General features: G+C 35.4%; 2 protein-coding genes across 4 annotated transcripts; both read right to left on the bottom strand.

The window, feature by feature from the left end:
* Positions 1–4,836: 4,836 nt before the first annotated feature.
* LOC113308343 lies at positions 4,837–10,851 on the bottom strand. Of its 3 annotated transcripts, none has more exons than XM_026556816.1 (6): positions 10,513–10,851; positions 8,169–8,687; positions 7,913–8,065; positions 7,588–7,785; positions 7,013–7,461; positions 4,837–5,682 (listed from the first exon to the last, which is right to left on the bottom strand). In XM_026556816.1, the coding sequence occupies exons 1-6, from the start codon at positions 10,823–10,825 to the stop codon at positions 4,978–4,980; spliced, it is 2,337 nt and encodes a 778-aa protein (XP_026412601.1). In that variant the 5' UTR covers positions 10,826–10,851; the 3' UTR covers positions 4,837–4,977. The 3 variants fall into 3 exon arrangements, with proteins under 3 accessions (XP_026412601.1, XP_026412599.1, XP_026412600.1); XM_026556814.1 differs by having other exon boundaries at positions 10,480–10,834; XM_026556815.1 differs by having other exon boundaries at positions 8,169–8,684; positions 10,480–10,834.
* Positions 10,852–31,777: 20,926 nt separating this feature from the next.
* LOC113311592 lies at positions 31,778–34,601 on the bottom strand. The gene is made up of 2 exons (XM_026560413.1): positions 32,600–34,601; positions 31,778–31,829 (listed from the first exon to the last, which is right to left on the bottom strand). Exon 1 carries the CDS (start codon positions 34,599–34,601, stop codon positions 33,222–33,224), a length of 1,380 nt encoding a protein of 459 aa, XP_026416198.1. The 3' UTR covers positions 31,778–31,829; positions 32,600–33,221.
* Positions 34,602–63,014: the final 28,413 nt, after the last annotated feature.

Here is a 63,014-nt window from a genome sequence, read left to right as displayed (position 1 = left end):
CGATATGGTAATTGAGTATAGATGGAGTTTCTCGACTGAGAAACAAACATAGCAGTAGGGGATTCAGATGGTATAGGTATTTGCTGTTTTGTGATTATGCAGCGAAGGTGCTTGGTTGATCTGGCAAAGGTGTTGTGGTCGGTACTGAATAGAGCTTGGATTTAGCAGTTAGAGATGGTGATTAAATTAGGCTTTTTTCTACTGGGTCCAGATTAAACTCCTTTGGCAGTACCGATATAAGAAATATCTCGTATTTTCTCCCTTTTGGTTTAAAGTGAAGGGTGTAATAGTAAATTCGATCAATTATTAGATTTTATATTACTTTTTAATAAATGTTAATCAGAAGTCAACAATCAACATGAGTCAACGTTATTTCCAAGTACGAAACACCAAGATGGACAAATATTAGACCAAACTCAAAAGCTGGACAAAATCTAAGTCCCAAAAACAAAATAATCCGGAAAAGAAATAACACAGACACAAGAAATTTTGTTAACGAGGAAACCGCAAATACAGAAAAACCCTGGGACCTAGTCCAGAATAAACACACACTGATTAAGCTGTTACACCAATTTCCTACTACCTATTCGGAGTAGATGTAATACCTGCTTCTGCAAATACTCCTAGCACAACACCAATTACTTTAGGAATTCTTCTCGTAAATATTCTAGGAGAACTCAAGGCTCTCTTTAGAAGATACAACAACACGATTGATACGATTCGATTTTCATTTGCACAAAACACCGATTTGATTTCCCTTTAGATGTAAATCAAGGTTTTGGAAATCTTGTGTTTATTTTGATAAAAACAATTACTAGGTAAAAGTAATATCAATACAAACTTGTAGATTAGGGTTTTAACTTACAATCAGTATATGTACACACAAGGAGTCCGTGAACCTGATTTCCGTAAGTGAACTTGGGTGATTCCAAAGATCAATTTGCAAGTTAAGAAAACCCTAATAATTCTACAACAAGAACAACTAGAATAAATCTACAGATATCTTGTTTAAAACTTCTTAAGGATTTTTACAAGATACCTTAATCGAAGTTTTCTTTCTAGCTTCCGATTTCGACTAACAAGTGTTGGTATACGATCGGAAACTGAAATCTATCAAAACCTAGGGTTTATGATCAACAACTCTTGAATGGTTTTATATCAGAAGAGAAAACCTTAGAATAGACAAGAGGTGAAAAACCTAGATTACAAGTTGTATGATCAATCACGAAGATTAAATCCAACTCGGCTTTGTGATCCCCAATACAAAGAATTTTATCTCACTCTTGTTCACGAAGAACAGAAGACATAGAAAACAACCTTATGAGCTTACACCAATTTTCCAAAGGGATGAAAAACGTGTAGCACTCACGAACCCTTATTTATAGTGAAACATAGCTTGAAAACTAAGCAAAGTTATTTTTCTTTTTTAAGACTCTCCTAATTTTGGGAGTCTTTCCTAAGTTACAACTCTTTCCAAAATAATTAAATAAATAATTAATTAGAAAATATTGTATTTATGTGGATAAATCACATTTTAACTTAGGCAGGAATTTAAAGTTATCACAAACACTTTAATATGGTAATCAAATATGTTTGGATTAATAGCCATCTTGCCTAGATAAGGAAACATCACCAACTTGACCAAAAATTCCTTTTAGTCACGTAATTGGGCCCAAGTCCGTGAACCGTTACATGCAGTCCATGGATTGTTTCCTACTAACGAACTGTAACAGTTACAACACTTATAATTGTTACTTTAATAAATCACTCACAACTTCATCGTTATAACTCGTAATCAAGTGATTCTTGGCTCGTTGAATTCGTAAGCTCATTCACTATAAAATGAGAACTTTTCCAGGGATAAAGGTTATTGTCACAAAATTGGTGGCTCAAATAACCTCAAGTATATATACAAAAATGTACATTAACCGTCATAGGAATTGTTCCATAGAGTGAGCATTTGTTTTTATAGATTAGAAAGGTAGAATTGAACAAGAATTCAAATAAAATGAATCACCACATACCTTTGTTGATGAAGTCCTTATTGATGTCTTCTTGTAATCTTCAGTCTTCATCCTTTAAGGATAGCTTAGATTCAACTTCTTAGACCTAATCTAGTCCGAAATTATCTTTAGTATGCTAAATCAAGAATGCATTTTGGCAACTAAAATTGACAACTAACTTGACATACCAACGCTAGTGGGTTCAACCGAGCAATGCTCTAACATAATGCATCCTTGGAAATTCAAGAAAGGCTTTCTTCAAATGGAGGAATCAAGATAATATAGAGAATGAGAAACATAAGGAGAACACTGATCTTTAATTACTACACCTAATAAATAACAAAGATATAAAAGTACATACATATAATAACCATTAAAAATGAACCCAGTATCCTCTCTTCTTAAACTTAACTCTAACCATAAGATTTCCATCACCCTCCACTCCCACCCCCTACTAGTTACAAACTAAAAGAACAAAGCCAATGACCAATTGTGCCTGAGCCGTCCAAGCAAGTTCATGGACACATGATCGATTCTACATGACAGATGTTTTACAACTTAGTTTGTAAAATGTTCCTTTTCGTAATTGGTAAGAATTTGGTGCTGACGAGTTTCGAACTCAGGTCATTGGTATCACCATTGTACTACGGTGACATCGACATCAACTAGTTTATGAAAAATTAGACAATTAAACTCAATTATTTTACGATTCAGGAGATGAAAGAAAAGAAATAATAATGCGTAAAACTTAGAGTAGTTGTATATGCTACAAGAGGGACTTGCGGGGGTAACTAAGAATGGTACAAACGGGATGGAAGGAGTCCTGTATAGGCAAACAAGGTCTGGTTGACAATTAGTTCAGCCACACCAATCCTTCAGAAAGCGATATGCACGAAATATAATAGAATGACGACTCAAACCGGTGCATATCGTATGTGCCCAATATAGGCTACGCCGACCTGGTACAACTAAAAATTTGGTGTAAAGGAAGTGTAATAATAATTGTATAAAACAACTAGTATGAGAGTGGATTTCCATAATTACATAATATTTGCACACTTTGCTAAGTGTCTTCGTCATAACTTCTGCATTAGAAAATCCCTATTTTGACCAATAAGAAGTAAGGGTTTCATCATCGTTTAACGTGAGAACTTTATTTGTCAAGGCTTTTAAGGGGTAGATTGTTCCATAAGGTATAGTGTGTGCCCAATCATCGTTATCATGATCATTTCCTGTAGCCACCTATTTTCAAAAGATTGTAGAATCATGACCATTTTCAAAAAATCATTCCCGCTGATGTATCTGAAGAGAGCATTCAACGGAAACGACGCCGTTACGACTCATATAATCTTCTAATTGGCATATGCGAGCCATCAAAAATGAAATCGTTAGATAACAAAATACATATTCCATAATCATATGTACATCCTAAAATCGTTTTAAAGAAAACCATGATTTATTTGATAATACTAGTAGTTAATGACTGTAACCAAATATTCAATTAGAAAGATTTGAACAAAAATTATATCAAATCCGATAAATTCAGATCACAATCGAAAGAAATCAGGAAATTTGTATATTAGGAAGAGAACAACGAGAGAAAACGATTATGAGGATAGATATTGTGATTGATTATAACAAAGGGGATAATTTTCATTTGAACGACAAAACTCAAAGTTAGTTTTATTTTAAACCCCAAATCTAATTTGATGGAAAACCATTAGAAATTGATCGGTGGAAAAGACATATGGATGAAGAAAAAGATAAGGATTGTACCAAATCATATTCTATTTTAAAAAATTATTTTTGAAATATGGTTGTAAGAGCAATTCCCATGGGATGAACAAACTCATAGTTTGTTCATTTTGCTCCCACTATGGAATGAACAAACCAAGAAAATGGATGTTCAAATGAACAGATCTGTTCATTTGAACATCGAGTCGCAACAACAGACGCGCGTCTATTGTAATGGCGCGCGCTATCCCTAATAACGCTGGCGTCAACAACAATGACACCCACGTTGGAAGAAGAAACGCCCAGTGCTTTTCTCTCTCAAAAACCCGTTTAAGATATTTAGGGTTTATTTTTATTAGTTAAATATTTCGTGGGACCCAACTCTTAATAATTTATATAAATAAAATCACTAGTGGGACCCAACTCTTATTAGTTTATATTAATAAAATCATTAGTGGAGCACAATTTGTTCATTTTGCTTTGTTTCCTATAATGGAGAATTCAATTTGTTCATCCACGTGGATGAACAAATGTTTGAGTTTGTTCATTCCCATAGGAATTGCTCTAATTAACCAAAATGTGTGTTGTATTTAGCCATACCTAATAAATTATTTGATTTTAGCTATAAAGAGAACAAATAAAAAATGAAAATCCAACCAACAACCGAAAAAGAGCAATATGTAATTATGTATTACTCCCTCTGTCCTAAAATTTCTGTCCTCTATTCTATTTTCCTTTGTACTAAAATACTGGCCAACTTCTGTTTATTGTCATATTTTTCACTCATAAAATTGTTTTTAAATATAACAAATCAAAAATCTTAAATGATATCTTGCTCAATAAGAAACAAATCTACAAAATCAATCCAGAAATATTTTTATTTTTATCTTCTATTTAAACGTATTAAATTATATCTTCTTAAATAAGAAACAAATTTACTAAATCAATCCATAAGTACTTTTATTTTTATCTTCTATTTAATCATTTCTATAAATAATAAAATTCTCAAATAAGTAATTTTCTTACATGCTCTATATACTCCTTTCAATTATAGAATTAACATAGCATTTAATAGAGATAGTTTTGTACACTCCTCCGATCTCCTTAATATCTTAATTTAGTCAAAGGGGACTAATAATTTAAGACGGAAGGAGTAATAAACAACAACAATAAGTAAAATACGCAATTTTAGGAAAAACAAATAAACTAATATTCAGGGCGAACACACCCTTTCAATTCGTTATTGACGGAACGATGTGATGAATTTTTTAACTCGGCTTAGTATACTTTCTTTCTTCTTGTTGTTTTTCTTCTCAAATCTAGGATCCATATATCTATGGTTTCCAAGGACGCCGCCCCAGTATGTAGAACGAACCATTTCGTAAAACAATGGCAATTGCAGCCATGCAAACAAAGCCGCAGGAGCACAACCAAACAACGTTATGGGAATTAGACCCTGGGGATATTTGTCTTCAACCACGATGAAGAGTGAGGCACAAAAAGCTACTAATATTGCAGCCATAGATATGAATAAAGTTGCAAGACCAATAATTAACTTTCGCGGTAGGGACTTGAGGAAATCTGTTTCTGCATATCTTGAAGTGTATATAGCTAAGAACATGAGTACTGATGTTACGGAAGAGGTTAAAGCTAAGGCGTCTGCTACAACAAACACTGTAAATGAGGCTTGTCCCAAGAACACCGGGGTACCGTTCTTAGTGCTGTTACTGTCACTAATATTGCCTCCAGGTACGGTAAAGGCAGCTGCAAATGCTACAGTCGCGATGAGGGCCGTAACTATCATGCACGATCCAGAGGTATCTTTCATCCAATCTTCACCTTCTTTGACCAATTTTTTGTGTTCTTCGGTGAAGAGAAAATGAGCTGTTTCCCCTTTTTTGTTTCTCTTAAATTTATCATTTTCTGACATAATGCTTTCTACTCCCTGAATGATATGATAATACTAGATTATCAAAGTGCTTCATGATAAGTCCAAAACAAACATCACTTAAAATTGCAACTATGTGGTGTAATGAAAAGTATAACACTGCTGTAGCCTACAGGATACCAAATTGTTTGGGGTTAATAAATCCATGTAAAAAAAAAAACAACCTTAACCACTAGAATTACTGGTTCGGGAACCGCCAAGTAAATTGCCATCCCTATTACAACGATGGGAAAATTATGCAAGTGTCATGTTTTCATGTCTAATACATTACGTTTGAAAATTATGCAAGTGACATGTTTTCTGAGAATTTTATCATATTAGGAAGATGACAAAATTCAGTTTCCGATATGTGTATCACCAACAGCGAATGTTAGGCGACCACTTCAGTTTTATTTTTTTCATGAAAATCAAAGACTAGGATAGCAGAGAGCTTAGGTATAGATTATGACACTCAGTAGATAAAACATGTAAGGAAGTCTAATGCATTTGGGTAATTAAAGGAAGTGTTGAATATATTGGGAATTTAATAAATACCCTTTATTTTTAGGATTCTTCACAAATATTTCTACGGGGTATTTTTAAGGTTTTAGGGTCTAATTTTTGGCACATCTAACATTATATTATGTCAATTTTTCCAAGTTGACGTTCTTATGAGTCGTTAACATATTAGTAATTCAGTTTCGTTATCCGAAAAAGCATTAGTTCTGTGTTATTATCCACTTAAAATACACCATATCTACGATATTTTTACAAAGAAAGAAAAAGTGAAGGATATTTAAATAGGTTCCCCTATTATATATAGATCAGCGAGTGAGTTTAAGATGAATTCAAACTTTGTTTTGAAATGAGTTATGGGCTTGGGATAACCCAAACGTTAGTCGTATATTCTCTCTGCCCAAATTATATAAGCAGAGAAACCAAATCTGTTAGATTAAAAAATTTATACGAGTTTTATAAATATCTCCCTTCTTAATTGTTTTATCCTTTGCTTTTGATGAAAACTAGTAATATTAAAGTAAATTCAGAATAGAGGAAATAAAACTATCCTATATAGATGGACAACTAAACACTAGTTCTCCGCTAAAAGAATAGAGGGAGTAGTGAAAAACTCTAATTGTAATAGTATTAGTTCCTGAAACTCTAATTGTTTGTGGGATTGAAGTAAAATCGCTGTGGGATGATTACCAACGCCTTGTGCTCCAAACTCACTATCGGGTATTTTTTTCCTTTCTTTCTTTCTTTCTTCTCCTAGCTATTAATATAACCTCCGGGCTTAAACTCTTCCATAAAAAGTTTATAAGATGGAAAAGGAAATTGTGACCTTTACCTTAAACCAGTGCAATTCCCGTTGCATCTGAATAGCTACACCTGGGATGGAATTGAGTTGAGAGGGACGTGCTAACTTGGCAGCGTGATGCAAGATTGTGTTCCCGTCATTATCTGTTTTAGATACCAGATCGTTTTTGTCGTTAGTGCTTTCACATATGAGATTCACTATCAGTTCATTCCGTTCCGCAACAGCCATTTCTAAGACGTTGTGTTCTGGTAACCTATAGTAAGTCAAGAAGAAATTGAACTGTTCTAGACTCTCCACCATGAATTCTGTGATTCCATGCTTTATAGCAGTCTTCATGATATTAGGGTTATCTTTCAGAAAATCAAGTATCTCCGACCTGTTGCGTGTTACTTTAAGGATTTTCACGAGCATTTGTTTAAGCAGTGCTGTAGTTTGTTGATGCATCAATTTTTGGTTTTGCAGATTCTTGATAGGAAGCGCTGAGATAAGAATCAAACCAAGCCGCATTAAAAATAGAAGTCATGATATATGGCGTTGTTAAATATGCATGGCACATCAATCGAAACTTAAATTAAAACCGAGCTACTCTCTCAAGGAATAAATACCTCGTGTTAACCAAGGCTTGAGACACGATGAAAACAAATTAGTTACTATTCGTGTAACTTTTCTCTGTGATGAACTAATTAACCCTTCAACTGCTTTGGTGCCTCCTGAGTTTTCTGAAAGGGTCTCTTCGTCCCATTCGCTCTCTTCGTCCCATTCGTTTTCCGTGTCATCGTTGCCTACATGATCCACTTGGATAACTGCACCGCATATAGTATTCGCATTTAGATATGTTCTGATGATTTTTTTCCTAATAAAGTAATACACTTTCCTAAGAAAATATCATTTCAAATGTACAACATATGGTTAGGGCAATTGCTAACAAACTTGAATACATGCAGTTCTGCCACCATGTCAGCTTAGCTCCGCTCCGAAATGTGAAAGGCCTTTGAGCCAATAACTCTAATGCACACATACCGTGTACTAATGATTTCTCCATAACTAATTTTGGAAACCGTTCCACAAGAGAGAGTGCCATACCTGCAGTTTATAATGGTTAGGGTGGTTAGTATAGGTATTGTATATTAGTATCTGATATGGAAAACCACTTAAAAAGTATTAAAGCAAATTTTTGTTTCCCTACCGTAGAAATTGGCATCAATCGCAGTGCATAATAACCTAGCACCATCATGGCCCACGAACGGACTTGGGTCTATATCTTGGGTTACAGAGTAAAGATACTCAACTATCTCTTTCTGACCGATTGTAAGATAATGCAAAGCATATTCGAGTGGTACCAGTCCTTCCTTATTACGTATCTGAGTCAACGTAGGATTTTTATTTACCATCAGTTTAGCAGCTTCAGTTCGCCCATAGTAAAAGCCAGCAGTATGAAGTGCTGTGTCCCCACACTCGGTTGATCTATATGCAACCGCGGTTGGTGTCATGCGTTTCACAACTTCCTCCACGAAAGTCATACTTGCATTATAACCTACAGCTAAATGCAGCATTGTAGATGAGATATTTGTGAGCCCTCGATTAATAGCTTCAGGATCCGCCTCGTAAATCCTTTTTGCTGCTTCCCAGTTGTTTTTCGTCACTGCATCCACGAGTTCGTAACAGGTGCCATCCTCAATGAATATTGCCACTCCATCATCCTCTTCTTGATAACACGACAGGAAAAACACATGGATTAATTAGATCGAGCGAAGTGAGAAAGGTCTCTATGTATAGTGACTTTGTATCAATGTAAAGCATGACTTTTTTTTCCAAACTTTTGGTGGTTATTTTTCACAAAATTATCCCTATTTTTTGGTACAATTACTTATGTATCCTATTTTTCTATGGGTATAATTGGTACCCAAACTTTAATATAACATATCTAAAAATCCAGTGTCTTGAAATTTTACAAATTTTATCTCGTTAGAAAGGTTTTAAAGAAATCTACGTTGCAACTAATAAAACGATGTACTCCCTCCGTTTCAAGAAAAGTGATACTTTCGCTTTAGGCACAATTTTCGAAAATTGAATGCATAGCCATTTTGCCAACTAATTTTCTATTTTAGAAAAAATGATACTTTCAACTCGAGTCAGAAGAAACGATATTTTCACATTGTGTCGGGAAAAACGATACTTTCGCGCCGTGTCAGGAAAAATAATATTTTTGTGCCGATTTCTTCGGGCGAACGTCCCACCATGGCAGCGGTCATTTGGTTAATGATTATCACGGCGAACTCGCTTAAAACTTGATCAAATTTTCTATGTTACGCCAGATTGAAGGAAGTTAAGAGTACATATATATCTTATCTCTATTGTTAGAACGGATCAAAAGAAATTATTGATGCTGTAAAACAACTGTTCGGTTGGTTGGTCAAAGAAAATAATATGGCATGACTCAATGTAGTCGATTTCAGCCGAGACCCGACGAAATTTACAGTTTCCCTGCAATAGTGAACGAATTTTATGATTTCGCCCAGACTAGATTTTCGGTTGACTCGGCCGAGATAAATCCGAGATTTGAACGGAAATCCCGGTATGAATATTTTACGAAAAATCAATGTAAAAAAAGAGTCAAATTGATAAAAGTAATTCATACGTGGATTTCATTCACAAACAAGAATTAAAAGTTAGTGATTGATTGATCGAAGAAGAGGATTTGTTGTTCTAATCTTATCCGTGAAATCAATATAGAGAAGAATAAGCATACATCTCTTTAAAGAAACTAATCAAAGAAAATACTCCCTCCGTTTCATAATAATAGGGAGATTTATGTGTAAATTGAAACGAAGATAGTACCATTTTGTTTTTGGCGGTGAATCTGGTGATGAGATTTAAGCGCCTATAAGACATATAAGACGATACAATGGTGTTAATCGGGTTGGAGATGGAGAGCTTGAACGGACCGAAAAAATTATTTTTCGTCTAACACTCACCCGTGGGTGGAGATGTAGAGCCACAAGATCCTTTTTTGAGGACTCGTTTGGACGGAGATTCCAAGACTAAGTGATATGGTATACCAGAAAACAATTTTAGTGGTATGGTATAACCCGTGCAGTATACTTGGTATATATTTTTCTCGGTCGATGTATACTTATTTTAAATGAGTTATGGTTAATAAATCTACGGTTTGTATTTAAGAAAAGCCATATTTTATTTTCTTGATCTATGTATATGTATGTTAAAGGAATAAAATTCGACACAAGCACCGGAAAACACCCAGAATTCCCCTGAGAGCCGAAATATGAGTTTGACTATATTGATATGACTAATAGTTACTAGAAAATTGTGTATGATCAGCTAACTCTAACATACTCTAATAAAATTGTGTATGGTCAGCTAACTCTAACATACTCTGATAGAATTGTGCGTTTTCTGCGTTGAAAATAAAATAAATCAGCTAACTCTAACATGCTTTAGAAACACCATCTCAGAAAGAAAAAAGAAGAAGATAATACCTGCTATGTAATCAAACAAAAGGGTATGGTTACCTTCTTCTTTTTCTTCTTCGAAGTATTCATCCCCTGCAGTATCACTGATGCTTCTTCTTACTATCTCTGACACTTGGGGTTGAGTGTTTTCTTGAAATTCTAAATGTTTAGTTTGGGATTCTAATAGTTTAGAAAATTGAGACTCTAAAACTCTAGTTAGGGATTCAACTAGTTTCGCCTGTGATTCAATGAGCACGTTCGAAAGTAGGCCTTCAAGCCTATTAAACATCAGCTCTTGAGATTCCAGAAGCAGCTTACCTATATCTTTCTGAGACGGAGCATCACTGGCATCACCTAATTGTTTAGCGGACATGGTGCTGGATGTGATTTTTAAGAGAGAGAGAGAGCAGAGAGGTGTATGGCAACTGTTACGGGCATCCATCCAATTATATACCCCCGCAACACCCAGGGAATTCTGAATGTTGAACCAGCTAGATATTAGTATTTTATGATCTAAATATAAAATTTCTCAAGTCAAACTTTCGAAAGATTTGTATGTTGGGCAGTCCAGCTAACGTGGATACGCTCATTAATATGCTTAATAATTGGTCGTGTGTGATATGCAGGAGAAATGGCGAACGTATGATTCTTATATTTCTTATCTTAGAATTCGGGCAATAAACTGTGCTTACTTCTGTGGGACTTGATGAAAATACAAGTGAAAAAGACCGATATTCCAGTGCCAGACATTTTGTTACTTCTGTATTTGTCTCAAATGAATTAGACAAAGGATTACGAACATATTCAATCATGCCAATATAAGATATGTGAAATAAATTGTTCATTTGTACCGTCACTTGATATAACATTATACAGATTTCTTAACGAGAGTCGGAGAGGGAAAATTTTTTGACCGCTCACATGGCCATTTGCCCCACCCAAATCTATTTGTATGGGTATCCGTCCCGTTTGGGTAAGATTTCCCCTTATAAATGGGGAGGGGTTGGGTATGGATATGGATATGGGTAATACCCGAAATCTAAGTTACGGGAATGGGGTGGGACGAGGTTAAAGGTCCCGTCGCATACCCGCCACGTACTTTTCATATTATAATGGTTTAAACTTTTATGCAAGAATTTGTATCGAATTTTCATACTTCCACCACTTAGTCGAGTTTCCTTTCATTTATTATACTCTTGATCATTCTTGTACATTCATCATTTTGGCTCTTTCGTTGTGATCAGATGCATCCTCTAAATGTTAAAATAGAGAAAATGAAGTAGATGATGAAATAGTTAACGTGGACGAAGATAAAAAGCAAAAGGAAAAAGTAGAAAAACTACTCCCTCCGTTACTTTTTAATAGGCCAGTTTCTTTTTTTGAGAAAATTAAGGAAATTAAGAGAACTAAATATTGAAAATGGTCCTCTAGACACTTGTCAATAAAAGAAGTTAAGTGAAATGGTCTCATGACACTTGTCAGCCAAAGAAATAAGTGAAATGGTCCACATAACACTTGTCATCAAAAGAAGTTAAAAAGAAAAATGACCCCAGAAAATTAAAGTAACATTTGACTTTCCCAATTATGAAACTGGCCTATTTTTTGAAATATTTATTTATAGAAAATGGCTTATTAAAAAGTAACGGAGGGAGTAATAATTAAGCCATTAACGGATTCTTTTGTTCACTTTAAGACAAATTATTGAATTTAAGCTTTTAGAATGCATTTTTCTTATGTTATTATTTTTGTTTGAATCAAATATAAGTTGTGATTATAAGCAAATTTATGTATTAGCTCAGTCTTACGGGTAATCCATGGAAAACCCGACCCATATGGGTATTCCCATACCCACCCGCCCCAATTCATGTGGATAACGGGACGGGTATGGATAATTTTTTTAACGAACGGGACAGTGATTAGGATTGGCATACCCGCCCCATGACCATCCCTACGCACAATGCGAGATCAAAAACGAACTCGTAGCTACGCAACCGTTGGATAAAAGAGATGTGACATCACTGAACATTGAAATATTTCATAGTATATCTTAAGTTTTCCAATACACGAATACCATGTTCTCCTAAATTTCTGGTGCCAAAAAAAATAATTAAAAAGACAACTATTACCAGGATCAACGAATCACAGACTCACCAAGGACAAGAATGCATGGTATGTTACGTTATCAGCTGCTAGTTTTTCTCATGCTGGCTTCCGTATATTAACTCCAACTCTTCCATATCTACTTCTATAATTGATCAGTGATGGGAATGTACAGAGATGAGAGAGTTGAATCGATAGTTTAAGAGCTAGCATTATGTTGCTAGCTATTCCTTCCCTATCCCTCAAATGTAGGGAAGGGATGGCACATGAAAGGCAGTCTTGTTATGGTTCCCTCTCATCCCTTCTCTATAAGAGACGCGTACTCAGTATCCTATGAATAGTGTCATACGCGTACTCAGTACCCGTATAAGTCAACTCGTTGACTTGATCAAAAAACGGGTACTGAGTACGCATTCCATGGGTTTAAGAACACAGAAGCAAAACTAGTCGACCATTCTTGTTTTCCCCATCCTTCTTCTTTTTTTATCTCTTCCTCAACACTTTTGATTTGGAGACATTGTTGTGCGATTTTGGAGCTCAAATTGAATGGATTTGTTCATTAACATCAAGTGAAGCATTTACCTTCTTTAATTTCGTGGTTCATCATCCAAATCCTCCAAGGTGAGTGATTAAAAATTTAGGGTTTAAATTTGATTTGAGTTCGATTATGATTAAATTCGTGATGTTGGGTCGATTACAATGCATTATTGTATGTTGTTTGATAGTTTAGGACATTGTTGATTGAATTTATGGTATTTCGTGGATTGAATCAAACAAGGTGTTGTGTATGAATCAATTTTGATATGGATATGTTGTTAATTGATATGGATATGGTATTGTTTTTGATGATTTAGGATTGATGAATGATTTATGTTTGATGAATGATTAAATTATTGAGAAATGATTAAATGAATATGGATATGGTATTGGTGATTTTGGATTGTTGTAGTTTAGTAGACAATGTGGCTGATTCTTGCTGTTGGTCTTTGTAAAATATATCCATTGTAGCCGTTTTTTGAATAAAATGGATTGTTTTGTGATGATTTTTGTGTACTTGTGTGCCGTAGATGGACTCGGATGCATTTCAACGAATTATGGAAGATAGATTACCGGTTTCTTCAATAGAACATAGTGATCATAAATTGAAAATCCTTGATACAACAGTGAGTAGTTCGGAATCGTTGAGACATCGAAGTAGTATAAGTCCAATTCATGATATGTATAACTCAATTTCTAGGTTTCCAATTGCTAAACAGATTATGGATAACTGTGGGTTCGGTTCCATTTTCAAAGTACAGTATCCAAAACTACAAGACAACTGCCTAACTACCGGTATATTTGAAAGGTGGTGGCATACCACCAATACATTTCACTTCCCTAGTTTTGAAATAGGGTTTACCCCATTAGACTTCATCCAAATTACCGGAATTCCTATTGGCCTAGGTATGCACATATCATTAGGTCCAATTAGTAATGAGGAAATAAATGACATGGCTCCCGATACCATAGACTGTTTTCTCCCATATCTTGAGCCGAAATGTTCTACTAGAAAAAGGAAAGGTGAAAATTCAATTAAGGTTACTGGAGTACACGAAGTTAGACAAGAAGACATAGTTGGTTTGAGAGAAAAAGTTCTGGATAGATGCAAGGGGATCAAGAAGAGTTTAATATTAGCGTTTCTGGAACATAGACTCGGCCTAGAAAACGATGTATTAATGCAGGAGCAAATTGCAAGATGGTTTTTGATTTGGTTTTTTGGGAATGTCTTTTTCCCAAACAAGAACAGTGTTGTTGATTATAAATGGCTTCGTATAATGAGGGATTTAAATTCGCTAAGCCAATATGATTGGGGTTCGGCGGTGTATGCCTATATGTTAAGGGGCTTGAGTACCGGAGTCACGGGTAACGTTCCTGAATTGCAGTTCTTCTCGTTTCCTTTGATGGTAAAATTCCAAACCCACTTGTAATCTTACTTTCCTTTCTTGTTTTTTTGTTGGTTACATTATATTGTTTATAGTTGTTAAAAATAATTAATAATGTTGCAGCCTTGGTTTTGGGCATATTTCCGATGTCTATTTCCCTATACAAAAGCTGAAAAAGAAAATATGGATCCATGGCCAGCTGGAAGGTTATATGATGGATCACAAAAACTATTAGGAAAAGGCAGTCAGAGAGATTCAGGTTCCCATTCTGTGACTACTGTGCGTAACCAGATTGATAAATTTGCATTCGATTCCGTGTTTTGGTCGCCAGGGGAGTATAGTGGATGGAGAACTAGACCAGGGGAGTATGGTCACAACGTCTTGTACCTGGGCGAACGATGTCTCAAACAAATTCTTGGAATCACTGTAATACCGCGCAACCCTCCTGATTCAATAATATACATTACAAATGCATATTTGTACCAGGACCAGAATGTTAATGGCATGCATTATGATGAAGTATCCGATCAACATTATAAGTTGTGGTGGAATAAGAAGTCAGTTGGGAAGTATAGGGGTGTGATTGTACATGAAGGAAACAGGGATTTGTATGGCACCCAAGATAACGATGTGTATGTATGCCGACCAGCACCGCAACGACGAAGCACATACACGGAACAGTTGGTGCATGCTGAATATCATCTCTTCCCACATCCACCAAGCGAAACGACAGCTAAAATATGTGGCCGCAACTTTCAGGCGACTTATCCACCTGTTGGAATGGAGTATTTGGGAATGTTTCCTCAACCCAACTATGAAGTCAGCCTGGGTACACCTGTGAGTATAATATAACGTTTAATTCAAATATATTTTACTTGTAAAAAATAATTAAACTCACGTCCTTCCTTGTTGTTTACAGAAGATGTGGCGCAATGCATATCAGGCGATGCAATAAAAATACTTGGCTACACAACAATAGGTTTACGACTACACATTGGAGCTGCAACACCAAATCAAATACGGGGAACCACCCCATGTGAGATTTGTGAAACCGGATCAAGCACTATATATAAGTGAGTCATCTAATCAAGGTCAGTCTCGTGATTCGGGCCCGTCGACGGGTACTTTTGTTCCAAATAGTCAAGAAGAACCTTACTTAGGTTCTAATCCGTCCGAGCCATTAAATCAAAGTACAACCACGTACCAACATCATGGCAGTGAAAATTTTCCATGGTTTTGAATATAAAGGGCTAGTTTTTAGACTTTTTAACGGATATGTTTTTTTCACTGTATAACGACTATTTTAGACTATCTATTTTTAACGACATATCTATTTTTCATTGTTATTTGTACTGTATAACAGTCTATTTTTTAAATTCTAAATCCTCTCATCATATCTCTATATATAGCAAATCACTTTCCAAAGTGAAGCTATCCCAAAAGTCTATCATACCTCTGTTATATAAAAATGGTAAGATTCAGTAAAGAAGAAGATGTTGCTCTTACACAAGCATGAATTGAAGCAAAAAATAATATTCTGAACAGAGCTCAGGACACCGACAACCAATTATGGAGTAATGTTTTTGAATATTTTGATAACATATCCGGAAATCCAAATGAAAAAGTCAAACCAAGTCTTAGAGCAAGGTGTGTATGAGTAAACAACATTTCAAATATCAAAAGCATTATAGATTGACCTACGGTTTTCATGTGATGTGGGGCGTAACCATGAATACTTTTTTGAATTTGGACGTACTTGTGAACCATTAGATCAATTTGAAGTTGGCGTTGTTGAACTTGTTGTCTTGTTCGGTTATTAATGTTTCCAAACGCTTGTACAAAGCCATCGAACACCACCGTCCATTGTTCATAGGCGGAGAGGAATTGGGTATCTTCCCTTAGCAGATTACAACCATTTACAAACGCTGTGGTGATTGCAATATCTTCTTCTAGTGTATACCCAACCACTACCATTATCTTCAAAAACAAAAAACAAAGAGAGAGACACTGAGGATACTAAGAAAATTATATCGGATTGTTTTTTGTTGTGGAAGATTATGACAATTTATAATAGGCATTTAAAGTAGCCGTTGGAATTTAGCTATTGGAAATTAGCCGTTACTAAATATCCGTTGGTACCCCAAAATATAATTCAAATCATCGAAAATAGAAATACATAATTTTTACCGAAACTACATTACCGTTACTAAACTACAGCACCGGAACTAAAATGCGTCCTTACTTAAAAACAAAAAAAATAATTAAACTAATCTATTACAAATTTAACGGGTTACCTGAACGAAAATACGACCTTACTTAAAAGAAACAAAACGATTAAGCTAAGCTATTAAAAATTGAACGGAATATCTTGTTCGTTCTGCATCTGCTTGGCCAATATGACATTATGTTGATTTCAAAGTACTTTCTTGCCTTTGGAGTCATTTTTTCGAGATCCAACCTCATTATTTCTCTTTCTTCTTTCATTTGAGCAGCCTGAATTTGTTGTTGAGTTGTCTCTAACAATCTTTTCATAATTTGGTTTTGTTGGAGCTGACGAGATGGGACAATCGTTCGGGATTCTTTTAGATAATCAACAAGTTTACTACCCGCATCACTCATCTGAGAGTCTTGCGAGGGTGGTGTGGCGTATTTACTTTTCCCAACCAAGTTTTTATTAATTTGGGCTTTTTCGCTGCTTTTCAAATGCGTTTATCTCTGGTAAATCCACCAGACGATGTTCCAGGTATGGTGATTGGGGTCGTACTAGGGGTATATCCTGATGGAAAAGGGATAACGATAGGGATATTATTTGTAAATTGATTCTCGACAAATTGGCTTGAAGGTGGGTTTTGGGAACTTGAGGGTGGAGAGCTAAACATATTAAAGAAATTTTCATGAATTTGAGATGACGGAGGATTACAATCTTCTTCCATATCTTCAGTTTCACCGACGGACCCAATTGGAACATCTTTAAGCATGTTCCACTCAACATCTCGTTCAAAATCTCTTTTGTATATGTCAAGATATAAACTTTTTGCAATTAACATCTACATAATTGTAAACAAACCATAAATAAGATACGCATATATTAATCTATTTAATAATAACATATACGAAAACTATAATAAACATATATAAATAACATACCCGGTTAATAGAGTCAATGCCCGGATTAGCTATTACGGCTCTTGCAACACAACCGGAGAAGTTATCCACTTCACCCTTGATTTTGCTAAACCGATTACGAACGCTTTTTAAAGTGTTGTCGTACCGATTTCCGCCACAAGCTTCCACAAATTTATTAGAAAGCACTTCTCAAAACAATTTTTTATCCGAATAATTGTGATAACCAATAGCAAGGTACTGATTAATCATGTGATGATCTTCCAAAGTAGTAAATCTCGTTCTATGTTTCCTTTTTTCCCTTTGAGTCTTCGACATTGATGAGCAAAACAAAAATTAAAACTCTTACTTAAACAAAAATTAAATTAGAAAGATTTAAGTGAAGAAATCAATTGATGAAGGAAGAAGAAATTGATTTGGTGTGGTTTGAGTAGAGAATTAGAGTGGTATTTAGGCACATGGTACAAAATTAAAGACGATTACTATCATCAAATTTCAAGAGACAAAATTTTCAAGGAATTTGACCAAAACACAGAATACTTTCATGCTACAGCTTCCAATAGGAAAAGAATCAATTCTATAAACTCTCTTAGAGAGCCCTCGGGTCTCTATATTTCAGACAGAGATCAAATCAATACCCTTCTAGTAAACCATTTTCCCCAGATAGGCACATCACAGAATAAAAATTCGATGGAAGACTTATCAGATATTATTGATCCTTGCATCTCTGAGGTCGAAAATTCTTCATTAATTGCTATTCCGTCAAAAAAGGAAATCTGGAAGACAATCTCCAAAATGAATCAGTGGGGTGCTCCAGGACCAGATGAGTTTCAATCAGGTTTTCTTAAAGCCAACTGGGATATACTGGGCCCGGATACAATCTATACCGTTCAATAACTTTTTTAAAACCGGAATCCTGAACCCAGAATTAAATTATTCCTTCATAACCCTGATTCCTAAAATAACAACCCCACAAACCCCTGTAGATTTTAGGCCCATCAGCCCGAGTAACACAATTTACAAGATCATTTCCAAGATTCTTGCTAACAGGCTAAAACCTATCATAAACAAGATAATATCCCCTAATCAATCTGCCTTTCTTTCGGGGAGACAAATCACGGACAACATTATCATTGCTCATGAGCTTATTCACTCTATGAAAAATTCAAAAGCTACAAAAGGAAATTTCGCATTAAAATTAGACCTCTCTAAAGCTTTTTACAGAGTAGAGTGGAATTTCATTAAATCGGCTCTCCTAGCTTTTGGTTTTTGTAGTTCTTGGGTTAACCTCATAATGCAATGCATTTCTATCACTTCCTTTTCTATCCTTCTAAATGGCTCTTCGGGTCCAAATTTCTCCACCTCTAGAGGCCTAAGACAGGGTGATCCACTTTCTCCATACCTTTTCCTAATATGCATGGAGATTCTTTCTAGACTCCTGGAAAAACTTGTTTCCGAAAATAAAATTTCGGGACTCAAGATTAATAAAGATGCCCCGAATATTTCGTACCTTTTCTTCGCAGATGACTGCTTTTTATTCACAAGAGCTAATCTAGGCGAGGCAACAAACTTGTTAGATATCCTATCAAGATTTGGCGAGATTACAGGTCAGATGGTAAACCTCCAAAAATCAGGTATCTACTTCAGCCCTAGAATTCATCCGAAGCACGGGAAAATTATCGCGAGGATCCTAAAAGTTCCCTTACTGACAAAAAATGAGAGATATTTAGGGACCCCTCTTTTCTTTGATAAAATAGAAAAGAAAACTTCAAACCTCTGCTTCAAAAATACTATGCCACTCTTCAAGGCTGGAAATCTAGATTACTTTCTCAAGCTGGCAGAACAGTCCTAATAAAGTCCATCATTCAAGGATTTCCAACCTAGCAGATGCAAGTGCTTTCTCTCCCTAAAGAAACGCTAGATCAAATAGACAAAATCCAAAGAGACTTTGGTGGAATAAAAATAAACCCAAAAGCAGAGGAGGATATATAAAGGCCTGGATCAGCATCTGCAAGCCTGTTTCTCAAGGGGGTCTAGGTATTAAGAATCCCCACCAATTTAACATAGCTCTCCTTACTAAACTTGCCAGTCGTCTCATCTCAGAACAAGATCAACTGTGGGTTCAACTTCTCAAAGCTAAATATTTCCCAAAATCCCACCCTCTGGAATTCTCAAGGTCTTCTAAATTATCATGGATTTGGACTAGCATAAAAAGGGGGTTGGAGCTCATTAAAGGCAATTTTTTCTGGCAAGTAAAAAATGGAGCTTCTGCGAAAATTTGGGAAGATAAATGGGTGCCTAATACAGATATTATTCAAAAACCCATTAATATTCAAGATCATATTCCGCATAGGGTAAGTGATTTAATGACTCCTGATGATACCTGGGATCAAGACAAGCTCAATACTTACTTCGAACCAGGTATAAGCTAGCCATTTCTCCGAAAAGACAAGAACAAGACAGAATAAGATGGCAACATCACCCCTCAGGAGTCTTCTCGGAAAAAAATGTATATAACTTTATTATAAACCAAAACCAAGAAGATAATAGCCTAAATACTTTTCCTTGACAAAAATATGGAAGATACAGGTAATTCCGAGAATCAAATTATTTGTTTGGAAATTAGCTCAAAAAGCCCTTCCAACAAATTTAAGACTCGGAGCTCATAATTCGGACATAAACACAAAGTGCCCAATGTGTGATTCTCAAGATCAAGAATCGGAACAACACCTTTTTCGGTTCTGTCCTTTTGCAAGAGCCATTTGGTTTGGTCTCTCTAGAAACAGTGAACACGAGAACTGATTGCAGGAACCTATTGATCTGTTTTATCCAATACCCAACAATAAGCCTTGTTTATCTAGTCAATCTCAGATTTCGGCTTTATTAATACAAGTTTGAGGTACGCTTCTTTTATGAAAAGAAAAAAAAGAAAGAAAAACAATAAGCCTTGTTTAGCTAACTAATCCATAGAAAAGTGTAATACCTTAATATAATCCAAAATGGAGTGAATATCAATGTTGGTGAACTAAACGTCATGCAGAACAATGCTCAGGATAAAAGAAAAAGAACAATAAAAAAAACACACAGTTTTTCATGGCATTAAAATAAACTGATCTATGACATCTTTGAAAGTCCTATGTTCACCTCTAATAATGGAAGCGTACAAAAAATTCCCCAAACAAGATTTTTATAGGGTGTTTGGATGTACATTCAGAAATTATTTTTGGACTTCTAGAAATTAAAAAGTTAGAAGTCAGTTTGACAATAATTTTTCAGAACGACTTCTAGAAGCAGAAAAGTCCTTTTTTTGTGAAGTAAAATAGTTTTGCTTCTGACTCCTAGCCAATAAGTTCACGAATTATATCCGTATCGACCGAATCCGTACGTATCACACGCTTTAGTTTCACAAATTTCTAAACCAAAACGAATTATACGTGTATTTTGCGAATTACATAATCATCACTAAATTTATATTCTTTATTATATTTTTGACTTTTAAAATATTAATACATCAACCTAAATCCAATATCACCAACAAATCTGTTATTTGCTTATTGTAATATATCATATGTTTAGTTCATCAAAATTATCAAATTATAATATCTAAGGACAGATTATGTTAAAGATGAACGTACGTATGTCGTTCCGTATTACTGTCGAATCACGAACCGTTGGTCGAATTTTTGACCGAATTTGACTCTTACAAATCCATATAATACTCGTACGTATCATGTTCCAAATGTTTTCCGTATCCCGAATTTCTAACTAGGATCTAGAATACAAATAAAAAGCCCCCATGAGTGAGTATTGTTGCGGATTCTTACATCCACCATTTTATATAGGACTGAAGGTGCTCTTGGATCGACATAGTTTGTTCTGTTCCACTAGAACAACCCCTTTCTCATATCTCATTCCCCGATAAGGAGAAAAAACCCTCACTCACCGGAACTCTTTCCTGCTCAAATTTGGTTCATTTTTGGGCCGGATCTGAGCATAAGTTTCATCTCCTTTCTTTTCTTTTAACCAGATCTTTGTTTTAGCTAGCTTTATTTGGTAAGTTGTGTGCGCTATTATGATGGTTTTTTCTCCTCTACTAGAGAGGTTTATCTCGGCTTTAATTGGTCTTTCTTGGTTGTTATGGGTTTTAAGTTCACCAGTGATGTTATTCATTGACGAAATCTTCACCAGAATCTTCATCTTTGAATCATCCAGTGACGAGATCTTCATCGGAGTCTTCATCAAAGGTAATTTTGATGAAAAAAGCTTCATCACAACTTTTAAGAGACTTGAGCAAATCACTCCAATTTCAGGAGCATTTCTTTCTAAAGAAGGAAACCAAACAAAATGGTTGGAATTTAATTTCAAAAAAAAAATCATTACTCCATTAATTTAATCGGTCTTATTCATTCTTATATTCGTCATTTTCTGCTAATCGTTCTATTTTTCTTGTCGGATTTATCAGTATTGTACTTGTATGGCATGTTCTTGTTATTTATCGGTATTGTTCTTGTTTCCTAGTATTCTCTAAATCTTTATTTTAAACCCAATTTAACCATATACTAAAATTAATGAAAAAGTTCATTTTTTTTCAGAAAAATAAAATTCAATTTACAGAATCTTATCTAATGCAAAATCAGGTTAAATACCTTGATTATGTAATGCTAATGGTTATAGTTTTGATACCCTAGCTTTTACTATTTTGGGTGAACTTGGTATTGAAATTATCGAGTTTTTGATAAGGTTGAAGACCTACATAGCTAGGCATGATGTAAATATAAAAATTGATAATTTTCTTTTCGTTAGAATAGGTTTAGCTATTCAAAAAGGTGTTGGAACACAACTTGTTGTTAGGCTTCCCACAAGTTTCTTGTAAAACTTTTTTTTTCATCATTTGATATTTACACTTACTTTTATAAAATAAAAAAAAATATATAAATAAATAAATAAATAAATAAATATAACACAAATACACGTGTACATTTGTTTGCCTTCTTATATCACGTCATATCTGGGCCCTTATAGATCAGGATTGATATAGGATGATACCAAATTGCTAGGGGCTGATACCATTTCATATAGGACAAAAAGGTCTTAAACAATCCTGACCGTTGGATCAGCTGAATGGTACCAGTCCCCAGTAATTTCGGTATCATCCCTTATCAATCATGTTATAGTTTGGATGGAAATTACCCATCAATTAATAGTAAACCGTGGATACATGGCATACCGGGACCTCCGTACCTGGTATCAAATAAACGACGACTCATACAAGCTAAATCCTCTGGGTAATAATTTGGCCAAAAGAAAAAATATCCGGCAGTTTTAATTCTTTGACTTCTATGAATCCACATTCGCACTCCATGTCACATTACGGGGAGATGTCAGCTGTGATTATTTATTTATTTTTTTTGATCGGTCAATAGGAAAGAATTCATTGAAAAAGAGGTATTTAAGGGGGTATCTCAACCCAATAAATACAACCGACACAAAAAAGGGAGACTGAGTTTGGAATCGATCACCCAAAGAAAAGAGCAAAGAACAAATAGCCAGGTAAGCATGGTTAAAAAAAGAAGTCACCACCAAACATCTCTATCCAACTCAATGCGGCCGATAAAAATACGAGTCCCATAAAGCTATCACCATGTTAGCCGTCAAATCCAACATTTTAGTGTTTGACTCCGCCCAAAAATAAGCTTGAATCTTAATATCTCGAATTAGATTTTCCAAGTTTCTCTGTGATCGAATATTTTAGAATTCCTTTCTTTCCGAATGCACCACCATATTGCAACCCGTAAGTTGTTCCATATACGGTTAAGTCTTTCATCATCCCAATCATGACTCCAAGTTTTTATAATTGCGGAAATATCAATATCGTAATTCCAATTGAAGTTGCATCCCTCGGCAAAATAAAATCAAATTCTCTTTGTTCGCCAACAATCATAGAATAAATGAGCATTTGTTTCATCTTCTTCCCCGTAAAAGCGGCACACCCTATCCACATCCATACCCCTTCCAATAATATTGTCCGCCGTCATCATCCTTTCATGGTATAAAAACCATAGCAAAAGATGTCAGCTGTGATGGCAAGTTGAAACTTGAAAGGTAGCCAGAGATGATAAAGCTGTAAGGAACATGGTTTCATGAACAACTCGATGGGTATTTTTCCTATGCAGGAGCAGTATTAGAGCAAGTCAAACTGAAATTAATGTTTATAGAGTTCACGTTATTGTCTCAACATAAACATCCAATAAATAATTATCAAAACAATTTACTAAATTAAGTTGAAGTCATGGTGTGCATGTTTTGGCTACCACCAGTACTAATTAAATTGCTTCAAAGAAAAAGTACTAATTAATTTTTTTTGTTTGGAAGTCTTCTCTCTAACCACCATTAACATGTCTTAATCATTTCCCACTCATATCTTTAGGAGCATCAAAATCAGTAATGAATATATTGTACGAGGTTCGCCTCTTTTCAACAAAAAAAAAAAGAAGAAGTCTTATTTACCAAATCAGAAATTAGGGTAAGGCCCAATAATAAATAAGTTTTCTATTTACAGATAGGGATAAGCATGGTTGGATAATTCGGTTTTAGCCTCACCTGCATTCAATCCAATACACATTCTGCATTTCATGCTTAGCATTCGCATCCGATCTAGCATCTAGCGGATGTGCGAATGGATGGATTAGATGCAAATGACCCAATGGATTTCATTTTCACAAATACTACAGTTGATAACCACGATGATAACACAGTAAATCATCATTACAAAAGATTAAATACAATCATTACCTGTTTTTTTCCTACCTCTCAATTTTGAGGCCTACAAATTGGATGGAAGTATGTGATACATAAATAAGATAAATATATAGAGAATAATATGTAATTGATATTCAGCACCCATATTTTATGAAAATTTCATATACTCAATATAATGGGTGTCGGTATCTAACATATTCTTAAACCAACATTCATATCCAATCCAAAATCTATTGGATCCCGCAAATTGCACCCACGTCCTCAATTAGTGTATGGGTCGGACACCCACCCACGAAAAAAAAGGATAGGCGGGACTGGATCCTTGAACAAATGCTCACTCATATTCACAAACCCAAATTTTTTTCTAGTTTTGGTGAGACCCATAATTATTTGAAATTATGAAATTAGACGAACAAGATAGAAGTACCCTTAATATGATAGAGTGACTGCATATATAATAATACATATACAAAAAGGCATTCCTTGTAAGTTTACAAATTGTATCTCGTTGGAACGTTTTTAACGAGATCTACATAACGAGTACAAACAACGACACCAAATTTATTTATTTTTTACGAAAAAAATCAGTTATAAGTGTTCTTTTAGGCACAAATATCAAAAACTAGATACATAACCGTTATCAGCCACCCCAAAGGAAGCATAACATATTATGCAGTCATATTTTTGTTTATGCTCCACTAATTTGATTATGCAACCATTAAACTGATGCATGTGCCTAAAAAATAGCATTCCGATTAACAAAAAATGTATAAAAAAATTTGCAGCCACCACAAAGGATGCGCAACACATTATGCAGCCATATTTTGGTTCATGCATCCACTAGTTTGGTTATGCAACCACTAAACGAGGTATATACCTAACAAGTAACTTCATGGCCACATGACCGACTCTACACAACAAATGTTTTACAGCTTAGTTCGTATAATGTTCTTTTTTAATGGTAATGAATTTGGTGCTGGCGAGCTTCAATTGATCAGGTCATTGATATCACTATTGTACTGCAGCGATATCGACATGTGCTATTTTATAAAAAGTTACAACCTCCATTTCAAAAAATAGACTAATTTCATGTATAAATTACACATGAAACCATCATATTATTTTGAAACAGAGGAAATAGATAATTAACCCTAATGATTTCATGATTCAAGAGATGAAAGCAAAGAAGTGATATATTAAACCTAGAAGAGTTTTAGATGCCACAAAAGGGCCTTGGTGAGGTAACCAAGAATGGTAGAAACGGGATGGAAGGAGTGAAACTTCCCCTATATAAGCATACAAGTCCATTTGACAATTAGTTCAGTCAAACCAGTCCTCAGAAAGCAATACGTACGGAGATGAATGGATTAGAATGTCGACTCGATAGAAACGAATACCACATTTTTCAAACACGACAAACCATGTCAACGTGGTCAATATGCATATGACATTGGGAAATTGCCCTTGCTTTACATCCTTTATTCTCGTATGATAAGGGAAGGACTGTTCAGCTAAAATTTGCGCCATTCAGTTCAAACCGATACTCACGTACTCACGTCCTAGCGATGTCTTGTTCACGTTTTTTTGTTATAACTGCTACACACAAAATTTAAAGCCTTGTGGTGTCATTCACAATAAATTTGGAACAATTTTCACTTGTTTTTTTTTGTCTCTCCATATATTTACTTGGTATTCATGCATTTTTTTTGAATTAAGTTGGAGAGTAACCACCGGTAAGTGTAGATAGTAAACTATGACCATAATATTTACTTTTAGTAGTTTATATACTGAATCCAAATACACAGGGGAACAATATGTGTCGTCAATATATCCAGTACCTGTAATATTTACTGTTAGAGCATTGCTCGGTCGAACTCACAAGCGTTGCTATCTCAAGCTTGTTTGTCAAGTTTAGTTGATCAAAACTGTATTCTTGATTTCTAGGCTACCAATAGGTGTTTCAGACTAGGATAGATTGTGTAGTTGAGATTTATACTTCACCGTGCTTACAACTGAAGAACGAAGATCTACTGAAGAACTCGAAGGAACTTCATCAACAAAAGGTATGTGAAGACTAAAACTTATCTATCACTCATAAGTCTATCATATTCTTACATATCTCCTATTGAGACAAGCCGTATATGATATAGTTTTCATACATGCACACTTGATATTTCGAGCTGAGTTTAACTCGCTTATCTATTTCTTGAAATATGTGTTGGTAGATTTCTGTCTTAGATACATTCATCATTATTCTTGACTTTATGTCAAAATATGGTCATGTGGAAATTTCCTTGAAACATCTTACATGATTTGTGTGAGACATTCATTCGATGTCGACTTAGAAAGTTTCATATTGATCATTCGATCACTTGAAAATTGCTTATTATCCAATGGTATGTGTGAGACAGCCATTGTCCTCTTCTAAGAATGTTTCAATGATTTAAATGGGAGTTTAGAACAAAAACACTTGTCTAGAAAAACATCACAGTATGCGTACTTAATGTATAAACTGTGTTGGTAAGATTCAAGACCGGAAACCAAGTATGCATACCTGTTCGCAAATGGTTTCAACTGTGAAAGTCCGAGAACCAAATATGCGTACCCGTTCGCACACAGTTTTACCTGAGTTGGGTCCGGAACAAAAATATGCCTACCCGTTTGCATATTGTTGGTTAAAGACCAAAGTCCGGAACTCAAGTATGCATACCCGTTCGCATACTTAAACAGTTCAAGTTCTAAAATCGGCAAAGTATGTATACATACTCATGAACAAATACATTTATATAATAAGGAATGCAATCTTTGCAAACTGTGGCTTAATGTTCATGAATTGATTTTTTTGCTTATGAATCAATCCAATTTTGCTTCAATTGGATCATATATACTTTTATGTGATTATTAACAATTGAACAACTCTATGATCATCATAAGTGATCACTGATCATCATAAGTGATCTAGATGTGTTAGATGAATGTGGATTAGACAAAAGTGTTCATATCACTAACTTTGGTTAACTATTATTGAGTCAACTAAATTTACACGTTTAGGTACAGTTACCCATATATAAATAAAGGTATATTCCATTTGTGTGTGACAAGCTAAGTCCATCAAATGGTGGAGAGATATTGCTTTTGTTTCAAGCAAAACTTAGCTTGCATCTTAAATCAGGATTTCATCTAACGATGATTAATGAATGTTTCATTTCTAAGCAAAATAAGAAAACCTTGATTTGAAGATTATATAAGGGAGAACTCTAGCAATTGAGAAACCTAATCCCCGCACCTCCTGTGTGATACTAGTTGCGATTAGAGTCGATTCTCCTTTAACCTTGGGTTTATTCCAAAACCGTGTAGGTTAACGACTTAAAGACTTCATCGGGATTCTGAAGCCAGGTCTAACTATTTTCTCTGTAGTAGCGTATTATGATCTTACTTCTTCTATCGTATTGAGTACTATATTCTCTAAGATTTTCTCGAGATTTATTTCCGATAGATAATATATAAAAAGTAATCATTAATCTCTTCGTCGCATTCTTTGTGATTCCCCAATAACTTTTTCTACTACCATATAGTTAATTTATTGTGAGGTGGTTGATATTTCTAGGCTGTTCGTCGGGAATATAAGACCGGATTATCAATTGGTTCATGTGCACCTTGACTTATCATAAGACGGAACAAAACTTTATAGGTATTTATGTGGGAGACATGTGAGGGTAAAATACTTAATCGCCACGTGTCAACATCTTAAGAGATGGTCTCATGATAAGATAATGAGATAGGAGGATCGAATCATACTCTAAAAGGTATTTCGTCTGAATCGATACGCCTGCTACAACGCTACATGAATGACGCATGTGGAGAGTGGTCTAATCAACTCAGACGGTCAAGTCTAAAAATAAGGAATGCATTTAATGAAGGATCAGAAGAGGCGTGGGTGAAGATGCATCGTATCGGAAGACACAGACGATCCATACTACAACCCGAGGATGGTGTGGTACGAGGCCCCTCAAGGAGGAGCAGTACGATAATGTACAAGGCAAGACAACTTGGAAGGGGAACAGAGCAAGACATCACGAAGGATAGTATAGAGTTCGTCTGAAGTAATGAGAAGATGTACGACAACTTCATCAGATCGGCGAGATCGGGTTACACCTTCACGAGTCTAGTCTGTCTATAAATGCCAGTCCATGTAGAAGGAAATGGGCATATAATCTTAAATGATCTTTGTACAGAGAATTCTAGAGTGAGACTTAGAGAAAAAGAGAGTGAGAATGTTGTGATTACCACAACAAATTAACAATCAGGAGATGAAATGGTGAAGAAAATGGATAATAAAATCTCAAATCCGTGAAGAAATAGGCCAAATCTGGTTCATGAGAACGCAGCCAAAATGGGTTTCAATTCATAAATTTCAAATAATAAGAAGATAAGTTTCTCTTACACCTTAAATAACCAATCATTAACCCTAACTCTACTCAACAGATGAAAGACACGTATACAAAATCAAATGGTCACAACGACCCAATATCAAGCACCATACTCTGACTAATCACATCCACAGAATTACTAGAGGCAGCCGTATTGGGTAGCCCTTAACTGTCACACTGTGACAGAGAAGTTTGAGTGACATCGAGGGTAAGACCTTAATCAATAAAGAAGATAGTTTTTTTCCCGTGGATGTAGGTCTTCATGGTCGAACCACGTTATATGCTTGTGTTAATCTTTACTTTTCATGTTCTTTACATCTTGTTTATCTTTGAATCTTGAATGTCAGCAGCTTTATAGTCGTTAGACATTCCAACTAACATCTTCGAAAATTCAAAAAATGTAATAAAATATTTAAACCGTTCAAAATTTGAATCTGATACACAAACTGAAAATTTAAATAGTTCAATATTTGAAACTGAAATATAGACAATAACAACACCTAACTGAGTAAAGCTCTGCACGAGTAAACCTTCACATAATCAGCTGCTTGCATCCATCACCATCAGTCCCAACATCAGCTCATTCACAACATCAACTTCGAATCTGTTCTATGTACAGGTTTTTCCCCATGACGGCACCACCACAAAAGGGTACGTGTAACTTACTTTGCAGGTCACTTTATCACCTACAGAAATTGTGCCAGTCTCTCCAGCAAAGTAACCAATATGAATGACAAACCCACCAAAAACTGACTTGAAATGACCGGAGGAGGAGCACAGAATAGACAAGATGAATAAGTTAGGCAGGAGAAATATCTCTATTTTCTAATGCACAATCAGATCAAAGCAAGCTGATTGATAAAAACTGAGAATTTGAAAATTCAACAATATGAAACTTCCTACTTATAATCAATCCCGGAAACAAAAGAATACGAGAAGAAAAAAACAAAAGACATGCATTCTCTCTGATGGAAACCCAGACGTGGAGAAGTGATTACAATGCAATACACAAATCTGCAAATGTAAGCAAAACATTTTGTATAAGATGTTTACAGGTAAAATGCAATATGTAGCATTATCTGGCTACAGAGAAAATCTTGTTGCCTACAGGAAATGGATAATCCCTTGATACAAAGATACTACTACCTCCATCATTTAAAATTTTCCCAAGCAACTTAGTAATACTAATTCTAAGGACATCATGCCAATAAAACGAAGAAACACCACAGCATGAAACTGCCTAATTCTACCAACCTTGTGCCAAATAAATTTGCCAATAAAACGAAGAACCACACAGCGTGAAGATGCCTAATTCTATCAATCTTATACCAAATAAATTTGTAGTTGTCAGCTGTTGGAGACACCACCTCTTTTGCAATTCTGAAGTGGTATCAGCATTCATGAGTCACTACCTAGAGGAATTTGATTATCAAATCCACACTGATCTAAACCTCCATCTACCAAAGAAGTCCAGAAACAGTTAAGACATGACTTCAGTATGATTCCATTAGCAATCAAAATAAACCGTTGCCACCTTAGTATAGCTTTCTAGTCCTCTAACTCTAACAAGCAAGCGCAATATCAAAATATCAGAATGAGCATCACTGGCTACATAACCATGATCCTAAAGCCTGTTAACAAATGTAACATCAGTTCAGGTAGTCCTTTGTGAATATTTCAGAAACCGCAGATAAGATGGTTTTTGTTGTTAGATAACTCCGTTCTGACAGCTGACTTGGAATGGAGTCTCCTTAGTCAGATGTTGTACTGATTTTGTTGTCACATCTGACCTGGATTATGTTACGTCAGAGTCAACAGGCCTGGTTAAACAACAGTACTGCTCATTTAACTCAGTTGGCATCAAATTAACAAAATGCAACGCATTAACTAATAAAAAAAAAGCAGTCGGGTAAACCAAGGCAACCAGTGTTCAGACAGTGAAAAAACCACAGCTAGTCCTGCTAAGGAAATGAGTCCAGATGATGTGACATCATACCTGGCAGTGTGGAGGAGGACATCCCCTCTTCACCTTCTTCTTCTTCTTCAAATGTTTGCCAGACACGAAATTATGCAACTTCAAGCGGTGTTCCTGTGAAAAGTTTCAGCTTCCATAAATGAACCTACCTTGGTGTATTTACATTATGTTGACAAAAACAGGTGTATCCCTAGCTTAGTTGCTTATCTGGAGGGGTCTGCGGTTGTAGTTCAGTACCAAATTTCACAATCAAAATTACAGATACTTATATTTCAAAAAAATAACTACTGATTCATAAACAAAAATTCCATAGTATAATACTTTGAATCCAAACCCCAGTTTGATCCAAAGTAACATTAAAAAATATAGAATTACTGAGCAATACTTCGTATATTAAAGATTTTAAAGTGTTATACTGATGCATAGTTAGATTCAGATGATCTTACGTTTTTGTCACTATTCCATTTAAGACCATATGAAAACAAATTAGATGTTAATGTGTTTTAATTGAATGTTTCATTACATTAAAAACTACACACCCCCATAAAAAAAAAGAGCGCATTTCAAGAGATGTAATTTTATCATCTATCAATTTGACTTTTAACCGTTAGGTAATTAACGATCCAAATTAAGAAATCTGAGAGACCCATAAGATACATCTTTTAATGTTGGGCTTGGTGCAGATTTGGGGTCGGTCATGTTCAGAACAGCAACATTTTCAAGAAAAATTGGTACAATGGAGCAAAGTTCAGGAGGAGCTCACAATTGGCATCTTCCGCGGTTGATATACATGAAGACTAGGAAGATTGAATCAGATGACTGACCTGCACTTGGATCTAGCAAAAGATTGATTCACTTGCATTAAACAACTCAAGCTTCAGTAACAAACTTCACATTTGCAGTGTACAATAATTAGCTCAACATTCATTTATATTATTTTAAGAAACAAACAAAGTATTTATATGTTATTATCTTTGCAGTACTACGAAACATCCCAGCTGTCCTACTAAACATCCCAGCTATACATGAAATGGCAAATGAACAGCACGTTGATTGATATATGATCAACTGCAAAGCAACATTCATTCAATTTGCGTTAGAATTATACGAAAAACCAAAAATCTAACAAAAAATTCTGGTCGTAGCCGTGGCTCAAACAATAAATGATCAGACCATGGAAATCAGTTAAATACCATGATCAAAGTTTCGCCCAATAGCTACGAATCACATGTCAAGCTGTAGATGAAATTTTACACTAGTAGCATCCATAAAAACTGTTTAATCATCAGCATTTAATAAGTGCGCATCACAAGGAGAGAATTTATTTAGACAGCACTTTTGAAAATGTCACCAATCATATTTTAAACTATTTCAAGACCGAGATTAACCATTAGACTGCACCTTATGTTACTGCTTTATCCAAGCAGATGCCAGACACTTGGATAAAGGTGTCACCTACAAATCTTCATCAATCTAAAGTTCACAATGTAACAAAATAAATATATATCAAAAGAGCAAGAGATTGTACATGAATCCAAAAAAAACAGTCTTTGAAGTGTTTACTAATTACATTCTACATACGTACATATCTCTATAAGCACAAGTATAACTTCACAAAATAACTGATAGATCCTGTCAGAGTAAAACTCTATTAAACTCCACAAAACACGAACCCTTTCAGACCTAGGTAAAAAGAGATGCTATACTGACATCATTGGTTTCATCCAAAATTCTAAAAGCCAACAAGGAAATCTCAAAAAATGCCTATTAGACAAGAAATCCAGTTATCATATCAAAAGAGAATACTTTTTGTCAAACTGGATAAAATCTGCACCAACCTGTTATTTTGTGGTTCATCCAATATCAACAAACTGTCAATGCTCTGGGATCGAGCTCCCAACAGCCGCGGAACTTGCCATACCTTCCTCCTGACAACATGAAAGTAGGCACTTGATGAGAGAATCTATACAATTCAATCCACGGAATAGCCGCAGTGGAATCAAGTCCCTCTGTTTCTTTAGCTTTGAATACCGTCTTAAAACCAGTAATTCTTTCCAAAACCGATACAATTATCCAATGAACATCAACCACTTCTACAATTTCAACAATGTCGTACTCACATTTCTTCAAGTCCGAGCACGTCAAGTCAGAGCGAAATTTACTATATAGCGCCCACACTTCCCCTGCCCTTGGAAGTATTGTGAATATGTTATTAGCAGTTGGTATCCCACTTAACTGATGAGAGAAAGAAATGGAATCACTAAAGACAACAGCTTCACTAGACGTGACCTTAAATGTTCCACAGCTTACTGGCATTTCCTTCTCAACCCATGGGATAATGCCTCTTGGTGGATCGCAAGATTTAAGCCACTTCACAGCCAGTTTAAAAACAGGAAATGATTCAACACTCACTATTTGAGCATAGTTTTTGGGCAACTTACCCAATTTGCAATACACAGCCTATATCTGGCCAGTCTTAAACTTTTCGCAGGATCGCTCTTCGTCAAAGTTGCACAATTCCGTGCCTAGCATTTCAAAAATCTTCAAAGAAGAAGGTGAGGAGGAGATACCCTCGTCCATGCTGCCAGGTATGATTTTCACAACTTCTGGACTCATTTCCTTAGCATCAACAGCAGCATTTTTCTCGCTATCTGAAACACTGGTAGCCTTGCTCTTATTCGGAGGTCGACCAGAAGCTTCTGCTGCTCGCTTTTCTTCATTGGGATTCTTATAGCCTCCATTTGACATCCTAGAAGACTTATTGCCACCTCGGGAACTCCCATCCAAGGTACTCTCTGCATCAGGATTTTTTCTCTTCTTCTGTAAGGATTTTTTCTCTCCTTCTATGGATACTAACGAACCGTCAATATTACAATCAACAGTTTCAGCTTCCACTTTAATGACCCCAGACACTTCTTCAAGGTTACTGGGAAGGGAACAAGTATCAAGTTCAAAATAACCTTCAGGGACGTCTTTTCGTTCTTTACCGTTTGTTCTAAATGAGGGAACCCTATGAGAGAACCTTAACATTTCATTGGATGGTATCTGAAAGGAAGCCATGCCATTGTTATTGGTTGGCTTGAAAAGGCATACAAAACCTTTTAGCTTAACCAAATGGGAAACTAAAACACCTGATTTTTTAGTGTAATCTGATAGGACTATAACATATTCATACTCGTACTTTCTGTGATTGTCCGGATCAGAGCTCCATTTAATGTTCCAGTTCTTGTAGAGGGCCCAAGTTTCCCCTTTCCGGGGATAGATGCTGCAAGTCTCATTAGCATTTTTTTTCCTGAAAATCATATGGGAGAATGAACTCATAGCTGTAATTGTATCAGTTTTCTGAGTCTTCTCGTATTTGAACTTCCCACAAGCAACAGGTAACCCACTTCTCTTCCAAGCAGTCTCATTGATATCCTCAGCAATAAACTCTAACCATGTAGCATCCACCTTGAAAGGTGAATACACTTTGTTGATCTGAACATATTTTCTGGGCATAAGATCTAAATTGTCAAAAACGACCCACTTCTGATCAACTACGAAGCATTCTTCACTCTTATTCTTGTCTAAGTTATAAAAATCTGGATCGGCAACTTTAAGGACCAGGGGTTCAGGTTCTTGTTTAGGAGTAGTAATGAATTGTGTGGAACCAGCAGAGGTAGCAACTTGCAAAGAATTGAGACGCAGAGCCGGGGAATCAGGTATAGTGTTGGTGACTACTTGACAACCTGAGAATACAGGCTTTGCTGGTGCAGGGCTAGAGAGTAGGCCAGTTGTTAGCGCACTTGTAATATTAGCAGGGGCAGCAGGGGCTGTACTTGCTGATAGAACAGGACCCATGGTGGTAATTGTTGATGCCAATCCAGTAGCCCTTCCTAGACGTGAGAACACAGGCTTTACAGTTGCAGGGCTAGAGAGTAGACCAGTCGCACTTGTTGTAGTAGCAGGGGCTGCACTTGCTGACAGAAGTGGATCCATGGTGGTGATTGTTGCCCTTCCTAAACGTGAGAACACAGGCTTTGCAGGTGCAGGGCTAGAGAGTAGGCCAGTCGTTCCTAAACGTGAGAAACAGACTTTGAAGGTGCAAGTGCCACCGATGCAGGAGAAGTCGCATGTGTAAAGCTAGCAGTGGTATTGGACAATGCTGAACCAGTTCCAAATGAAACTGTTGATTTCATAGTCGTGCTCAAGGGTGCAGAAGAAGAGGCGGCAGTTGAAGAAAATATGCTAGGAAAAGGAATAGCTGCAGATGTTATCGAAGCAGTAACAGTAGCTGCAGCAGTTGGATCTCCAGACGAGGGCATAGTAAAAGCTGATGCCGCATTTGACACAGCTGACACACCCAGGGCTGAAGAACCAATGCCTGCAGATTCTGCTGTTTTGCGAAACCCAAATGCAGGTGTACCTTTGGCAGACGCAGAAGTGACTCCAAAGCTAAGGATTGTAGTAGGTAAATTGTTCGATGGTGAGGAAGGTTGTTGAGATCCTCCTCCTGATGAACGATTTGTTGAAGGTCCAGCAGATAAACCAAATGCTGCTGTAGTTCCAGTGGAAGGGGTTACAAATGTAGAAGGGGATGCAGAAGAAGAAGAGAACGGGTTTGATTGAGTTTGTGATGAAGTAGTCATTAAGAGATTTGTGCCAATTACAGTTGTGTTGATTACAGAATTAGGGTTTTCGGAAGAAAAAAAAAAACTTGAAATTGGAAAGCGAATTAATGAAAATTGAAACCCTAAACTGATGATGAATAAGGATTGGATATCAACACATAATCAAGTAACCAAAGCATGAATAACAATCTACCACAGACTATTATTTATAGGAAACAGAACAAGGACTTACAACTAAACAGAATTCTATTTCTGAAACTACTAATAAGGAATCAGGAATCCTAATACAAGTTGGTGTTGGTATCCCACCAAATAACAAGGAAACTTGCAGATTAAATCTCTCTCCATGTATTCATCATGAACTGCTTCTGCAGGGGTTTAGCAGGGGTTTAGAGAAATTTTATAACCGCATGTTTGAAAAGGAAATACTAGAGAGGATTATCAAATAAGGTCACCGGTTAGTAATTTTGAAGACCCCATATCCAAAATATTTCCGCAATGATAAATTACCCCTATTTAAATTTGTTTTATAAATATATATATATATTTTTTTTTTTTTTGAAGCATTTTTGTTTTATACTTCGTGTGGAAACCAGATCAGATTAAGTGTTATTTTTGGTGGGAAGCAAAAATAGAGAAAAATAATAAATAACTTTGAGATTTCGTTGAAAATCATAGATTTTGATATTCAATGAGCCAAAATGAGGGAAAATATTTTGATCTAGCAGTGCTAGATCATAAAGTATCTAACAGCATCTCTACCGTTTATTTAGTTAGATATGACATCATTAAACCCGAGAATTTAACCATGATTATCGGAATGTTTTCACTATTTTTTGTCCCATGATATTCAAATCTACTGTAATTTCTTATGGAACATTATCACTTCCAGTTACATGTTCGTTAATGTATCATACTCCCCGGCATATCTTTTGAGATATATCATACCGCCCATATATCTCTTGCACTTAATTTGCTGGACGTTGTCGAAATTCTGGACTCAAAAGATAAATGAAAAGCAATTATAAGAATCATTGAAGAACTAGTATTGGATTCCAAGCAACGATGCACCTTTTTAAAAACTTGGTTGAGATTTTTACATTTATAAGCGCACTCTAATCCAATTGGGAAGTCCAATAAATAAACTCTCTAGTTGGAATTCATATCACAAAGATTCCATGTTGCTCGATATCTTAGTGAGATTCAAATCTATATAAAGTTAAAAGGTTCCGGCTCTAGCTTTTTTGAAGCTTTCTGTTCTTGTTATTAATGGAGAGATATAAATATTAATTAACAACAATGATGATCTGTTTCACTTGTTATTAATGGGAGAGATATAAATATTTTCTTGAAATATCTGCTCACACACAATGATTATAGTTAGAGATGAAAATAGTTTTGTAGAAATTAACCAGCAGGCAGAGAGTATTTCAAAAGAGTCTCAAAAAAAAACACGAAATATATATTGTCCGGTTACCTTGAATGGAGAAGATAACTGTGGTTACCTTTCTGTTAGCTGATGTCATATCTAACTAAATAGACGGTAGAGATGCTGATAGATACTTTATGATCTAGCACTGCTAGATCAAAATACTTCCCCAAAATGAGTGATCCTACTGAAAAATTTGAGGTGGGTAAATCTTTATATGATAGAGAAACCAGATTTTACATACCTCATTATGGAAATCCTGGGATGGATGATCTGGAGAAATAAACCGAAAAACTAAAAAATCAACGGTTCAAAATAAAGGTATACCTCTAACTTAGCTCCAATATCCTTTTTATTTATCAAAATTAGCTAAAGTAGTGAAAAGATTCAATTTTTAACCTTGTAGGCTAGTTTATGGTTGGGTTACCCCTTCGTTCCCCAACCGTAAGTCGCTTTTACGGTTAGGTTATGACGAACTCTGAACTATAACTGGAATGGAATTGGGAAAACTTAATCGTAAATATATATAATGGTTGGGTTTTTGGTATTTTGAATCCAAATTACATGTATGAGTTTATTTAATATTATTTATTACACTAGCCACGGTTGGGTATTCTAAAAAAAAACTAACAGTAGATGAATTTACGGATAGGCATACATTATGGTGGGTTTGATGTTATAAAGACCTAGCCGTAAGTGTAGTTTTGATGTGTTTATTTTGACTAATGTTGTGATATTTTGATTGATGGATCATGCTTGAACCTCAACTAATGGATGATCGACCTGAAGAAAATAATGATCTAAATGAAGATATTATCCATCACTATTTGCATAACTTGGTAGGTTTTTTTTAATAATGAAAAGATATGTTATCCAATCCTGTGGACCAAATTGCTAAAAGAAAAAAAAATCTAAATTTTGTTTCCAAGTGTAGATATTGGAATTCAAAGACGGTGCAAAGTAGTGTGATAGAGTGCATGGCAAGTTAATTATGTATGTGGTAGTTTGTAATAGTCAAGTGAATGACCACCACTTTCAAATGGTTTGCCAATATAATGGAAAGCATAAAAGTCATGCGGAAAATGGTACCGTGTACGTATAAAATAAAAACGAGGAGGAAGAATACTACTTTCCCTAAGAAGATCGGATGCACTTTCAAGCTTTAATTCAAGATGAACATCAAAAAAATGTGGTTCCTGAGAAAGTTGTATGTGGTCGTCATAACCATCCAATACCAGAGACTTTGCTAATACATCCTTATGCAGCATGGCTAGCTGAAGAAGAAAAGGTTATCGTAAATTTTATGACCCAAAAAAGTATGAAACTTATTGATATCCTCGGTCACTTAAAGCAATAGAAACCCAAAAAAAAGTTTTACTTTACCTACCATCTACAACGCAAAAGCAAAACTGGACAGTGAGCAACGGGAAAAATGGGAACAAATGTAACAATTAATGTATTCGTGGGGTGGGGGTGCTTAATTACTCGGTTTTCCATGATGAATATGGGGATAAACAAATAAAGAATCTTTCATTGGCTCATCTGGAGTTTATAAAGTTGTCTTCGTGCTCCCACCAAGAGCTTAAAATGGATTGCACGTAGAAAACAAACAAGTATGATCTTCCGGTCTGCAATTCTTCTTGTTAGAGCATTGCTTGGTCTAAATCACAAGTGTTGGTATCTCAAGCTTGTTGTTAAATTTGGTTGTCAAAACTATATCTTGATTTCTAGTCTACATTTAGTCAGGTCTCAGATTAGGATAGAAGTGTGTAGCTGAGATTCGGATATCAATGTGTTATACCGTTTGAAGGAGAAGATCAACAGTAGCTTTGGAGAACTTCAACATCAAAAGGTAAGTGAAGACTGAACCACCTATTTCTCAAGTTTTCACATGTCTATCCTTGAGACATTGTCGCATGACTAAATTAGACTGTACATGCATAACATAAATTTTGAGTCAACTTTATCTTAAATATTGTTCTTGAAATATGACTACTTATGCTTAAGAACTTTCGTCCATACTTGATTAATTTGGTTTAGAACAATTTATTGTTCATGACTTAAATTATGATTCAAGATTTAATCATTTGAAAATAGCATGGAACAGTGATATGTGTCATTGATTTTATTCAGGAATGTTTTGAATTGATTATTAGAGAGAGATAAAACTATTGTTAATCTGGATACATGATATTATACATACAAGTTCACATACTGAGAGAACTGTCATAAGTCTGGAGCCGCAATACATGTACCCAGTACACGTACCGGTGTAGCTATAGTTCGACAAAGACTTTGTTGTGCGCATACCCAGTATCCATATCACAAAAAGTCAGTGAATCGTGAACCAGGAACGGTACGCATACCCAGTATGCAAACATCTGTTGGTTTTGATACCGAAAACGGTACGCATACCCGGTATGCAAACCATAAAAGACTGTCAGTTTCTGACCCCATTCTTTGTCTTAAGGGTATCCATACCCGGTACATGTACCATGACATAGACATTCACGAACAGGTACAATACACGTACCAGGTACACGTACTTACCCGGTTGAATATTTTTATGTGCATCAAAATTATTTCTATGAGATAATCGGCATTTCATCAACTATCTAAAAACACTATCTATACTTTTTTTTATCATATGTGTGATTCATGAGAAGTCTTAAAGTGTTATATGAAAATGATTAAGTATATGGTTCAATTGGATAGTTTCGGTTAACCTACATGAACAGGTCATTATACACGATTCGGTTATGGTCCATCCTAACCAGAGTGAATATTCTACTATGATAATCTCAAGTCAAGTTTTTCATCTAACGATGATTATTGATTGCTTGGTTTCAAATCTATCTTAGCTTAAACCTAAAGCAACCCTGATCTTGAATGTGAATACAAGGAGAACCTCAAACAACTAGGATTTTTAAATCTCTAACACTATTCTTGTATGTCGTAGTTATAAACTAGAGTCGTCCTCTCTTTCAAACCCTTCTAAGGTTTATCGACTAAAAAGACTTCACTTAGGGATTCGTGAAGCCAGGTCCAAATATCTTTATCTTGATAGTTCGAGTATCCTGATTTTATTTTGATTGATGAGTTGCTGACTCAAACAAGATAGATAGAAATCACAAATTTTATTCGTCTTATACTTTGTGATTCCACAAGTTTCGACTTGTGAGGTGAATAATAATCTAGGTTGCTCTTCGGGAGTCATAAGACCGTATTTTGAGGTTTTCTAGACTTTGTCTATTGCAATAGATTACCTTACCTTGATCTTTGATCAGAACAGAAATCATAAATAGGCTTATCTGTGGGAGGAAGATTGGTTTAAAGTATTCAATTGAGTTAAAGCAACTCTTAGGCTATAAAGGACGTCAGCTAAGGGAATCAATTACGCGGAGTCCTGCTAGGATTCAAGAGGCGTAAGGAGCGCATCTGTAACTAAATTGCTATGACGGTTTAATTCTGTCTCAACTACATTCCAATCTGAAGTTCTGATAGTAGGCTATTATAGAGTTTGGTGTTCAAGTCTGGACTAGGTCCTGGGGTTTTTCTACATTTGCGCTTTCCTCGTTAACAAAATCTATGGTGTCTGTGTTATTTATTTTTCCGCATTATATTGTTTATCTTTATAATTGAAACATCAAAGGTTGTACGTTAATCAATCAAAGTAGATACATCCATCCTTGTTCGTTGGATACGACTTGAATGATTCTTGTATATTGATCTTTGGAATCGTCCAAGTACTCTCACACATATTAAGGTTCACGGACTTGGTCGTGTAAACATTATAATTGTGAGAGAAAGAGATATAATCTCTTCGTATAATTCCTTGATTAAGACTCATTAAGTTGAACTCTAGGAATTGCATTCGAGTTTAGTCCATACAGGTTGCTTAAGAAATAGTTGGTGGTGTATTTTGGTACTTCTTCTTAGGCAACAACATGTCTTTGCCTTTAGGAATATGTTTGCTTTTTCGGTGACGGTTTCTTCCTCGACTTATTTTCCCTCGCTTTAGGTTTAGGTGAACTTTCAGGTGAAGCACCAATAATTTTTGTTCCTTTGCCTTCAATAATAAAATCTTCTTCTTATGATTCTCGTTCATCATCATATTCTTCCTCAGAAGGTGTTTCCCTGATCACAAGTGCACTTTTGCTCATAACTCAAAAATCAAATTATTCCCATTCAATTTATAGATTTTGTTTCATGTATTCCAAAAATTATCTTCCTCTTGAGGTACTTTCTTTCACCAAATCCTTCTTGTTCATATCATTTTTGTTCAAATCTTTATCATCTTCCCCAAATGAACATCATGGCAAGGGTACACACGTTCTCAGTAGGCTATTGTTCTTGGGTTTTGCCCCATTGCAACATAAAGCAATAAAAATGATTGAATTAAGATAAGTAATTTCAAAAAAAATTATGCACAAACAAATTAATAAGTATAATTGCGGTTAGGTTTATGAAGAAGAACAATAAACTGTAAAACAATTATGAAAGGTACGATAAACACGAACCAAACCATAAAGGCACTAACGAAAATTTTAGGTTTCAGGACCTTTTACGGTTTGGTTGAAACCAAACGTAAACAAATTACGATTGACTACAAAACATGAACCAAACTGTAAAAGCACTTGGATAAGTTCCAAGATTGTTTACGGTTTGGAGGACTAATAAGAAACCCAAACATAATAAACATCGATCGATTGGTTTTAAAACTATAAACCTAGCCGTAATATCTCATATAGACAATTGGATACATATTAAGATTAAATTTTGAGCATAAATCTAAATTATTATTAAACATGATTGGAAATCATTAAAGATGGAATCTTTAACTATATCTAGTACGTACCATAACAAAAAATCATATATGGGTTTGATGCAGGGATTGAGATAACCAAGGGTTTAGAAGAACGCATTAAACTCATATGTACCGACACGAATTCATGCCCAGTATATACTCTAAGAAAGTTTGAAAGAAATATTTTCTTCATAATCAGTATGTACACAAAATTCACTAGGTTTTATTATAAGATTATTACCAAAAGATGATTGATCATGGAGTTAACAATCCATATTTTACGCATCATGATGCTCCCCGCATACCAAATCAAAACTACTCATTAAAAATGGTGCATATTGTTAGAGAATTTCTCGGTTGAACCCACTAGCTTTGGTATGTCAAGTTAGTTGTCAATTTTAGTTGTCAAAATACATTCTTGACTTAGTATACCAAAGATAGTTTCGGATTAGATTAGGTCTAAGAAGAACTACTCTTAAGGATGAAGACTGAAGATTACAAGAAGACATCAACAAGGATTTCATCAACAAAGGTATGTGGTAATTGATTTCATTTGGATTCTCGTTCAATTCTACCTTTCTAATCTATCGAAACAAATTCTCACTCTATGGAACAATTCCTATGACGGTTAATGTACATTTATGTATCTATACTCGAGGTTATTTGAGCCACGACTCTTGTGTCAATAACCTTTATCCCTGGAAAGGTTCTCATGTTATATTGAATGAGCTTACGAATTCAATGAGCTAGGAATCACTCAATTCCGAGTTATAACGATGAAGTTATGAGTGATTTATTAAAGTAACAGTTTTAAGTGTTGCTGAAACTGTTACAGTTCGTTAGTAGGAAACTATCCATGGACTGTTTGTAACGGTTCACAGACTTGAGCCCAATTATGTGACTAGAAGCCATTTTTGGTCATGTAATTGATGTTTCCTTATCTAGGAAAGATAGCTATTACTCCAAACATATTTGATTACCATATTAAAGTGTTTGTGATTCCTTCCTAAGTTAAAATGTGATTTACTCACATAAATACAATATTTGCTAATTAATTATTTATTTAATTATTTTGGCAAGAGTTGTAACTTAGGAAAGACTCCCAAAATTAGGAGAGTCTTGAAAAAAGAAAATAGCTTTGCGTAGCTTCCAAGTTATTGTTCACTATAAATAAAGGGCTCATGAGTGCTACACGTTTTTATCCCCTTTGGAAAATTGGTATAAGATTCATACGGTTGTTTTCCATGTCTCCCGTTCTTCGTGAACAAAAGTGAGATGAAAGTCTTTGTATTGGGGATCACAGAGCCGAGTTGGATTAATCTTCGTGATTGATTATACAACTTGGAATATAGGTTTTTCACCTCTTGTCTATTCTAATGTTTTCTCTTCTGATATAAAATCATTCAAGAGTTGTTGATCATAAACCCTAGGTTTTGGTAGATTTCAGTTTTCGATTGTATACCAACACTTGTTAGTTGAAATCGGAAGCTAAAAAGAAAACTTCGATTAAGGTATCTCCTAAAAATCCTTAAGAAGTTTTAAACAAGATATCTCTAGATTTATTCTAGTTGTTCTTGTTGTAGAATTATTAGGGTTTTCTTAACTTGGATATTGATCTTTCGAATCGCCCAAGTTCACTCACGAAAATCAGGTTCACGGGCTCCCTGTGTGTACGCATACTGATTGTAAGTTAAAACCCTAATCTACAAGTTTGTTTCGGTATCTCTACTTTTATCTGGTAGTTGTTCGAAACAAACACAAGATTTCCAAAACCTTGGTTCACATCTAAAGGGAAGTAAAACCGGTGTTTTGTGCAAACAAAAGATCGAATCGTATCAATCGTGTTGTTGCATCTTCTAAAGAGAGCCTTGGGTTCTGCTAGAAGATTTACGAGAAGAATTCCTAAAGACAATCGGTGTTGTGCTAGGAGTTCTATAAGTGCTTGAATACAGCTGGAACAGGTATTACATCTAGTCCGAATAGGTAGTAGGAAATTGGTGTAACAACTTTTAATCAGTGTGTGTTTATTGTGGACTAGATCCCGGGGTTTTTTTGCATTTGCGGTTTCCTCGTTAACAAATTTTCTGGTGTCTGTGTTATTTCTTTTCCGCATTATATTTGTTTATATAATTGAAATATCACAGGTTATGCGTAAGTTCAATCAATTTTGAATCGGACCTTTGGGTTGTTAATTAAATTGATTGACACTTGGATATTGGTTTTTGATACCATCCAAGTTATTTCTTATATTCAATCGGGCTCGCAAATTCCTATGTTTGTTTGATTGTGGATTGAATTGAGAAATTGAGATATAACTCTTTGATATACTTTTCTCAAGATTGAGTCTGACTGTCTAGTTGATTTTCTTGAAAGTATATTGGAGTTAGTCCATACAGATTGCCAAACGAATTATTGGGTGTGGTTGTTAGACCCCCACTTTTCCAATTGGTGTTAGAACAGGCAAACACGCTAAGACCTCATAAGTATGTGTTTGTAGCAATCTGATTTTATGGACAGAAGTGCTATATCTATAAACGTACCGCCAGCCTTCGATGACACGAACTATTTACAGTGGAAAATTTCTATGCGTGCTTTTATTCAAGTGCGATTTTTTCAATCATGGGTTCGTATTGTTAATGGCTATAACTTTCCATTAGTTACAGTAGACGGTGTAACTGTTGCAAAGGATATTGGTGATTATGATGATCTTGAGATTCTTGCTGCAAAGCAAAATTCTGACGGATTAAATGCTATCATCCATGTCATTACCCAAGATCTTCAGCACCACGTGACTACGTGTAATAAGTCTAAAGATGCTTGAGATATCTTAAAAACCGTATTTGAAGGGAATGATGCAGAGAAAGAAGCAAGGCTTCAAAAGATAGCATCTGACTGGGAAAACCTTCGCATGTCTGATGATGAAACCTTTGATGACTTTAACCAAAGACTTTCTCAAATAGTTAACGCCTCATATTCATTAGGAAGAACTATTCCAGAGAAAGTTATTGTGTGCAAAATTCTCAGGTCCCTACCATCAAGATTCGAGTCTAAGAAACATGTCATTGAAGAAGCAAACGATCTTTGTATACTCTCCAGAAATAATATTGTTGGAAATTTAAAGATCTTTGATATTGTACATGCGTCTAGAAAAGAGGTGATTTCTCTTAAAGTTGCAAACAATTCTGAATCCTCTAAGGATAAATCTGGTTCGTCATATACTAAGGATGTTACTCCACAACAATTTAGAAAACTCTTGAGAGAGAGGAATTTTTTTTTCTAAAGTTACAACATCTACTAATGATGATTTTCAATGCCATAATTTTCGTGGTTTCAGGCACCTTTCTTCAGTATGTCCTAGATGGAACCGTAGACAATCGGCATATGCAGTAGCTTTTCCTACTCTTGATGATGAACCCGAATATTATCACCAAGAGTACGCAGGCGAGGTTTCATTAGCTTCTGGAAAAATTCTTTGGGATACTGATTTTGATTCTGATGAAGAAGTGTTCCATGTAGATCCAGTTGCTAATAAGCTTCTTAAGGAATGTCATCAGAAACTCTCGGAAGCTGAAAGCACCATTTTCAGTGAGAAAGTTAAATATGACAGACTTCATAGTCGGAATAAAGACTTGCAAAACCAACTTGATTCTATTGGTGCAAGAGATTATCTCAACGAAATACGAAATCTTAAAGAAGAAATTGCCGGAAGTCGAGATCGGAAAATTATTCTTCAAGCAAAGCTAGATAACTTGGAGAACATTGAGATGAACTTGTTATTTGATTCGAAACGAGAAGATCTCAAAGTTCAATGTGAATCATCCAAGAATGATCTAGTTATTGCGCTTGAAAAGGTCAAAAGGTTGGAAGAAGAAAACTCGAGCTTAAAAGAGAGTTTGTCTAGAAATAGCAGCTCAGATAAATTAACCTCAATATTGGGAGCATGTAGAATTCATCGTGATACACGAAGATTTGGCTATAAAGGAATAGACGCTCCTGGTATTTGCAAAGAGGTAAAATTTGTCAGAGCTAAAGATTCTTCTCAACCAAAACCTTCCACGGTTGACAAAAATGAAGTATCTCTACCAATTGCCGAAAAGAGGAAATTCTGTCAAGCTCCAAAGCGAGCACATATACATTCAGGTAATAGTAAACATAACGTTTCCCATTCTACTAAACAATGTTTTTATTGTGGAAAACCAGGTCACTTGCAAAGGAATTGCAGATATCTTAAACGAGATAAAACCATATATGATTCTGTTAAGATGACAAGATCTGATGTTCCAAACTGGAGAAAAACTGAGTCTCATAATTTCAGTTCTTCTAGTATTCCCTCAAAGAAGTTTCATAATTATATTGGGGAGAAAAAGAAATACGTTGCTTCAAAAGCTACTCAGAAATGGGTACAAAAAAAAATCAATAAAGCAACGAGTACAATTAAGAAGGATCTCCCAGACAAGAGTTCAACAAGGGATAACATCTTAAAAAGGTATGGAACAATTATTTAAAGTTTCAAGGAAGTTGTTAAATTCCTAGAGTCCATGCATGATTTTGTTTCGAATACCTGTGGTGAGCAAGATTTTGTTCACCTCAACACAACCTAATTGTGTTGGAAGTGCATCCTCACCAAGAAGCCTTTGTAAATACGGTGAGGATTGCAAAAGAATAGGGGCGCACATATTATGTAGGGTAATTTTTGAATATGTGGAACAATTTATTATTTGGAGTTGAGTTTAACTCACTTACATATTTCTTGAAATGTATGTTGGTAAACTTTCTCTTTGGCCAAGTTCATCTTTACTAGTGACGAAAGTCATATTAGTTTCAATTACTTGAAAATCGCGAAAAATAGTTTGTGAACAAAAACTATATAGTGTCCTCTAAGAATGTTTCAATGATTGAAATGAGAGTTTAGAATATAACCTTGAAAGTATATAAACATTGTGTGATAACTCATACGTGTGTAAGTCCTTATTCATTGAACCAAAGTATGCGTACTTTGCTGCTCAGGAAAACCAGAACTGAAGTCCGCGTACCATTATGAGTACTGTCGGAAGTTCATATCCCGTGAATTTCTGCTGGAGTTTGTGAACTGGAAACAAACTTATTCCGGGTACTTAAGTCCGTGTACCAGTATGCGTACTTAAGTGGGTTAGTTTCTAAAAACGATTATTCGTTAACTTAAACTTATATAAACTAAGGAATGCATACTTGCAAACCGTGCCATAAAGTTCATGAATTAATTCGAGTGAATCAAATCATTTTTGCTTCGATTGTGTCTTATATACTTCTAGGAGATCTAAGCAATTGAACAACTCTCTAACTAGTTCTCTTGAGTCATTTGAACTAGTTATGGTTAAGATGATATGGCTAAATACTACACGTATGATTCTTAATTACCTAACTTGATTTGTGATTAAAATTCTTAAGCATAACAGGTTAGAAGCAATAATCAAAATCATTGGATGTTGGTTTTTATTGTAAAAAATTCTTTTTCATACTCATATGGTAACCATTCTTGGTGTATATCCTTATGAAAAAGGTTATTCTTCCTTCTGAGCATATCAATTCTTGTTTAAACAAGTTTGTATCTTAGAAAAGATGATCACAATACTTGATCTTCTTGATTACATATTGTGTATCGTTACCATGAGATAGTTTTATTTTTAGTAACACGATCTCATGAGAAACTTTCAATGATTGTACCTTAGCTCGTATCTCCTTGTGGGATTTCTAAAATCCAATTTATAAATCCTTCTCCCTAGAGAAAGGTCACTCTTGTTGTTTTTCGGGAATGGCATCTTATGGGGGAGTATTCTTAAATGAACTTGTGCTTAATTGTCATATCTTTGTAGGGAGAAGCGGGTTTGGAACATGAAGGGGTTACTTGTATCTTTATAAGCTCCTTGATGAATACACTAAGTTTCGACTATGTGCAATCATCAAAACAAAGTTGATATGTTCTCTCTTGGTCATGAAGTAATTTCTTTGAGAATTTCATTATGATCCCACAATTTTCGTACCTTTGCCAATTTATATTGACAAAAAGGGGGAGAATTATTGTGTAGTTCACACTACATATACATTTGATTTGCGGATCATTATGTAAGGGGGAATAGTTTTCATTATGAGATGAAGTATCGACTAAAGGGGAGTGATACATATCACTGTAGTATTATTGTCAAAGTTGTGATACAATTAAACTTTGATGATGTGTAATAATACTATGATGGATCTTCAACAATTAAAGGATGAACACACACATAGTTGAAGAACCAAAGAAATCAAGCATGTCATATTTTGGAGCTATAATACTTTTAACAAGTACAATCCATATGTAAAATGGTTTTGTCACTAAAATTGACAAAGGGGGAGATTGTTAGATCATTGCTCGGTTGAATCCACTAGCGTTGGTATGTCAAGTTAGTTGTCAATTTTAGTTTCCAAAATACATTCTTGACTTAGTATACTAAAGATAGTTTCGGACTAGATTAGGTCTAAGAAGAACTACTCTTAAGGATGAAGATTGAAGATTACAAGAAGACATCAACAAGGACTTCATCAACAAAGGTATGTGGTAATTGATTTCATTTGGATTATTTGTTCAATTCTACCTTTCTAATCTATCGAAACAAATGCTCACTCTATGGAACAATTCCTATGACAGTTAGTGCACATTTATGTATATATACTCGAGGTTATTTGAGCCACGACTCTTGTGTCAATAACCTTTATCCCTGGAAAGGTTCTAATATTATAGTGAATGATCTTACGAATTCGATGAGCCAAGAATCACTCAATTCCGAGTTATAACGATGAAGTTATGAGTGATTTGTTAAAGTAACAGTTCTAAGTGTTGCTGAAACTGTTACAGTTCGTTAGTAGGAAACTATCCATGGACTGTTTGTAACAGTGCACGGATTTGAGCCCAATTACGTGACTAGAAGCCATTTTTGGTCATGTAATTGATGTTTCCTTATCAAGGCAAGATAGCTATTACTCCAAACATATTTGATTACCATATTAAAGTGTTTGTGATTCCTTCCTAAGTTAAAATGTGATTTACTCACATAAATACAATATTTGCTAATTAATTATTTAATTATTTTGGCAAGAGTTGTAACTTAGGAAAGACTCCCAAAATTAGGAGAGTCTTGAAAAAAGAAAATAGCTTTGCGTAGCTTCCAAGTTATTGTTCACTATAAATAAAGGGCTCATGAGTGCTACACGTTTTTATCCCCTTTGGAAAATTGGTATAAGATTCATACGGTTGTTTTCCATGTCTCCCGTTCTTCGTGAACAAAAGTGAGATGAAAGTCTTTGTATTGGGGATCACAGAGCCGAGTTGGATTAATCTTTGTGATTGATTATACAACTTGTAATCTAGGTTTTTCACCTCTTGTCTATTCTAAGGTTTTCTCTTCTGATATAAAACCATTCAAGAGTTGTTGATCATAAACCCTAGGGTTTGATAGATTTCATTTTCCGATCGTATACCAACACTTGATAGTCGAAATCAGAAGCTAGAAAGAAAACTTCGATTAATGTATATATCTCTAGATTTATTCTAGTTGTTCTTGTTTTAGAACTATTAGGTTTTTCTTAACTTGGAAATTCATCATTGGAATCGCCCAAGTTCACTTACGAAAATCAAGTTCACGGACTCCTTGTGTGTACGCATACTGATTGAAAAAGCAGGGGTACAACAATCACACCGAATATTTCGATTAGCAATCTGTATGGACAAACTCCAATATACTTTCTAGAGAATCAACTAGACAGTCAGACTCAATCTAGATAAAAAGTATATCAAAGAGTTTATATCTCAATCTCTCGATTTGATCTTTATTCAAGAAAATAGAAATCTGCGAGTCTTTATCAAATACTAGAGAGATAACTTGGATGGTACCAAAGACCAATATCCAAGTGTCAATCAATAGAAATCAACAACCAAAAGGTCGGATATTCTAATTTATTGAAAAACGCACAACCTGTGACATTTCAATTATATAATAAAATATAATGCGGAAAAGAAATAACACAGACACCAGAATTTTGTTAACGAGGAAACCGCAAATGCAGAAAAACCTAGGGACCTAGTCCAGATTGAACACACACTGTATTAAGACGATACAGACACTAGCCTACTTCAAACTAACTTCGGTCTGGAATATAGTTGAACCCCAATCAATCTCACACTGATCCAAGATACAATTATGCTCTTACGTCTATGATCCCAGCAGGATGCTACGTACTTGATTCCCTTAGCTGATCTCACCCAAAACTAAGAGTTGTTATGACCCAAAGTCGAAGACTTTAATAAACAAATATGTATCACACAGAAAAGTCTATGATAATAGATAAATACGTCTCTCATGAATAAACCTACGAGTTTTGTTCCGTCTTTTGACAAATCAAGGTGAACATGAACCAATTGATAAGCCGGACTTATATTCCCGAAGAACAACGTAGCATTATCAAGCACCTCATAATAATCTTAATCGACGCAACGAAAAAAGATATTGCGGAATCGCAAACGATGAGACGAAGATGTTTGTGATTACTTTTTATCTTGCCTATCGGAGAACTCAATCTCAAGCCAATCCTTATGATTTTACTCGTACGATATTAACAACAAGATCAGATCACACAACTACGAGAAAGTAGTATCGGTCTGGCTTCACAATCCCAATGAAGTATTTAAGTCGTTAACATGGTTTAGAAGAAGAAACCAAAGGTTAAAGGAGAATCGACTCTAGCTTATGCAACTAGTATCACACGTAAGGTGTGGGGATTAGGTTTCCCAACTGCTAGAGTTCTCCCTTATATAGTCTTTCAAATCAGGGTTTGCATTCAATGTTAGCTTGGTAACAAAGCATTCAATATTCACCGTTAGATGAAAACCTGATTAGATTCAAGCTAATATTTATCAACCGTTAGATCGAAAACTTATCTTGTTACACAAAAATGAAATGTACTATTTTGGGTTTATGTAACCGTTCCCAAACATGAACATTTGTTGGTTCAAAAATAGTTAACCAATGGTTAGCCATATGAGCAATTTCATATCAACCATATTCTTCTTCACCATAACTAGTTCAAATGACTCAAATGAACTAGTTAGAGAGTTGTTCAAATGCTTAGATATTATGTAACTACATAAGACACAATCGAAGCAAAAACGGTTTGATTCACTCGAATCGGTTCATGAACTTTATAGCCACGGTTTGCAAAAGCATTCCTTAGTTTGTATAAACATGAGTTCAAGAACAAACGTTTTTAGATATAACCAACTCAAGTTCGGGGACTGGTTTCGCGAACTTAAGTTCACGGAAGGAGTTTACAAACTCCAGCAAAAATTCCCGAGTCGAGAACTTCCGCCAGTTCGCGGACTTGGCTCACGCCACCATTCTGGTTCTCTTGATCAACAAAGTTCGCAAACTTCGGTTCAAGGAATAAGGACTTATACATATATGTGTTTCCACAACAATGCTTTTATCCACCAATGATTATATAATCTAAACTCTCATTTCAATCATTGAAACATTCTCAGAGGACGTTATATAGTCGTTATTCACATACCATTTTTCGTCAGAGAAATTTTCAAAGTGATTGAAACATAACATAACATTCGTCACTTGGTAAAGATGAATTTGGCTAAAGCAAAGGCTTACCAAAACATATTTCGAGAAATAGATAGGCGAGATAAACTCGGCTCGAAATATCAAATGTGTATAAACAAAGTCTATATATCAAAACGACTTTTGTCTCAAGAATAGGAGATATAGTAAATAGACTTTTGAGTGATAGATAAGTTCAAGTCTCCACATACCTTTTAGTTGATGAAGTTCCACCAGTTCCTTGAATAGTCCTTCATCTTGTATGATGATTTCCATGGAGTTCTTGAGCTCAACTACACTTTGTATCCTAGTCCGAGACCTTAGCTATAATAGGCTATAAATCAAGACTTATAGTTTTGATCACTAACATTTACAAACATGCTTGAGATAGCAACGCATGCGAGTTCGACCGAGCAATGCTCTAACACTGATTGTAAGTTAAAACCCTAATCTACAAGTTTGTTTCGGTATATCTACTTTTATCTGGTAGTTGTTCGAAACAAACACAAGATTTCCAAAAACTTGATTCACATCTAAAGGGAAATCAAATAGGTGTTTTGTGCAAACAAAAGATCGAATCATATCAATCGTGTTATTGTATCTTCTAAAGAGAGCCTTGGGTTCTGCTAGAAGATTTACGAGAAGAATTCCTAAAGGCAATCGGTGTTGTGCTAGGAGTTCTATAAGTGCTTGAATACAGCTGAAGCAGGTATTACATCTAGTCCGAATAGGTAGTAGGAAATTGGCGTAACAGCTTTTAATTAGTGTGTGTTTATTCTGGACTAGATCCCGGGGTTTTTCTGCATTTGCGGTTTCCTCGTTAACAAATTTTCTGGTGTCTGTGTTATTTCTTTTCCGCATTATATTTGTTTATATAATTGAAATATCACAGGTTGTGCGTAAGTTCAATCAATTTTGAATCCGACCTTTGGGTTGTTAATTAAATTGATTGACACTTGGATATTGGTTTTTGATACCTTCCAAGTTATTTCTTATATTCAATCGGGCTCGCAAATTCCTATATTTGTTTGATTGCGGATTGAATTAAGAAATTGAGATATAACTCTTTGATATACTTTTCTCAAGATTGAGTCTGACTGTCTAGTTGATTCTCTTGAAAGTATATTGGAGTTAGTCCATACAGATTGCCAAACGAATTATTGGGTGTGGTTGTTAGACCCCCACTTTTTAACATAATATGATTTACATGCCAAAGATAAAAGAACAATAAGATTTAATGTTTGCATCTCCACACCAAATCGGAAATTGTCACATACCAGTTTTATTAGAAGAAGGTAATTGTTATGAAAATTTAAATATACCTGATGCATAACACGGGCGCAAATCTAGTAATCCTTAGGATAAAGAGGAGAACACCTTTATCCAGCCCGCCATAATAGTCTGTGGCATTGACCAAGTTGCATTCTCATTGAAGTCTTTTTTTTTAAAACGAAAGAAACTATTATTAATCATCATCAGCAGAATAGAGTTTACAAGAATTGGATGGGAGTCTCGCAACAAGCTGAGCTCCAGTCCCTTCTTGAATGACAACACATAATCTATGGAAAAGAAAATCTTCAACCTTGACATTCGCGTCATGACTGGCCATGTAATTACGTAATCTCTTCAGAAAATCTATCGTATCCACTGCGCAATTCTCCTAAGGTGGTGAAAGCAAGGACACCAAAGCCAAACCCCTGAGCTGAGCACTTATCGAAATATTTAACATTCTTCATGGCTACAACTTTCACAATCGCTTATCCTGGAGAAAAAGTCGATACACCTTTACATGTGAGAGGAGAAACACCCGTTACGTCCAAACACATTTTATTCTCGTTAATCCAATTATAAACTAGCATATCATCGGGTCTCAAAGCCGAACCATCATCAGATAGGAGCCCTAAGGCTACTTCCTTCCTGGATGGGACTCCTGCCCTATAACACATATCATGGAAAGTGTCACGAATAAGGTCATGTCGGAATTTGAGACCAATTCCTTTGGTACAATGTACAACATGATCTCCAAATATATTCATCTCTCAACCACATGCAGAACATATATCACCCACTTCAAAAAGGGGGATCCCCAATCTATATCGCACAACTGATCGAAACTGCCTAGGCCCAATATGCTGGTTCAGCCTATCAATAGTACATCTAATAAATAATCTTGAGCGTTTTTAGTCTTGTTGCATTGCCACAAAACCGTATCATGTTTTTGCATACATAAAAAAGTTAGTGGGAATTTTCTTCATCACATCATCAAAGTAATTAACTGCCAGAGAGCTCATAGAAAGGGGGGGGGGGGGATTCCATCAACGCTAAGTGGTGAATATACAATACCACATACCTGGTTGTATGCACTAAACGCGTGACCAAGACTGGGGCTCAAACCATCCACATAGGAGTGTCGCAGGATGTTGCGCTGCTGAGAAATTGTCTATATATAAGACGCCACATAATAGTATTGCATCGTGTCCTTTATTGTATAAACTCCCATCCCACCGTGCTTGATAGGAAGGGTGACTATCCTCTATTGAAGCAGCCAAAAACCAGGTCCATCACCTGTAAGAAGTTATCGTAAGTATTCGAACAAGTTCCCATCATACAACGACTGAGCATCAGACAAGTATTCAGGTTTAACCGTACGCATAGAAAAGTAGAGTCTGGAGACTTCAATGTAGTTCCGTAGGAGTAATAGCTCACATTGCGGATCCTTATGCTTATTAATAGCTTACATCAATCTCAAAGTCTTATGCACCCTACTAAAAACCAAGTCCCTGCAAAATTGTGTGGATTTGAACTAACTGGGACACCAAGTAACTTCAATCCTTTCTTTGGTTTGCTGATCCCCTTAGGAAACACCCCTGAAGCTAAATCCCTAGTGTCAACCGCAGGCCAATAAATCTTTGTCTTTGATATATTAAGGTGCAAAGCCAGAGAAGGCCCCTCTTGTTGAATTATTTGCAGGGCTTTCGAGACCATCATAGTATCAGCAATCAGCGTTCCGTCGTCAAGGTACCAGACCTGTAGGTCCAAAGTGCATTGCTCTGCAATTTTGTGGACAAGTGGGTGGTGTGTTAGAGAAAACAGCAGGGGACCAAAGGGGTCACCCTGCACAGAGAATAAAGTATGATCCAAATAATATAAATGCGCAGGATTGGAGTAGCAAAACTAATATTTTGTTTGTTTTCATTTCGTATTTACTTTATTTATCTTGCATATTACAAAGAAAAGGAAAAAAAATCAAAAAAAGGAAAAAGAAAATCAAAAAAGAATAAAAAAACAATCAAAAAGAACTAAAAAGAATTAAAAAAAAATCTCTTGGCACAACAAGCAATTTGCTTCACAGACCAACATCTCTAATGCCAATTTCATTCACCACTGCTTTCATCCCTGCTCAAACTGCAACATCTCACCAGTTCAAGCACCCAACACTGCTTTCAATCATTCCTAAGAATACATCTAATTATCTCAGAGCACCTGCAATGGATCACCTCCTTTACAGCATCAGACTCAAACCTTATAACTGCATCAGCTTAAACTCTCCAGAATAACTCCATGACTCCCTTGCAAACAACCAACACAACCCATTTCATCTCATCCAAGACTTCATATTTCAGATTTCATCTCTTCTTTTCTTTTGCAGCACAACCATACCTACACCAACTCCATCACCATCTTCACTGTGTTCAAGAACCAGCCACATCAATACAGATTCTTAACAATCCATACTTGTAGTTCAACAGCAACATCAAGACAACAAATTTCGGAAACCCATCTTCATCTCCTACACGCTCTCCATTTTTCTCATGCACTTCACAATCGAACTCAAAATCAAACATAACCCATCTGAAATTTATCATTCCTGAGCTAATTCAAGCCCTAACATACATCTATCTCAGCTTCAATCATTCTCACCACCAGTATCTACCATTTCTTCTTAACCCATGAACAGATTCATCACCAACAGCTCCAACCTTCACCAATTTCCTCCATCTGAGCTTCAATATCAGGTCCCCTTCTCTATTTCACAAACATCAGTATCAACCCAGCCAGCTTCTGCTCATTCTCAATCTCCATTCATGACCACCTGTAATGAACTCAAACAGCAGCAATCATTCAACACCACTGCCACATGCCATATCTGTCTCCTTCTTCATCTCAGATTCATTACCAGTGAATAAAAATATCAATACCACCAGTTCCATACTAGTGCCTACTTCAGATTCACACATTACCATCACCATATTCTGATGATATTTGATCTACGCGTAAACCCGTCTCAGATTTCATCTCAATCACCACCATCTTCTGATTTTCTCAATCTATCAGTCTCATGATGGTGCCGCCTCAGACAGTATAGGAAGGATATAAATAAGAGAAAATGATTTCTCTGAATTATAGGTTAGGTGTAGGAAATGAGAGTGATATAGCCACCCATGTAGTACTGGATAAGGGCCAACCAGCTGAACAATCAATTTCCCTTCAACTGTAGGTCCTGCGAGACTGACAGTTCAGTTTTCGTAATTCTTGTTCCTTCGGTTCCCTAGAACTGACAAGCTGGCTCCGTCACTCGCCTATGAATTTTCCTTTTTGCGTTTTACGCTCCAAATGGACGATTTCTCCTTCTTTTTCTTCCAAGGAATCCATTGCACCTAATAACTCAAAACTAAACATAAGAAATGCAATTCACAAGGATAATAGCAAAGGAAGCATAAATACTATAAATTTAGGTGTTTTACAACACCTATCACAAACCCAGAGAAGGCCCCTCTTGTTGAATTATTTGCAGGGCTTTCGTGACCATCATAGTATCAGCAATCAGCGTTCCGTCGTCAAGGTACCAGACCTGTAGGTCCAATGTGCATTTCTATGCAATTTTGTGAACAAGTGGGTGGTGTGTTAGAGCAAACAGTAGGGGACCAAGGGGGTCACCCTGCGCTGAGAATAAAGTATGATCCAAATAATATAAATGCGCAGGATTGGAGTAGCAAAACTCCACCTCAATAAGCAATAGAGGGGCATTGTAATCTTACTTACCTAAGTATAGAAGACCTGTCGACTAAGTTAAAAGCATTAGAGAAATCTACCATAAGCATTTTACGCGAATCAGTCTCACCATATACTTCCAACAAGCCATTAGCCGAGTGAAGAATAACTTCACCACCACACTGCACACCGACACTAAACTGATGATCGCTTAAATAAGCTTCCATTTCTTTCCCCACATGAGTAGCTGCAATCTTCAATACCAATCTCCTCCAGTGACCACAACTATAGGACATAGACCCCCACCTGGTTTTAGCAAAAGTGTGAGTAGTGCAGACACAACAAACACTCCTAACTCGGGTGGGAAGTTCCCAGCCAGCCATATATTCACGATACCTGTAATAGAGGAGACCAACTCGTCTTCCAACTCAGGTGTGAGTGTTGAAGTACCACTAAGCGCGTCAATCAGATGTTGAGCGCACAACCCATCTCTACCACAAGAAGTGCCCTTTGGGAAACTTCTAATCCTTCCCAAAACTATATCATCAGAAGCAATAAGTGCAGATTGGGTGAGGGGTATAGATGGGGTTACGGGTGGCCCGGAATGTGGATGCTTGCACTTAAATTCAGCCGAAGTATCAACATTATCTAGTGCAACACCACCCGAAGTAAGTGTTCGGATGGCTGCGGTGTATATGCTATAACTAAGTTTTTTTTTTTTTTTAGTTCGAAGCATACTTTCAATGAAGTAAAATACTAAAAAGATTTAAAATAGTTCCAAGCGATTCCTTTTTTCCGATTGTTTTGGATATCACAGAGATTATGGTAAACTGTTGTGTTTGCAGTACAAATGAAATCAATTATGTTTATCAAGATAAGTGCAAAACCTTTGAAATTTATAATAATTTGATTATTGTTGTCTGAATTCAGTGTTAATTAAGAGCATATATTGCTTTCTTTCTTTGACATACATTCCTTTGAGAAGCATCAAAGTAAGTTGAGAATCATTTTAGAAGGTACTCTCGTGGATAAATTGTCTACTAGTATACCGTATGGTTCTACTACCATCATGTACCTTGTTCTCGAATCAATATAATTTTCCTAGATAGATTTTCTACTAGTATACCAAACACTTGTTTTCCCGAGTAAAATTGTCTAGCTAGTCGTCACGGCTTCTAATACCGACTATTGGTTGTTCGTCACATCGGTGCATTTTCAACCATGACGACCATCAATCGTTAAAAAAAAGGTAGTTTCTTGCATCTCAATTTGCTTTCTAGTCGGCATGCTATTTTTTTGGCGAGCACGACAATTTTTCATGCCTGAAAATCCTGAAAGTGTTAACTCCTTTTGTAATTTGAAGAATTAAACCAACAAAAACTCTGTTCAATTCCATCTTGAGAAGTGTTTGACTAGAGTAATTCATTTTCATTACAAAATTCTCAAAAACCTAAAAAATTCCAAATTTTTTTGAACACGATTCATAAGTTAAATCTAACAAAAATAACAATCAAATTTTTTTACTTAGCAAATTCAATCCAATATTATTTACTTAACTAATTCAATAGATTAGTGCTAATTAATCAGGGGACATATTAGGCATCAACTATGTGGATTAGTGGCTTTGAATTTTACTTTCAAATGACACTATCTTGTCTTATTACCTATACTCCCATTAATTTCGGTATACCCCAATCTCGCGAGTATTATTATTTTATATTATCTTTATTTTTAATTTTTTACAAAAAAAAAACGACTTTCATTAGAGACAAATAACAGGTTTTACAAGAAATTTGTTGGTAGCTTAGCAACAAGCTGTGTTCCAACACCTTTCTGAATAGCAATCCCTACTATATGAAAGAGAGAACTTCCAGCTTTATTGTTAGAATCATAGCTAGCTACAATTATTCAAACGCTTCAAAAAGACAATTGAATCTTCCCCAAATTCACCTAAGTTGCGAAAGCCAGTATACCAAAATCGTATCCATGGGATGAACACTTTGCCAAATATTTGTTCTGATTATAAGTGACAACACTTGAAATGGCATGACCAGACATAAGACTATGACTTATGCTTCTTGTGAAAGGTGAAACACCTGTGACTTCGAAACACACATCCTGTCCATTTCCCCAATTGTAAAATAGGATATCTGCAGGTATCATCACATTTTCATTATCGATAAGAAGACCAAGGGAGCTTTTTTCCATTCATATCTTAGAGCATTGCTCGGTCGAAATCGTAAGGGTTTCTATCTCAAGCTTATTTGTCAAGTTTAGTTGTCAAAACTATAAGTCTTGATTTCTAGTCTACTTATAGCTAGGTCTCGGATTAGGACAGAATGTGAAGTTGAGATTTAGACTTCATGGCGTTCATCGATTGAAGTCGAAGATATACTAAGGAGAGCTTGGAGGAACTTCATCAACAAAAGGTATGTGGAGACTTGAACTTATCTATCACTCAGAAGTCTATTCTATCTCCTATTGAGACTAAGTCGTATAACTATATAGACTTTACATTATACACATTTGATATTTCAAGCTGAGTTTAACTCGCTTATATCTTTCTCGAAATATGTGTTGGAAATATTTTTGCTTTAACTGCGTTCATCACTATTCTTGACGAAAGTCAAAAGATAATCATGTGAAAATCACCTGGTAACATGTTACATGATTTGTGTGAGACAGTCATTTGATGTAGACTCAGAATGTTTCGTATTGATCATTAAATCACTTGAAAATTTCTTATAAGCTAATGATTTTTGTGAGACGGCTATTGTCGTCTTCTAAGAATGTTTCAATGATTGAAATGGCAGTTTAGAACAATTAATCATTTTCTTGATATAACACAATATGCATACCCGTATGCAAACTGTTGTAAGAATGATTTAGGTCCGGGAACCAAGTATTCATACCTGTATGCGAACGATTTTAAGTTTTAAATTTCGGGAACTAAGTTTGCGTACCCGCTTGCAAACTAATTCACCTGAGTTCGATCCGGAACGACAGTATGCGTACCCGTTTGCGAACTGTCGGCATGACCAAAGTACGGAACTTAAGTTTGCGTACCTGTTTGCAAACTTATGTGATTAAGTTATAAAATCGGTTAAGTATGATTTAATACTCATGAACAAATACATTTATATATTAAGGAATGAAATTTTTGCAAACCCTGGCTAAATGTTCATGAACTGATTCTTTTGAATCAATCCGATTTTGCTTCAATTGTGTCTTGTATACTTCTATGAGATATAGTAATTGAACAACTCTATGAGTAACACAATTAGATTCATTTGAGTATCATTTGATCTAGAAGTGCTAAGATGAACATGGTTAACACAAAAGTGTTCATGTGACTAACTTCGATTAACTGTTATTGAGCCAACTCAATATACACGTTTAGGTACGGTTACCCATATCTAAATGAAACTATATTTCATTTGTGTGTAACAAGCTAAGACCATATAACGGTGGGAAGATATTATCTTGAATCTTAAATCTGGTTTCATCCAACGGCGAATATTGATTGCTTTGTCTCAAAGTTATCAAACCCTGATTTGAAGACTATATAAGGGAGAACTTTAGCAACTGGGAAACCTAATCCCCACACCTCATATGTGATACTAGTTGCGACTAGAGTCGATTTTCCTTTAACCTAGGTTTTTCCTAAAACCATTATAGTTTAACAACTTAAAGACTTCATTGGAATTCTGAATCCAGACCCAATTATTTTCTTTGTAGTTGCGTGTTCTGATCTTACTTGTTCTATCGTATTGAGTACTATCTTCTCTAATATTTTCTCGAGATTTATCTCCGATAGGTAAGATATAAAAAGTAATCACAAAGATCTTTGTCTCATTCTTTGTGATTCCACAATAACTTGTTCTACTACCATATAGTTAAGTTATTGTGAGGTGATTGATATTTCTAGGATGTTCTTCGAGAATATAAGACCGGATTGTCAATTTGTTCCTGTTCACCTTTATTTACCAAAAGACGGAACAAAAACTTCGTAGGTATTTCTGTGGGAGACAAATTTATCTATCAGAATAAAATTTTCTGTGGGAGACCGATTTATTTATCAAGTCTTCAACTTTGGGTCGTAGCAACTCTTAGTTGTGGGTGAGATCAGCTACGGGAATCAAGTGCGTAGAATCCTGTTGGGATTCAAAGACGTAAGGAACGCGACTGTACCTTAACAGTGTGAGATTGGTTAGGTCTCAACTATATTCTAGTCCAAATTTAACTTGTAATAGGCTAGAGTATGTAGCGGATTAATACGTTGTGGTGTTCAAATCTGGACTAGGTCCCGGTATTTTTCCTGCATTTGCGGTTTCCTGGTTAACAAAATTTCTGGTGTCTGTGTTATTTCTTTTCCGCATTATATTTGTCTATATAATTGAAATATCACAGGTTGTGCTAGTTCAATCAATTGGTAAACCCAACCTTTGGTTGTTGATTGAAATTGATTGACACTTGAACATTGGTCTTTGTTACCGTTCAAGTTGTTTCTCATAATAATCAGGCTCGCGGATTCTATATGTTTGATTTGTTGATTACATTGAGAAACAGAGATATAACTCTTGGATATATTTTCCTTGATTGAGTCTGACTGTCTAGTTGATTCTTTTGGAATTATATTCGAGTTAGTCCATACAGATTGCCTAACGAAATATTGGTGTGGTTTTTGTACCCCCGCTTTTTCAACATATACACCTACTTTATAACAAATATCCGCAAATATATCTCTTAATAGGTCGTGACGAAATTTGAGGCCAACATTGCAGGAATTGGTTTAATTCTTCGAGATGACACATGGAGCTTTCAGAGCAATAATTGAATGGGCAAGCTCTGTTGAACAAGCTGAGTATTTTTGCTCTCCTTGAGGCTCACATGTGCTTAAAGAATTTCCAACTAAAGTTTGGTTCCGAAGTCCTAACCGAGGGGGATTGTGAAAATGTAATAGACACAATTTTTTCTATTATGTGCTCGGTTAGTCAGGATGTCAAGTTGAGATGAAACTCGACAATCCTACAAAAAATTAGCACAATCCAAAATGTATAACCCCACCATCTACGTCTTTGTATACCAACCATTGAAAATTAACTTTCAAAATTAAAATCGGTAGATAATGAGATGTGGTATCTCGAATTATGCTCATTATTATTAGTAGGAATCTATATCTAAATAAAAGGAACGTACCATCAAAATATTAGCTTCAAATTTATTGTTGTTTGGACCCTAAAGAAAGATTGGTGCAAATCTTGTAAGAAAATTGTCCATATGAGATTGTCCTTTGGATCCTCCTTATTTTATAGTTGACAAAAATTAACTTAAATCTTTTACTATCAAATTTTTATTCTCCGTATACCGTTTTCTATAAAGATTATTATTCTCAAATTCAAATTATATTTTATATTATTGGATAACGATTATTACATGAAACTAGTTGGAAGCCTAACAAGCTAAGTTCCAACGACAAACTACTACATTAATTGAACAGGTTGCTGTGCTAGCCTACCAGCGAGCCTCACGGGTAACCTAGCCAAAGGAGCCGAAGTGGATGGGGGGAGGGGGCTGAAAGGGGGACAAAATAACTCTACCTTCCATGTTAATTTCTGCAATATAACGCCGTTGGAGGCTCGAACCTGGGACCTCCCGGAACGCACGGTATATTTCGTATACCATCTTGATGAAAAAATCTTTTTTATTTAATTTTAGTTTGATTTTTTAGCTTGAAGGTTATTCAAACTAATACCTCTTAACAACAATTATTATTATTTTTAGTAAATTTAATATACTTAAAAATAATTACTATAATATTATAAGCTAAATATACATAGTATTTAATATATAATTTTTATTATTATGTTGAAACTCTTTGAACCAGAATCAGAGATGTTTGTTCTTGTCATTTGCTACAACAATAATAGTCGAATCTGATATTTTTCCAAAGACAATTCGATTATTTTTTTAATCAGCTTTAACTTTTACTAATATACTTTACCAAACATTCAAATTTTTTTTTTTGAATAACACAGCACAGAAAGGCACATCAAATAAGCTTTTTTTTATATTTTTATAAAAAGCACGATAATACCAATCAAAACCTGAAAACCGATAAGTTAAATTGAAATTAATCGGTGATCATCACGTTTTCTTTGGCTAAACAAAGCCGTGTAATCATTTAACATAGTTAGCGTTTTCTAAATAAAACTTTATTTTTTATTACCAGATTACTTATTATCTCTTCATTTCAGCTATTATATATATATATATATATGTTACTAACTTCAATTATATATTTCCACACATTTTTTTTTTTTACAAATTGATTCTGTCATTCAAAAGTTTAAAATCTTACTCGATATTCAACAACTTGTTCGAAAGCACTCCCAATACCCAACTACTCTTTCCCCGGCATAATAAGTCCTTTCTCAATCCCTATCACAATGCTGAGCCGCTTATCCCAATTCAGCTGCATGCTTCCCTTCTGATAAAAAAAATGAAATAGTCCAAGCTTACATTCGGCTTATACATAGATCAATATCTTTTCTTCTCCTTGAATACAACAACCTAAAAGCTTAACAATATTCCGGTGAGTTAAAGTTTTGTAATCAATATTACTTAACTTCTGAACTCGACGTTGCCTTGTCCAGAATCCTTGGAGAGCGTCTTCACAACTTTTTTTTTGTTCTAATGATGATACCTTACTTTTATATACACGACCATAACCACATTCTCTAATCTTGTTTGTGTGAGAGAATGGGTTTGTAGCAAATTCTATAGGAATTGAATCAA

This window comes from Papaver somniferum, chromosome 9 (assembly GCF_003573695.1).
Source record: "Papaver somniferum cultivar HN1 chromosome 9, ASM357369v1, whole genome shotgun sequence".
Classification (NCBI taxonomy): domain Eukaryota; kingdom Viridiplantae; phylum Streptophyta; class Magnoliopsida; order Ranunculales; family Papaveraceae; genus Papaver; species Papaver somniferum.
This window is presented reverse-complemented; position numbering and strand designations above follow the sequence as displayed.

What these genes read in the sequence shown, in the direction of transcription:
- LOC113311592 (XM_026560413.1), bottom strand. Translation starts at nt 34,601, where the DNA reads ATGGGTCCTGTTCTATCAGCAAGTACAGCCCCTGCTGCCCCTGCTAAT.
- LOC113308343 (XM_026556814.1), bottom strand. Translation starts at nt 10,825, where the DNA reads ATGTCCGCTAAACAATTAGGTGATGCCAGTGATGCTCCGTCTCAGAAA. An exon ending in GATTGATGCCAATTTCTACG is followed by an intron (nt 8,066 to 8,168) that starts GTAGGGAAACAA and finishes TATAAACTGCAG; the next exon opens with GTATGGCACTCTCTCTTGTG. An exon ending in GCAGAACTGCATGTATTCAA is followed by an intron (nt 7,786 to 7,912) that starts GTTTGTTAGCAA and finishes TATGCGGTGCAG; the next exon opens with TTATCCAAGTGGATCATGTA.